The 72,089-nt window shown below is 41.2% G+C and overlaps 1 protein-coding gene across 1 annotated transcript; it reads left to right on the top strand.

Moving 5' to 3' along the window:
* Positions 1-16,997: 16,997 nt before the first annotated feature.
* Positions 16,998-57,280, top strand: LOC144590222 (uncharacterized). Its single transcript, XM_078395005.1, has 9 exons — positions 16,998-17,140; positions 17,489-17,895; positions 23,868-23,938; positions 33,011-33,156; positions 39,732-39,828; positions 45,464-45,616; positions 53,881-54,053; positions 55,937-56,102; positions 57,083-57,280. The coding sequence occupies exons 1-9, from the start codon at positions 16,998-17,000 to the stop codon at positions 57,278-57,280; spliced, it is 1,554 nt and encodes a 517-aa protein (XP_078251131.1).
* The last annotated feature ends 14,809 nt before the right edge of the window (positions 57,281-72,089 follow it).

Genomic DNA, 72,089 nt, shown 5'->3' with positions numbered 1-72,089 from the left:
GAAACAGGCCCTGCAGCCTACCGACTCCACGCTGACCAGTGATCTCTGAGCACTAGCACTATCCTACATGCTAGGGACAATTTACAGTTTTTACCGAAGCCAATTAACCTACACACCACTGAAAAACCATGCCGCCCCAAACTGGAACATGTTTTGCCAAAAAGGAACAGAAATCACATTTGATTTCCTGAGAGTACCATTGGTACATGGACATTAAGCATGGAACTTAAATGTTGCAGCCTCCTTAGGATGCAAGCACTGATACCACTGGCAGAACTGCATTCCCTTACCACTGCACTGAAATGTCAGCCAGGACCTTTGTGGTGAACTTGCTGCCGTGGGATAATACAGAAATGAGAATGCTACCATCGAACTTTGCCTGGTACTTATTGAACTGAATTGAATTGAATAATTGATTAAAGGGCCTGTCCCAGTTACGCAATTTTTAAGGCGACGGATGGCAACTGTCAAAGTCGTAGCAGATCGCCAAAATTTTCTTTTATCCTACAGCAATGACCACGACAATGCCGAGTCAGGTCGATACAAGTTACTTTTTTTGTGAAACTAGCACCTGGCTAAGAGATTACACCGTCTTCGGAAACATCGTGAAATTCCCACGCTTACCTGACCATCAAACTGTCGCCTCCAATCTACCTGTCAAATGTCCTGACGGTAAATAAATTTGTTAAACAAAACTATCTTCTGGTATCTTCAAATGCCTTTTCTTATTGTAATATTACGTGCTTCTAAATGCTTCTGCGACAACCTGCCAAACCTGGGGACAGCATGCGACAGCGCCCGCAATAAGCTACGATACCTGGCGACAAGCCAGCTGTCGCCGAGAAATTTCTATCTGGAAATTTTTTCCGCGACATGCCGAGATCCGCTACGATTCATTGAAGATTCCTCACGATCATGCCCGCGACACCCCGGCGAACGTTTGGTGACAGCCTAGTCGCCGGCAGTCGCCTTAACACCGCCCTTAAATTTTTATTAGCCTAGTATGTATATATACAAGGAATTTGACTTGGTGCTTTGCTCGCAAGTAACAACACGATATACAGTAAACAATTAAGAATAAAACATTATAATTTAAACATGTGAAGAATGAAGCAAGATTATGCCGCCTTCACAATGAGCAAGAACTTGCTGCCTGCGATGCTGCCAGTCACCCAATGTTGACTTACTGATAAGCACTGTCTCCATTCTGCATGGACAGGGCCTTGTGTGATAGAACGCCATCACATGAGTGGGTCAGAACAGAACCAAGCCCACAACAGCACAGCTGAAAAATATTGGAAAGCCAGCATAACCCTCAGCTCTGCTTTTCATGAACACTCAAAATCTATCCATATTAATCGAACACTTTATGCAAGGTGAAATTACTTACACAAATTAATATTCAGTTTAGTTTGGAGAGATACAGCATGGAAACTGGCCCTTTGGCCCACAGAGTCCCCGCCGGCCATCAACCACCCATTCACACTGGTTCTATGTTGTCCCACTTTCCCATCCACTCCCTGCACATTAGGGGCAAATTATAGTGGCCAATTAACCTACGCAGCCTTACGTCTTTGGAATGTGGGAGGAAATCCAGGAAGTCACAGGGAGAACATGCAAACTCCACACAAGCAGCATCCAAGGTCAGGATTGAATCCAGGTGTCTGGCGCTGTGAGGCAGCAGCTCCACCGCTACACCACTGTCGCAATATTAACTCACAAAAACACTTAAAACCATTAAACATTAAATCCAAACCTAATTAATTTTAAAAATGTGAATACTTTTAGAAGTACTATTCTCTCTCTCCAGCCAAATGAATGGACTTGTTCCTGAAACAGCTCTAGTCTGACAGGTTCAGTGAGCAGATCCTCAATGTTACTGCTGGGTGATTTGACCAGTTCATTGTCCACATCCGAGATGCACTCAGACTCAGACTGGAAATCATCAGGTGCACCTCCTCCAACCTCATCTATTGTATCCGCTGTTCCAGATGTCAACTTCTCTACATCGGCGAGACCAAGCGCAGGCTCGGCGATCATTTCGCTCAACACCTTTGCTAAGTCTGCTTTAACCAACCTGATCTCCCGGTGGCTCAGCACTTCAACTCTCCCTCCCATTCCAAATCTGACCTTCCTGCCCTGGGCCTCCTCCATTGTCATAGTGAGGCCCAGTGCAAATTGGAGGAACAGCATCTCATATTTTGCTTGGGCAGCTTACACCCCAGCGCTATGAACATTGACTTCTCTAACCAGATAGTTCCTCTGTCCCTCTCTTTCCCCTCCCCTTCTCAGTTCTCCCACTGGTCTTCCTGTCTCCTACCACATCCTATCTTTGTCCCGCCCCCTCCCCTGACATCAGTCTGAAGAAGGGTCTTGACCCGAAACGTCACCCGTTCCTTCTCTCCCGAGTTGCTGCCTGACCCGCTGAGTTACACAAAGTCTAATGCTCAGTTGAATTGTGAAACGAGTGTTTGAGAATAAATATGCATGTAACGTGTACAAACTTTGTCGTCCAATCTCCCACTGGGGTAGGACATAAAGCAAAGATTGCCAAGGCAAATATCATGACATGTCACTTTAAATCAGATCTGCCTTTGAGTCTGAGGGGCTCAAGGCAAGGACCAGCACTGGATGCCTCAAACAACTAATAAGATATCAGATTATTGGAGGTGATCACTGGGGGAAGGGGGAACAGGAGATGCGATTGTCAGTGCCCCGCTAGCTAAACGAATCAATTCACTTGCCTCTCGATTGCCAACCTCTAGAATATCAAACTTGATTGAAGAATCGCTATTTCAACCAAGGGCAGGATAAGGATGAATTTTTGAAATACAAATATTAAATATATATTACAATGGGGTTGATGTCAATCATAGTTTCTAAAGTTAAAATGGCTCTCAGTCTGAGAAAGCTTTCTGATAATTTACAGAGAGCTCTGCCTGTTTTCATGGGGTTGTTAAAATCTAAGAGGCCTTTCCCCTCTCAAAAATAACTAGAAATGTTCATGGTGCATCTATAGATTTGCGATAGAATATTGTTGCCAAAACCTACTTGGCATTATGTTGTTTTTTAAGTTTATTAGGAGACTTTGCCAATGAAATTTAAAATAAGCAGAACAAGACTAATGATAAACTTAACAAACTGCCAAAAAGAGAATTAGCCATCTGTCAAAATATTGTCAATAATAAGACTCAAGCTCCCTAAGGAAACATTAGAAGTGTGTATGAGTGAGATTGTTCACTTGTTGTCGGTAGAATTGCCTGGATAGAGTAAAGTGAGAATCCAGATGGAAAGGTTTTGGCCTTTATTGCACTTTTGAATCTGTTCTTTTTCATCTTTGTGCATGGAACAGAATAATTTAGATGTCCTCACAGTAACATGGATTTTCTGGAATCCTTGAATGCAGAAGTTTGATTTGTTATCTCTGATGCAAAAGTTTTCTTTGAAATTAGATGTACGTCACCTGTACCAGACTAGAACAATGAATGAACTGAGATGAGGAAAAACTTTTTCAGTCAGAGAGTTGTGAATCTGTGGAATTCTCTGCCTCAGAAGGCAGTGGAGGCCAATTCTCTGAATGCATTCAAGAGAGAGCTAGATAGAGCTCTTAAGGATAGCGGAGTCAGGGGGTATGGGGAGAAGGCAGGAATGGGGTACTGATTGAGAATGATCAGCCATGATCGCATTGAATGGCGGTGCTGGCTCCAAGGGCCGAATGGCCTCCTCCTGCACCTATTGTCTATTGTCTATAATGAAATCCATCGTGAACTCTCTGCTTTCACTTAAAAACAGTATAAGCCCAGTAGTCTGTAGCCATTCAAATAATTATTGCCGAATTCAACAGCAAAGTTTCAGTTGACACCTCTGCTATCTCTAAAGATCTCTTTAAAAATGATTACCACATTCTGTCAGCAAATATGCCAGTGCATTGACTAAGAACTAAATCCATAAGATGCAAAAATTCCAGATATCTATTCAGGACGAGGGCTGGTCATCATAGTGGTGCAGCTAGTGGAGCTATTACCTTGCAACTCCGGCAACTTTGATTTGATCCTGACCTCTGGTGCTATAAGAAAATAACTGCAGATGCTGGTACAAATCGAAGGTATTTATTCACAAAATGCTAGAGTAACTCAGCAGGTCAGGCAGCATCTCAGGAGAGAAGGAATGGGTGACGTTTCGGGTCGAGACCCTTCTTCAGACTGATGTCAGGGGGGGCGGGACAAAGGAAGGATATAGGTGGAGACAGGAAGATAGAGGGAGATCTGGGAAGGAGGAGGGGGAGAGAGGGACAGAAGAACTATCTAAAGTTGGAAACGTCGATGTTCATACCACTGGGCTGCAAATTGCCCAGGCGAAATATGAGGTGCTGTTCCTCCAATTTCTGGTGGGCCTCACTATGGCACTGGAGGAGGCCCATGACAGAAAGGTCAGACTGGGAATGGGAGGGGGAGTTGAAGTGCTCGGCCACCGGGAGACCAGTTTGGCCAACGCGGGCCGAGCGCAGGTGTTGAGCGAAGCGATTGCCAAGCCTGCGCTTGGTTTCGCCGATGTAAATAAGTTGACATCTGGAGCAGCGGATGCAATAGATGAGGTTGGAGGAGGTGCAGGTGAACCTCTGTCTCACCTGGAAAGAATGTTTGGGTCCTTGGATGGAGTTGAGGGGGGAGGTAAAGGGACAGGTGTTGCATCTCGTGCGGTTGCAGGGGAAAGTGCCCGGGGATGGGGTGGTTTGGGTAGGAAGGGACGAGTGGACCAGGGAGTTACGGAGGGAACGGTCTCTGCAGAACGCAGAGAGGGGTGGGGATGGGAAGATATGGCCAGTGGTGGGGTGCCGTTGTAGGTGACGGAAATGTTGGCGGATGATTTGTTGGATCCGCTGGCTGGTGGGGTGGAAGGTGAGAACGAGGGGGATTCTGTCCTTGTTGCGAGTGGGAGCAATAGCGGAGCTGCGGGATGTAGAAGAGACCCTAGTGAGAGCCTCATCTATAATGGAAGAGGGGAAGCCCCGTTTCCTGAAGAATGAGGACATCTCTGGCGCCCTAGTGTGAAACACCTCATCCCGGGCGCAGATGCGGCGTAGACGACATAGACCTCTGGTGCTATCTTTTAACTGCTGTCGATTTTATACAATCTGCTTTTGACGGTGTGAGTTTCCTCTGGGTGATTTGGTTTTCTCCCTCATCCCAAAAGTTGAAAAAGTTGGTAAGTTAATTGCCCACTGTGCATTGGCCCTGCAGTAGGTGGGTGGTCAAACTTGCAGGAGTTGATGGAAATAGAGAGAAAAATGAATGGGCAATTGAAGTGCTCTGTGGACCATCAGGGACTCATTGATCTGAATGTCCCCCTTCAGTGTTGTTAGGAAATATGGAAATATATATTTCCATTAAGTTGCAGTTGTATTTGGAAGAAGAGTTTCCTATCTCAGATGGGTTTTTTTAGATTATTCTGTCTTTTTTCCTCCTTTAGTTTATTTAGCTTAGTTTAGAGATACAGTGGGGAAACAGGCCCTTTGGCCCACCGTCCACGCCGACCAGTGAACCCCGTATACTAGCACTATCCTACACACCAGGGACAATTTACAATCTTTACCGAAGCCAGTTAACCTACAAACCATTATGTCTTTGGAGTGTGAGGAAACCACTATTATATGGCTACAGAGAAATATGTCATTAAAAGATGAAAATGTGAAGCCTGTATGAAGCAAGCTGGAAAAGATGAATAGGAAGGGAACTAAGAACAATATAACTATACCTGTGAAAATAAAATGGACACACACAGGAGAGAAACATTTTAATTGGTCAACAGGAGATTCTGATTATTTACCACATCAAAAGGAAACTAATCAATTACATTTTCCTTCAAGAAGCAAGTCGCACTTCAAGACATATTCCTAATTGCTGCCAAACCCAATACATAAGATTTTTAAAATATTTTATAATATATTTGTATTCATTTTTATTTGCATATATTCATAGAGTTTAACAGCACAGAAACAGGCCCTTCGGCCTAACCCGTCCATACCGACCAAGATGCCCCATCTAAGTTAGTTCCATTTACCCATGTTTGGTCCATATCCCTCTAAACCTTTCCTATCCACATACTGTACCTGTCCAAATGTCTTTCAAATGTTGTTATTGTACCTACGTCAACTACGTCCTCTGGCAAAGAGCATATAAATTATAATACTAAATACCAAATGCACATTATTATACACAGATGTCATACAAGTTACATAAGATACACAAAATACTGCAGTTAAAGCTAAGCATCTAAAATCTAAATCTATCTGCAATTGATATAGTGCTCAGTCCTGAGGAATTCAGACTGAATATTTTCTACAATGCCACAAAATGGGTGTAAAACCCAGTAGGCACGTTTATTCTCCTGAGAAATCTATATCAGCATCTGGAATCACTGCATAAAACATATCTCAGTACTTTGCAGGTCACTGCAAGCCTACAAACTCCTGCATTTGGCAAAAGTATCAAGTGGGAGATCACAAATCACTTGCAGCATCCTGTGGAATGTTACATCCTGCTGCTTTGACCTCAAATGTAATCCCAGGTAACTTCTCTGTTTCCTTTTGCTAGGAAACAATATGAATAAGCTGTGTCTATCCCTGCATCATTCCAATAGGAGAGGCTGGCGATTAAAATATTTAGGCAAATGCTGGTAATATGAAATAGAAACAAGAAACATTAATAATATTCAACTATGGAAAGAAAAATGAAGTTAGCATTTCTGGTTGGAAGAGTGTGTCAATTGTGAAGACAGAAAATTACAGGAAACAACGTAGAGAGGATAAAGAATTTACTCAACTCTGAGAAGAAAATGGGCTTGTTAGGAAAGTATGATTATTGTAAACTTGAAATATCGATAGGAAATAAAGCATGTGGTTTTATACATTAATTAGAAATTGAAGTGGAAGGGTAGTGTTGAAAAATTAAGTAAAGATAAGGTTCCAGGAGACCAACAGCAAAGGAGAGACCAAAGGATTGCCTGTTCATAAACGAGCTAAAAGAATATTATTGAAGTGTAAGAGAGTGTTGGAATAGGCTCTACAAATAACACAGCAGTATTCAAGTATACTCTCCAGTAGGAATCCTTCATCAAGCTTTCACTTATAATGGATAAAACCCATGTCGTTTGATTCTGTAAACAGGAACCACACAGTAAGACATATGCTACCGATGTTTAAACTTTAGACACCTCGTGACATGGTGAAGTAAAATAGAAAGTGCTGTACAAAGGAAATATGTAGTTCAGGCTCCATCTGTTGATTCTAAGTACTCACTATCTCAAGTGCTTTTCTTTCTATGGCATTAACTTCAATGTGGATTATTTTTTATAATTAATCAGACATGGGGTCATCTAAAATCAATGTCCTGTCTGTTATTTAAATGTTATTCTAACCATAATTGAGAACAAAATACTTGCAGCTACTAAGAGTTATGAAGTGGATTTCAACCTAACCAGAGAATTCTAAAGCTAATCAAGACAATCTCATTGTTCCTGTTGAAAATGTCAGATAAACATATGCTCCCTGAGTGCATGAAATTACATACGTATGTTTTAAATAAAGAGTTTGATTTTAAGAATGAAAGATGATAAATCATCTTCTTAATCTTAAACATGTCCATGCAATGACCCATTACATTTTACAAACATTCCCAAAAAAAATCAGTTAGATATAGCTCTTCGGGCTAACGGAATCAAGGGATATGGGGAGAAAGCAAGAACGCGGTACTGATTCGGGATGATTAGCTATGATCATATTGAATGGCAGTGCCGAATGGCCTACTCCTGCACCTATTTTTGATGTTGTTGATGTTATTTCAGTATAGAGAGTCACGGTGCTTTTCCATTATATTAATCATTATTCAACTAAATTTTATGTTTTTAAATGCACGAGGGATGGAAACCTTCTTCTGATTTTCAACAGCAGCATCAACAGTAAGTATTCCCAGGTCAGATATAGCACAGGTTGGATGCTGAACTAACTTCACTCCGCATTTCCCGAGTAATTGATTCCATCTTTAAAAATGACCTCCTTGGATTTTACTTGTACCAGTCCATAAATGTGGCTTCATTGTGTGAGATTGCCCATTTGGCACCATTTGGAAACAGCTTTGTGTTGTGGGCGCATATTCATTATTAACAAGCAAGGGCTGCCCAAATATTGCAGCTATCAAATAGAAACTGATTGCAGTTGGTATGAACTGATTTAGAGCCATGTGAAGAATGTCCTAATATATCCTAACTCACCTCTTATCAATCATTGATTACTTCTACAGGTTTATGTTAGCAGTAATACCTTGGCATTCAATCAACAAGTTATAAATGGATGTTATTTAACATGATAAAAATTAATTGTTTTTATATTACATCTGAGTGTAATAGCTATTTCAACAGAGTCTAATGTAGCAGCGGAATAATGTCCCATCAAATGATAGCATAGAAATCCAAAAGCATCACATTATGCAGCAGTAAGCCATTTTTTTTCTAGAGTGTAACATTATTCTGATCATTTCTGAGTCACTCCAAATGTTTGACCAAGCACTTTCAATTGTAAATCAGCTTTGCAAACATTTCCTTGTCTTTTTTTGCATATGTTGATGTCACTTTCTGTGCATTGCTTTTGGGAACATGATAGAGGAAATTAGGTATCCCAATTTATTTCAAACATCTTGAATCATTATTTTTTTAGAAACATATATGCAAGTAGCTACACTTTCTAACTTTGGTCATGGATAATCATTTCTCATATTCAAGTCATGATGCAACTTTGTAGGACTTTGGTTAGACTGGAGTATTAGGCTTGGTTTGAAGTATTACGTGTAGTTCTGGTCACCCTATTACCGGAAGGAAGTGGAGGATTTGGAAAGGGTGTACAGGAGGTTTACCAGAATGATGCCTGGATTAAGGGGTATTAATAATAATAATAATAATGCATTACATTTATATAGCGCTTTTCATAGCAAAAGGGAGGGGTTAGACAGACTTGGATTGTTTTCTCTAGAATGCCGGAATATTTGAAATTATGAGAGGCATAGATAGGGTAGATAGTCAGAACCTTTTTTTCCAGGATGGAAAAATCAAATATGAGAGGGCATGGCTTAAAGGTGAGAAGGGCAAAGTTTAAAGGAGATGTGCGGGGCAAGTTTTTTTACACAGAGGGTGTTGAGAGTCTGGAATGTGCTGCCAGGGGTGGTGGTGAAGGCATACAATAGTGGCATTTAAGAGACATTTGGATAGGTACATTGATGTGCAAAGAATGGAGGGTTTTGGATCATGTGCAGGCAGATAAGAGGTTTTAGCATCAATGTTCAGCATGGACATTGTGTGCCATCACCTTGCCTTTTCTTTCTATCACCTATCAGCCCATCTCACCCCTCTCTCTCACCTCTTTTTATCGACAATCTTCCCTGTACACTCAATCCTGATGCCGGCTCATGATCTGAAATGTCATCCACCCCTTTTCCTGCACAGATGCTGCTTTTTGACCCAGAGTCCCACCGACAATTTATGTTTTGTTCCAAACTCCAGCATCCGCAGACTCTTTTGTTTCTATAAAATAATATATGTCTTTTTTTTGCATAATTGTTTTGCTTTCTTGTTTTTAATGATTTAAAAGTGATTCCAGTTTCAATTTATATCATTTAGTTCTAAAATATATTGAATAATTTTTTTAAAAAATATTTTTGTCATTTTTTATAATCTAATAAGAAACTGCACATGCTGGATCCCGAAGAATGACAGAAAGCCTTTTCCAGCATCTCTGGAAAACATGGATAGGTGATGTTTCGGGTCTGATGAAGGATCACGACCTGAAATGTCATCTGTCCATGTCTAAGCCTGACCCGCTGAGTTACTCCAGTATTTTGTGTCGATCTTCAGAGTGAACCAGCATCTGCAGTTCCGTCCTACACATGTATCTAAGATGGATAGCTTTACAAATTCACTACAAATTTATAACATAATACTTGGATTTGTAAGTCCATCTTGAAGGTATAACTTTTGTTTTTATATTGTCATTGTTTAGTCATTTGAATACTTCTGAAAATCAAGGATTTTCAGATACATCCAAAGGGCTTAATAGCTTGAGTCGCTTGCAAAACCTGGGGATATGGTTTTGATCACTGTCCAAGATCATTTCTGCCCTTCGGGGCCCAGTCTTGTTCTGGCCTACCCTGAGGAATGCATTACATCGCACTGAGCCCTTATATAATTCAGTATTTGAAACATACAAAATGTGGTGATATTGGTGGATTCACAAAGTGAATTACCTTTTTTCATATACACTGACAGGCAGCAAATGGCAGGCAAAAGTAGTGTAAGATTTGAGAAGTTTTCCCTCATTCTGAAAGCAACACAAAACCAAAGAGCTGCAGTTTGGACATTTTAAACGGGAGACTGGGGCTGATAGCGGAGAAAGGCTGCGGTCGGTTTTTTCCAAGGGACCAGCCACAAAAGCAAAAACCTTACAGCCCAGTCTCTAGGTTTCTGCAAAGCCACGGCCAGAACAATGGATGGGTATTGGCCATGCAGAAGCTTGCGAAACCAGGTCGAAGTCCAGATACTGGGGCACTGACATCGGCATACTCACAATGCCCCAAGCCAACCTACACAGTTAATCTCGTTAAGGGGGCACAATAGCCCATAGAAAACTACCTGGTAGGTGATGGGAAACCAGTTAAACCCATCACCTCGCAACGAAATACCAATTAACACCGTCTGGCCATCCCCGGTATCCCCGGACATAGGCGCAGATCAGAGAGAAAACTCATACATATCTTTTTAAACAAAGAGATTCCAAGACCTGGCGGGAGATAGGACGGGTCAGAATAGTATAACTGGCCACGACTTTTGGGTTTTAAACTCAAGAAGAAAACCTGCAAGGAACGCAAGCAGGCAAGAAAACGGATGCAAGAAAGCAAGTCAAACGGATGCAGGAGGAAGAAAAGACAGGCAAGAAGAAGCGAAGTGCAAGAAAGAGGAACCGGCACGCAACTCGAGAAGAGGTACTGCAAGACGAACAGCCAGTAACCCCAGTAATAGCCCCATGGTGAGCATGTACCCCAATTCTGCATATCCTGGACATAGTTTAGTGTAGAGGGGAGGGTGGTTTGAATAAACGTGGGTGTGTAAAGGAATATGTGTTGGTCAATTTTGCGATGTGTCGTACGTTCCCCATCTTAGTCGTGTATATGTCTTGTAGAACTGTGTGTGTTTTATGATTCATAGTTATAAGTATTCATGTGATTCGGTATGTGTTTTATAGACATGTCTTATAGAACTGTATAAGTATTCATGTACAATAGTCCCAAGCGCTAAATAAAAGCCTTTTTCATTTAAACCCTGGTTTTCAAATCTGGTCTGGTGGAATTTTCTGCACTATAAACGCTCCTGCATCTAAGTCCAGTGTCTAGAACCGTAAGGGGTGAGTGGGTCGAACCACTCACGGGGAACCAGTGTGCGCGGCCTGGTCAAGGGATCAGAGCAAGGCATGGGGACGTTAGGTCGGGCGACAGCTCGGCGCAGAAACCCCTTACAGTAGTGAGCAGAAGCAGTTCAAATCAGACAGCAAGTTCCACTCCAATGAAGACACAAGGGACTGAGGATGCTGGTGTTGAACCAAAAACAATGTGCTGGAGGAACTCAGCAGATCAGATTGTATCTGTGGGAGAAAATGGTCAGACGATGTTTTGGGTTGGGACTGCCTGGCCTGCTGAATTCCTCTAGCACTTTGATTTTTTGCTTGTTCTGTTCCAATATTTAATTCAATGGGCATTTGGTCTGCTATCCACTTTTTCAATTGGAAATAGATTCAAAACAATGGACCAACATGCAAAAGAGTAAAATTACCGCATGATTTTCCTAGTTTTCACTCTTGCCACCTCTCTCCACATCCTTCTTTTAGATTTGATTAGAGATATAGAGAAACAGGCCCTTTGGCCCACCGAGTCCGCACCGACCAGCGATCCATGCACATTAACACTATCCTCCTCACACTAGGGACAATTTACATTTATCCTAAGCCAATTAACCTACAAACCTGTACGTCTTTGGAGTGTGGAAGGAAATCGAAGATCTCAGAGAAATCCTACACGGTCACGGGGAGAACGTATAAACTCCATACAGACAAGCACCCATAGTTGGGAGCTTCGATCACCGGCTGTGGCAGCTTCGATTGCCCCAACTGTGGATGGTTCGACTGCCCCATCTGCGGGAGAATAAGGATGAAAGAAGATAAGACTTCATTGCGTTCCATCACAGTAAGGAATGTGGGGGAGCCGCTGTGGTGGATGTTTATGTTAATTTGTACGTAGTTGTGTGTCTTGTTGCTTTTTTCTGGTATGACTATATGGTAAATCAAATTTCACTGCACCTTAAATGGTACACATGACAATATAGGACCATTGAACCATTGAATCATTGAACCATTGAACCTGGGTCTCTGACGCTGTAAGTGCTGTAAAGCAGCAACTCTACCGCTGCGCCACCACACCGCCTTTATATGGCATAACTTGTGTCAAATGAGCCACTGGTCCATATGCTCATATCTCCATCAGAATTATTGTCATTGTTCATCCTAAGAATGCTCAGGCTTTGGTCATTCATTTCTCACTCCTCATGGAATTACCTCTTTTGCCATTGCTCTTCAGTCTTCACTTGCTTTTCTGTCCCCCTAATTACCTTGCCTTTAGTCATTTAATGTACTTTTGTCCACTTCTTCCACATTTATGAGATTTGTTCTTCACCAAATATACAATAGAGGGTGCTAGTTGCTTACAAGTTGAAATCTCATGCATATTCACATTTTAACTTCAACAAACTACATTGACCAGCAGGATTCCAGATTTGATTCACAGCCAGTACTGAGACAGCTAATCTTTACCAGATTGTATGGTTGTATGATCAATCCTACTGACTTCATAACAAGAGTCTTCAGCAGAAAATTTAATTTGACCATTTTTACTGTGGTTTTCTTCCAAATACACTGCTGGAACTTTCATCAATAAACTGTTGCAATGCAGAGAGCAGATTGACATGTAGTCAGAGAGAGATAAACCCCAGAAATGGCCCTTCAGCCCAAAGTCTGCATCAACCACCAATTTACTGTAATGTTATCTTAATCAGGTTTTATTTCTATTCAACTCTCCAGAATCTACAAGACACCTACATAGAATGGGGGAGTCAAGGAGGAGGTCAGCCGGCAGTCTTTGGGATGTGAAAGGAATCTGGAGCACCCAGAAGAAACCCACATAGTCACAGGTTGAATGTGTAAATTCCACACACAGACAAGACCCAAGGTCAGGATTGAACCAAAGCCTCTTGTGCTGTGAGGCAGCCACTGTCCGATATATACACACACTAAAGTTTTTTCTCTCTCACGTTTATATGTTACTATGTTTACATATTCTGTTGTGCTGCTGCAAGTAAGAATTTCATTGTTCTATCTGGGACATATGGCAATGAAACACTCTTGACGACTGGGCAGGGTTAGACTAAATGATAAATGAGATATTCAGACTAAATATCTGAAAAATTACTTCTTGGAGTTTAAATATTTGCTGATCTATGATGAGCAAAGACAACAAATTCTTTTAATTGTTATTCTCTTGGAGTGAAGATAATAATTTCAAATGCAAACTCCTTGTTTAAAACAGTTCCAATTATTTCTGTTTAGCGTGTTCAATAGTTTGGAAAATCAACCTCAAATTAGCCAGCCGTGCATTGAACTTTGCAGTTCTTTTAAATATGTTCTTTAATTATTTGTAGTGCTGCCAAAATAAATGAGCCAGTTATTTTGCTTTTTCAAACAATCTCAGAAAATACACTATTTGAAACCCACAAAATTCTCACAATTACAGTCATTTATCAATATATGAATCATTAACATTTGGTTTAAAGTTCTGTTCTGTTTTGTTTCAAATAAATATCTTTTACTTCACATTGTTAAAAGCTTCTAATAATGTAACGCAGGGAAGAGTATAGAAAAAAGAGTTATCATCTTTTACCGGTATTTAAATTCAGAACCTCACTTTGGTCCTTTTTTAAAAATTTGATTCCTATCAGTCCATCAAACATGCTGCCTTTGACCTGTTAAAATGAGTCATGTCACTGTTATTTACTAATTGCACAGTGGTAATTTTTAGAACCCAGAGTACTTTGAGAACCCAAACAACATTGTCAATTTATATTTATAAAATAATCAAAGCAGGCATTCAGGAATCATGAGTGTTTAATTGTCTTAAGTGCCGACAATGAAATTCTTACTTACAGGGTCATAAACACAATGCATACATAGAATATAATAATAAACAAAATTATATGAAGTAATAACCATAATTGTAACCATAATACTAGGTAATTCTCAAGAAGAATTCCCAAGAGTGAGTACTTCTGAACAACTTACATACTCCATCCAGATTTATAATTTTCAGAATTTTCTATTTTTTAATATATTAATCAGAGGTCAGTTTTCGTTTGGCTGCTGGGCTCAATTTCTACATTGTATTCTTTTAAATATGACCTTAAGAAATAAAAAGTAAATCAAAAAGATCTATGCTCCCCTCAAAATTCAATTATATGAAGCACTTTAAAAAAATTACACATCACAAAATAGGAATTGTTACTCAACACCAATCTTTCAAGAATTCCCTTTTGTGATCAGCAAAGCAATCCAGAAACCTTTCATCACAAAGGGAGAAGTTTGTGAAAAAAAGAAACTCCACACCACATTATAATGAATCAAAAATAATTCTGACAGTGAAATGTAATTGGGAGTTTTTTTATGAAAACAGGGAAATAGCAGAGAGATAACTTTCTTGATCATTTGTCTTAGATCATACAAAATATTTTTATTATTGCAATTTTCAAGCACTAGACAATATCAAGTAAATAACATTTTACAGCATCAGTGATGTATAAAAAGGAGAAATGTAGTGAACAAGGTAATGAACACAAGAAACTACACTTCCCAAACTGAAAATTGTACAGCATTAAATCTTGGTGTCAAACTATCTTTAAACTGATTAAGATTTTTGACTCAAAAATCCTACACCTAATCATTTCTCGAAGAATTGATCAATCTTTTCATTAAAAAGACTTTCATTAATTAAACTTTTAAAAATGAGCACACCTCTCAGTTTATATACATTTGCTCTTCCTGTAGTGGAATGCAATAGTTTGAAACTATGTTTTGTGTTTAAATTTTAAATTCTACTTTAGTAAGTAATTCCATATTTTCAAGGCTAAAAAGGGCATATTCATTCATTTTTCCTTCATAAGAACTCCAATTTCAGAGCTGATTGGTTTAGTTTAGTGATACAGCGTAGAAACAGGCCCTTCAGCCTACCGAGTCTGCACCCACCAGCGATCCCCGCACACTAACACTATCCTACTTACACTAGGAACAATTTACCAATTTTACCAAGCCAGTTAACCTACAAACCTGTACATCTTTGGAATGTCAGAGGACCAGTCATTCCAAAGCAATCATTCCAAAGCAGGGATATGAGAATGGATGAGGACAAACAAGAACAACTGGTGCTGCCCGCCTCCAAGCGTAATCACTAAGCATATTAATATTTGCAATTGTACTGTTTATCTCCCTTTAAAAACATGATGCTTTTCTATTCCTCCTACAAAGGCCACCACTTCACATTTTCTATCTGCCATGTTATCCTGGCTGGTCACTTAAATAATCTGTCCTATGTCAGTTTTACTACTTCTGGTCACACCCAATGTTATACCTATGGCAAACTTGGATACCTTACATTCTGTTATTTATTTCATTATCTGACACTAATGGTGAATCATGATCCCTGTCTAACCTCACTGATAACAGTTTGACAAGCTGAAAAAGGGCTCATGGATCCTGCTCTCCATATTTTATCCTTTGTTCAACCCTCTGTATATTAATACATTATCTTCTACTCCTATGGGCTACCATTATTTTATGAAACAACCTTTTACGAAGGACTTCTGAAATTTCTTCCTCAGACCCTCTCAGAGTCATAATAGATGAAAACAGTCTTTTCAACCCAACTCATTCATACTAGCCATGTGCCTGGAACACTCTGCCAAGGGTGGTGATGAAGGCAGATACGATAGTGGTGTTTAAGAGGCTTTTAGATAGGCACATGACGATGCAGGGAATGGAGGGATATGGATCACCTGCAGCCAGAGAAGATTAGTTTAATTTGGCATCATGTTCAGCACGGGCATTGCAGGCTGAAAGGCCTGTTCCTGTGCTGTACTTTTCTATGTTAAAACTCCATATGTTAAAGGAGAAATGTTAAATATACAGAGGGAGAAAGACCTAGACTAAGGAGTGTATATCGCTTTGAATGTCCCAGTTTCTTTAGTCTTGAGACACATCATGTAGCCCTGTGATATAATGACGTTGTGTTTGGCTGCCTGCCTATGTTTCTTTTTTTTTTCCTAATCAGATGTGCAGCACTTTGGTCAACGTGGGTTGTTTTTAAATGTGCTATACAAATAAAATTGACTTGACTTGACTTGACATTGATTCCAGGGATCTGCACCATTCTAGATGTGGCTACTATAAAGTTACCTACTCTGGTTTTGTAAAATTAGTTCTGGCTGGGGGGCTGAGACCATTACATTGTGGAACCTCCGGTCACCGGGAGAGGGCGGTGCTGGTACCCTCCCCCATCTGCCATCGGCGGATAAAAAAAGGTGCAATCCTCTTCAGTACTTTCTTGTCAACGTTCGTCCACATACACAGTACCACGCGGCGTCTTGTTTTCAAGGATTTAAATCAGGACTCCGGCTGTACTTTATACAATGATCTCGGACCGCTTGCACCCACTTGTGCTGACAGTGCACCTGAGTGTAGGTTACACACCAAGGACATACTCGGGGACCTTGGCCGCATACATGGAGCTGGGCAGTGACAGTAAAGGGAGGCGGGGCCCGCCTGGGTAATCAGCAACAGCGCACCTCGGGCAAGTTCAGATCCAGACATGCTGGTGGCTCACCATCCTTCCTCTCAACACAGAGGATGCCAAAGAGCCAGGAGCGGCGGCAGAACACATCTTGCTGACGGAGCTCAAGGACTGCAAGCTGGGTACTACTGGCAGCACATAGTCCCTGCTCTAGTAACTGGGTGAGTCCTGCTGCCCATTTGTAAACTTCTTTTCCTTTTCCTCGTTTAACCCTTTTCATTTATCATTTTGTTTCTTTTTATTTCTCTGCATTTACTTTCGTTCTCGCCTGCAAGGTTTCCTGGCCATGTCCTTCATTAACGTAAAATGTAATGATAACAAGGTGTAGTTGCGTTCGGAAAGAAATCGTGTGTGCAGAAAGTTTCTTTGTAAATAAACCAGGTCTAGTGTTTAGTGTTCAGTGAAAGTGATTCCAATGCTCAGAATTAAGTATAATAATTATTAAGTATAATTATTAATTGCAGCGATTAGTATTAAAAGTATTGAAGACAATTCTTGTTTTTTCGTAGAAATGTGACGGGATTGCGGAAATTAGTAGAGCTAGAAGATGTGCAAGTTCTGAGTGAGTACGATGAGAAAGGGCACACTCTTGTGCACTGGGCAGCGCTCACAGGATCGGTGTCTCTCCTGTGTTACTTGGTAGACTTAAGGCTTCCTGTGAATCTTCCCACCCGCTCCGAACCGGTGCAGCGACCTGTTCATTGGGCTGCAGTGAAGGGGCACATCACTGCCGTAGACATATTGCTGCAAGCTGGCGCCTCGCTGGATGAGAGGGATCAGAGAGGATGCACTCCGTTGATATTAGCTACGCAGTTCGGACACATTGCCCTCTGTTGCCACCTGATGAGGAAGGGTGCCAGTCTCCAGGTCTGCGACAGCCAAGGTGACAATGCATTGCACTGGGCAGCATCTCAAGGTGAGGTGTAACTGTTTTTGTCTACGATACACACGAATAAAAAAATATAATTTCATGTTTTTCTTTACTTGTGTAAAAGATATATTTACTCCAGAAAATAATAGTTTTTCATGATTTACAGCTAAATTGACTCTTTTTTAACAGCCATAAAGAGGAATGTCAACCGTTCAGGATCGCACTGCAATCCGAGATACTGAGCTGCGTTTGCTATCCATGATAGTCATTTATTTATATAACGTTTCTCTATATTTTATGTATTATTAGAATTTAGAAAAGTTCCTTTTATTTTTCGTTCTCAACTTAATTTTCAGACCTGGATTTGATGAGATCTGACTATTGTTTGAGATGATTTTTTTCCACGAGGTGATCTAAAAAATGGACAGTTAACACATGTTTACATCCAAACTATTCTCCTCTTATAACCTAAGAATATTTAAAATTGGATGGGTGGCATGGAATATTTTATTCAGCGTTGCAGACTGTCAAATGATGAAAGAATGGGTTGACTGGGCATGTATTCACTGGAACAGAAGGATGAGAGAGGATCTTATAGAAATATATAAAATTCTTAAAGGATTGGACAGGCTAGATACAGGAAAAATGTTTCCAATGTTGGGTAGTCCAGAACCACGGGTCGCAGTTTAAGAATAAGGGGTAAGCCATTTAGGACTAAGATGAGGAAAACCTTTTTCACCCAGAGAGTTGTGAATGTGTGTAATTATCTGCCACAGAAGGCAGTGGAGGACAATTCACTGGATGTTTTCAAGAGAGAGTTAGATTTAGCTCTTGGGGCTGAAGGAATCAAGGGATATGGGGATAAAGGAGGAATAGGGTACTGGTTTTAGATGATCAGCCATGATCACATTGAATGGTGGTGCTGACTCGAAGGACCGAATGGCCTATTCCTGTACCTATTTTCTATGTTTCTATGTTTCTAATTTATTCATTTTAAAGTCACATAATTATGCTCCATGTGCAAATAACATGTTCAAAAAAAAGATAATAGTCGATCAAGTGCTTGTATATTCCAAGGCATTGACATATAACATTTGCAATAATATTAATCTATCTCCAGTTACTTATATTATACCCTTGAACTCTACTTGTCCATGTTTCAGATGATATAAATTGGTTTCCTGTAAACCTCTACCACACTCATTCATTATTTGTACTTGACGGATAACAAGTTATTTAACAATTAGCTAATTTGCATCAGAATTCAAGAAAAAAAGTGTGCTGATGCTACTGAATCAATGTCATCTGAGTCATGGGTGATGTAAAATGAGCGTCTTCTGAGGACGTTCACTTTGTGAAATGTCAAATTCTTATACTGCCATGTTAACGAGGAATATTCCTTCCAATGTTTAGACAATTTAAACAAGTTCAAAATAAATTAAAGCAACGTACATTACTCATCTTTTTTGTGCACTCCCTTTCTCTTCAATTATGACTGTAATCATATCTACGATTGCACACTTATCGATGCGCAGTTTTTACAGAGACAAACACATTTCATGTGCATTTATTGGAGGAATTGGTGAGTTTGACCTGCACCTAAATCAGGATCTCATGTGGGGCCCAGTTGCCCTCTTAATTATGGCTCTGATCGGACAGCACACAAAGCAGCACTGATAGGGAGTAGTTAGTTCCACAAATAAGTTTGTTTATTAAGGCCTTATTGCAGTACACACCGGAGAACATTGCTGAACTCAAAACTGCTCTGCTGTCCCAAAAAACTTACAGTACTTTATAGTGTTCATGTTACAATAGCTACATGCTGATTCTACAGTTTCACAATAAGATTCTGTCCTCCTTATTGGGAATTATGATCATTAACTATTGATTTGTATGGGACTTGCCTGACACCAGGACTCCCATCCTTCTTGCTGACAACCTGTGAGCTTGCATTCTTGTCCATATCATATTTTGCTTGTCCTGTGAATAATCTTACATTCTAACTCCCATACACAGCTATCTTATGTAGGAAGGAACTGCATATGCTGGTTTACACCCAAGATAGACACAAAATGCTGGAGTATCTCAGCAGGTCAGGCAGCAGCTCTGGAGAAATGGAATAGGTGGCATTTCAGATTTACTTTCTCCATATTACTGCAGCCATTAACATATACTACAAAAGCATTCCCCTTCCGTTAAGACCCCTGACTTAATAGTGGCACTGTCTGGCTTGCTAAGTACTGAGTATTCTTAGATAAAGCTCAAGACTGAAGTTCAGCATTAGATGTCATCCAGCTTATTGAAGTACTTTTACTGGGCTAGGGTTACCGGAAATATAGCTTCCTAACCAGGCCTCAAATAAACTGTTGGGATATCAGATACCTCCAAATGCGATGTGCAGATGTGTCCACTGCCTGTGAGGCTTAATGGAACATATTATGACTTTTACATCACAGCCTATAAAGAAGTATGTACCATTATTTCTTGGGGATTTGTGAAGGGGCATCAGTTTCACATCCAATGATGTCTAACTCATTTGAACTTTGGTATGTTTGCATATACCTCACCCTGTATCTGAAATGGAAGAAAAGACCTGTGTGGGACACTGCTGCTGCAGGAAATGCCACCTGCCATACAGCATCCTGCATGCACAATACCAGGGAGTTATTGTGCAAGAAATGTTTGCAACCAAACCTGACAAATGATGCAAACAGCTTTCCTCCTTATTGACAGGCAGTTATGAAGGCTTAGGGTCACTTGAGCAAGTGCTTGGAAATGCTACTGTCTGTAAACTCCTTTCCAAGTCACACTGCATCCTGACTTGGAAAAATATTTATTTTCCTTCAATAATGTTCAGTCAAAATCTCTACCTTCACCATCAGGAGGGTGGTAGGAACTCAACTCATCTGGCCACATAAACACCACAGCTACAAAAATAATTCAGAAATTATGTATCCTATAGTAAGTGACTCATCAGCTCACACCTTCAGGCCTTTTCGTGATAGACTATTCAGGAGCATAATGGAGCAGCCCCCAGGCTATGCAAGAGTTCTGTTCCTGTGAATTGATTTTTCCGTAAGTCAAAAACATCAGTTTTCTCCAGTAGCCCATATTGTATCGCTCGACATACATTTGCTATTATTCTTTCATTTCATTGAATAGTCACTACTCACAATTAAGTTAATGGTATACCATATCAAGTCATTAATAAATACCATGGATCATTTTATTGTTATTACTAGCTTGAAAAATCTTTTTAAAATGTATGGGGGAATTTGTGTAGAGTTTGATTTCCATCCAGGGAAGCACCTGTACTCAATACTTGCTGTGATATGTGCTGTACAAAGAACTCAAGACCCTCAACATCATCCAGGACAAAGCTGTCCATTTGATCGGTACTCCATCAAGCACATGGAACATTGATTTCACCACTACCAGTACGCAGAGTCTACAGTGTACACCATCATCCAAACTACTCTGATAGCTTCTCCTGAACTCACAACTTCTCTGACCAATAAAGGCAAGGGCAGCAGACACATGCGAACACCATAACCTGCCGTTTCCCTTCCAAATTGCACATCTTGAAATATATCACCAGTCCTTCATCGTCACAGGAACCCTACCCAACATCACTGTGGGAGTATTTTTAACTAAAAGTGCAGTGATTCAAGAAGTGGCTCACCATCCTCTTCTTAAGGATGGTGAGGGGTAGGCAATAAAGCCATGTTTTGCCAGTATTACCCAGATCCCAAAAATGAATATAAATCTATGAATAAAAAATGATTGAAAGATCTTCTATGGGTATGTATCAAGAAAAGATCAGTGTGGGTAATTGTGGATATGACCTTTACAGGCAGAAACCAGAGAATATCAGACAGCAACAGCAAGCCCAACACCAAGCCGACATTTTATTGGAAAATACTGTTCACCTCCACAGGTTGCTTTATGGCAATGAGGAGGGACGTGTTCATCAATACTCTGCAGAGCCATAATATAGAGGGGAAGTTCTTTTGAATATGGATTGGTAGCATTTTAACAAATGGATTCTGGAAGTATTGTGCATGAGGGTGATTGGAAATTAGACCAATCTCTTGGAAGCAAGAGGTACAAAAGCTTTCTTCATCATCCCGATTTATCTGCGACACCACTTTCTGGGAACTATGTACTTGTACTGCCTGATTGCTCTGCCATACAGCACTCCCCTTGAAGAGGATAAATATTAATCGGCTCTAAACTATATTTATATTAGCTAATATTTTCTAAATTATGCTAATATTTATCCATGCTTCTTTCAAACATAATGATAGGTGTGGTAAAATGGAAAATGACAGGTGGATTATTGTTGTACAGATGCATATAATAATATCCTGAACTTATGGCATTATTTAAATACCCATATACATATATTGTATACTGATCTTCTAACCACATAATATCATTTAGAAATGTCAATCATATTTTTCCATATGTAGAAGATCATATTTGGAGAAACAATGGTGCACCATGACAGTAATCCACAAGAATAAATTGTTTATGCTTTAATCGTGACAAATTTTACTATGTCCAGCAACAAATGGTAGGATCTGGCAGTAAATTGGGAGGTTTGTTGTGTTTTCATGTTTCAGCGTTTATACGCTAAACAATGCATCGTGTATTTGGAATTGAAACTGTTCGAACGATGTTTTGTCATTCAGATTTGGATTATTTCCCAATCATTTGATGAATGAAAGTACACATTCCTTCCTATTCACCAATCTTTATGATTGTTGAATCTTAACCCTCAGATGGTAGGTTCTGACAATGGAGTATCAGAGCAGAGGAGGTGTATAGATTTGTAGGGGTAATCTGTAGCAGAATTTTATTACCGTTTCCCTCCACAATCAAAAACATGAATGTCTTCCTTTCTTTACCAGCTTTTCTATACTTCTCTTTCCCTCTGCTGCTCTGTTACAACCAATAATATACTTTTTTTCGGCCTCCTTACTTTGCTTCTTTATATGTCCCAATACCATCCACATTGGTCTTGCATCATGGGCCCATGTATCGGATTATCAGGAGCACCTTCAGCTCTTTCATAGAATTTATCCTCCTCCTTGTGCCCCAACAACTAAACACATTCCGTCTCCCTCCACCCACCTGTTCCTTTTCCCTGACTCGGTTGCTGCTTTAAAAAGTCTTAATTTCATTTTACAGTTCTGATTAATGGCCATTGATCTAAAATGCAAAGGCTGATTCACTCCCCTCAGCTGCTTGCTAACCTGCAGGAGTGCATTTATGTTTCTGTTTCAGATCTCCACGGTTATGATATTGTGCTTCAGTTTTGAGTGTGTTTTTCATTTTTAGTTTTGTTTTCTTGTGCAGAACAGTAAAGAAAGGTAACACCTCGTGGATTCTTTACTATTCCAAGCTAATTAATTGAAATTGGCCAGTCAAGGGCACCTTGACTGTGCAAGCCTATGTTTTAAAAGAATTGCTTACTCAGACTGATTCTGTCCCTACATGTTCGCAGTGCAGGCATTAAAGGGACAGCTGTGTTGTTTCATTGATGCAGTCATTATAATGGATACTTTGCATTTGGTGGAACATAGTCTTCATACCTTACTGCCATTTAGAGTAGAGACTTAATGTAAAAAATAAAATTTCCCCAACTAATCTTTTTAATAGTTCCACGAGGCAACTATTAGCAGTAAAATTTTACTAAGAAATATTAGGTCAACAACATTTCTGTTCTCTAACACCAGTTGTGGTAAACACATTCCTAAAATGTGGCCAACTCACCAGATGGGTCCTTGCATGAAGTAACATCCAGGCAGTCCATCTCTAACCGTACTCATATGTCCTTGCTTTCACCCAGTTCACCTCAAGCCACACAATGAAATTCAGTTAGACATATTGCATGGGATTTTCATTAAAAAAATCTTGAAGTAAAGCATCAGTTGGTGGCATGCAATAATAATTAGACTGAACCATTCTTAACTTTGTATTTTTTCCCGCTGCATTATTTTTGTTTTATGTAGGTCACTGTGAGTTAACTCGCCTGCTGATATATTCTGGCCTTTCTCCCACAAAACAGGATGATTTTGGACAGGTAAGAGGCATTTAATCTTCTGTAACATTTACCTTCCCTAAATTTACTATTTTCCTCGTTTGAAATTGCCTAGAAAAGTCCCATATTGCTTTCTTCCGCTATTAAACCTACAAAACTTGTTTTCAATCATTAATGTCAGCAAGCTGTACAAATGTGAAAATTACAGGCAAGCCTTATCCTATGCATAGGATATTGTTTCTCATGATTGTCGCAGGAATCCTGATTAATATACGTCCACAGCATTCACGCCAGTTACAACTATCAAAAACTAACAATGAAAGAGGATATCCACATGCAAATACTTGAATGCTTCATTAAATATTTAAACTCAATTTATTGTTTGATACAAACAAAATAAATATAGGGCACTGGTAAACTGATAAAATGTAAACTGATAAAAGATTATCTGAAATGTAAACTCTTTCTCTTTCTACAAATGCTGAAAGTTTGCAGCATATCTGTATTTATTTCAGATTTCAAACTCTACAGAATCTTGGTTTTGACACAAATGAATACAAAATGGCTGGCATTGCAATTGTTTAATGTAGGGGTAGGTATTATGAAATAGGGCTAAGGGCTTTGACAATTGAATCTTGACCTAATTACATTAAATATAAGGTATTGATCTTGAACAAATTTTATTGCGATTTTGGATATTATCAATTAATTATCAGCATTAATTCTCTCACCTTCAAGTTAAAAGGTGGTGGGTTCAAGTGCCATTCCACAGGCATAATTGCATCATTTAAGCAAACAACTGCAGTGCTTCCATTGCTGGAACTACTGTCAACAAAACTTGGCTGCAGAACATCCATGCCAAGCATTCAGTTCTAATATGGCATCATATGCATGTTCATAATGTAAATTGTGACAATGATCATACTGGGAAGGGAATTAACAGATGTGATCATGTTGCAAACAAGGATGTTTTGCAAATGATGTCAACCAGTGTGCAATGCTACTTTAGTGCCATCACTGCTGAAGGATGAGAGGAAAAATTAATAGAAGGCATATGGAACAAGGAAACTTGTTGAAGGTGGAGAGAGAAAGGTTCTTCAGCCAGAGACAATGAACACCAAAGCTTTTCAATTAAATATTTCTCCTGCACACACTACAATGAACAAGAAGGCACAAGAAATTTCACTTCCGTCATCAAGTCCTCGGTGGAATACATCAGATGCTGCAGCTACAACTTCAGGAACAACATAACCAGACCAATTTGCCTGTAAAGATCACAATGATCATCAGTTTTTACACTACCTGTTCATATCAGGCAGAAGCAATATTTTGCAGTATGCTCACACTGTTACATTAATAAGGCAAGTAGTCTGTACTTCAGCAGACTTTGAAATCTTTGCCATTTACTGTATGTGGCCTGTTAGTAATTAAAATGTCCAAAATACATTACCTCAAACTTGGCTTGATTAAATTCCTATATTCTATTGAACTGCCAGTGTTGTATTGGAGCCTGTTATTCTTTGGCACGATTAATGCAAAGGTCAAAATATGAAACATTAACATTATTTTCGACAAGTTAGTTGGATGCTATTATTTTTTTTTAAATGAGCAGCCCGGTCGGTGGCTGTATTTGTCTTGGATAAAAGATGACTAAATTATGAATGGTATAACAGGACCGGTCTTTCTGCTGTGCTAATTTTAAACTAGCAGGCATTATGCCGTTTGTCTCACCTTACTCAACAGTTGAATTTAGACTGCCTAGCCTGCTTGTGGTTCTTTGGTTGGTCAGGCCAAGAATTAATTTTACAATTCTGTTTCCGTTCACACCAGATACTGAAGAGATTGAATTGCAAATGTTGGTGTAAAATGATCCAGATTAAGGCAAATTGGCCATTCAATGGAGAACCAGGATAGTGAAGAATTCCCCAGAGTTCAGATGCCAGCACATCAGATCCCTGCTCCCACCTCTGAACTCAGAGTTCTGCAGTGGTCCCTATTCCCCAGAGCTGAGGAGCCAGATACATTTTGTAACTGGTCCTTCAACTTTACACTGAATGTGTGAAGGAAAGGGGTCGATTTTATTTTTATTTTAACGAATATTTTAATGTTTCAACACGTTTTAATTATTTAAATCTATTTAAACAATTTATAGACATAGCTCATCTGTAGGCACATTTTAAAACAATTGAAAAGACATTCACAACACAGATCATTAAGCATATTGGTGGAGTGAGGCCTCCGGTTCGGCTGCATAGGTGCCGTTAGAAACTTCCACTTCACTGAACAACCATGGTGGCAAGACCTCAAGTTTCTTTGGTCCTGCACAGTTGCAAAATATTCGTTCCGGAGGGTGAACCTGAGGCACAAACCAGGTCAAGATAAATCAGATCCAATGTTTCACAAAATGCCTGTTGACAAGATGCAAATGGAATTCCAAGTAGCCTGTGGTGGACCTATGGGTTTCAGAATGTAGGGATTACGGTCTATTCAATAAAAGAAGCTCAAGGTAGGGATTTGTATGTGAAAAGCAAGAATCATAGATTTTCTTTCTGTGAACAGAATGGCAATGGCAATGGCAATGGCAATCCTCACATTTCCATGTTGCATGACTCTTCTTTCTGTGCTGTATGATATGATGATACTATATAGGAATTGCTTAGATAGTTGGTCGGCATACCACCAAGGAGCGCCGCACGATGGCTGCCTCGCCTACAGTCTGTCTGTCCTTTTCAAACTTTTTTGTTATTTTTGGTAAGTTTTAAAAGTTTGTGTAAATGTTCTCTGATTTGTTTTATGTAGGGGGTGGGGGAGGGGATCGAGGGAAACTTTTTTTCAATCTTTTAACTTGCCGGAGATGCGATTGTTTTCCGGATCGTATCTCTGGTCGCTAACATCATGAAGCTGGAGGCCTTGCCTGGGACTGACTTACGATCGGAGCCGTTTTGTTTCCTGGGATCGACGCTCCAACCGCAGCCTGTGGACGTTAACATCAGGAGCTTGCAGTCTTGGGTTAAGACCGGTTGGGATCTCCAAGCTGCACGAGGTTCGACAAGCCCCGACCCGAGGTAGATCGCATGGCACAAGGGAGTTGAGATCCCCCCCCCCCGATACAGGAACTTGATCGCCCCGACGAGAAAGGCCTGCCGCCGTATAAGGGAGTCAAGATCGTCTTGTCAATGGAAGGATAGAGGTCCCCGATCGCTGGAGGACAAAGAAGGGAGAGATTTAACTTTTTTTCGCCTTCCATCACAATGAGGAATATGGAGGAGTCACTGTGGTGGATGTTCATGTTAAAATGTATTTTGTGTGTCCTGTTGTTTTTTATTGTTATGACTGTCTGGCAAATGAAGTTCTTCGCATGTTGCAAAACATACTTGGCTAATAAAGTAGTATTGTGATTGTGATTGTGATCAAAGGCCCTGTTTCTGTGCTGTATGGCTCAATGTATGTGGCTTAAAAGGAATAGGTGACATCTCGGGTTGAGACTCTTCTTCAGACTGAGAGTCGGGGAATGGGAAACGAGAGATATAGACGGTGATACATAAAGATATAGAACAAATGAATGAGCCGGAGAGCAGGAGGAATCACAGAGGGGGTGCAGCAAGAGAGGATGTTGCAGAACTCTCATCGGAAAGGGAGAATTTCTTCAAAGCCAGCATAATTGAAGAGATTTCACAATGGAGCAGCCAAAATGTGTAGGAAGGAACTGCAGATGCTGGTTTAAACCGAAGACAGACACAAAAAGCTGGAGTAACTCAGCGGGTCAGGCAGCATCTCTGGAGTAAAGGAATAGGTGATGTTTCAGGTCGAGACCCTTCTTCAGACTGAGAGCCAGGGGAAATGGTAATTAGAGAAAAAGACAGTGATATAGTTTCCCTTTCCCCTGACTCTTCTTTGTCTGAAAGACAATACATGATTTAGAGGTTGTAGTGGTTAATAACCTGATGGTTGTAGGGAAAAAGCTGCTCCTGAACCTGGACGTTACAGTTTACAGGTTCCTATACCTTCTTCCTGATGTTTGGAGTAAAATGAGAGTGTGGCGAGGGTGGTGTGGGTCTCTGACGATGCTGATGAATAAAACACAAATACACAGTTATGTCCCTTACTGTAAAAAGGGTAAAGTAAAAAAAGACATACTTTCTATTTACAAAGTCTCATTGTGATATAGTGCAGTCTATAGTTTATCTTTGTAGGTTGATGCCTTTCACTGAATGGATACAAGAGTCAGGCTAGTGACCACTATTGCAGTGTATTTGGAATTAATTTCCTGCTTACAACCATAAACTAACATTATATTATGACTTATCTCCCCATGAGCTAGTCATATAAAGTTTGAAGTTCTGGTTGCATGTCCACTTCCTGTACAGAATAGCTATCATATTAAATTACATTATTAAATGACCCACCAATGGTCACTCAATCTTTCTCAGAATTTTACTTTCAGCATATTTTTAGAAGGTGTGAATTCTGGTGGTCTGGATTTTGGAGTTCAATCAGTCAATACTATTTTACATTTTATAATATTTTCTGACTTACAATATGTGTAAATGATTCCCAAGAGAGAACCTAAAGTTATCTCTTCATTGCTTTACCTTGCAGAAATTCATTGGGGCAATGGTTCCTTAAAACTAAATGTCTCTGGATTTGTCTTATTTCATAGAAAACCAAAGGGTTGACAATAAAATCCTACCAGAAATAGTTTACGTTTTTAAGAAATGCAAAATGTTTTACCTTAATAATCAGGCAACTAAAGTTATGTTTTTTTTTAGACACCGTTGCATTTAGCTGTCCTTAGTGGCAACCTCCTCACCGTCCAGCTGCTGTGTGAGCAGGTAGGTTAAACAATAGAAAAGATGTCCACATTGTAGCTCAAGTTCAATCCATGGTCATTCAACAATTTAGAGAACTTAGGGTCATTTTATGTAGTGAAAAGATGGTCAGTATCATAATTGTATGTGCCAGGAAAAGATAATCTTTCTCAGACTTGAGAATATTATGTGCCGGAGTCAGTACTGCAATCATAGTGGTTCCTTTAATGTTGAAGCCTGCGTTAGATTTATGACTCGAGCCAGCACAGCTAACTCGAAGGCGGTAGTGGCTCGAAGGGCCAAATGGCCCCCTCCTGCACCTATTTTCTAAGTTTCAACCTTGTCCCCGAGGGAAGCTCATATTGATTATTAATTGCTTTTAAATTTCTTGTTTGGAAAGCGTATCACTTTATTCCTGCACATTTCAGCAACATAACACTTGAACTAAGAAGTTTCATTATAAATGGTGATGGGCAAAAACAAATCTGATATGATTTCTGGATCAGATTTCATACAAAGGTTTCAAAGGTCTTTTATTGTCACATACCAATTAAAGTACAGTGATATGCAAATTACCATACAGCCATGCAAAAAAAAAAGCAAAAAGACACACACCTACATAAAAGTTAACATAAACATCCAACACAGTGGATTCCCCACATTCCTCACTATGATGGAAGGCAAAAAAGTCCAATCTTCTCCCTCTTTATTCTCCTGCGGTCGCGGCAGTGAAACTATCCATCGAAGCTCCCGCATCCGGCGGTCGAAGACCCCGCGTCAGGGCAATTGAAACTCCCGCATCGGGGCGATCGAAACTCCTGTGTCGGGGCGGTCGATACTCCCGCGGCTTGGAGTTCCCGAAGTCGGTCTCTGACCAGAGACCACAGGCTCTGTGATGTTAAGTCCACAAGCACCCGCGAAGGTCGATCCCTGGCAAAGGGATCACGAGCTCCGCGATATTGAAATCCCGTAGACACCTGCGGTGGAGCTCTTAAAATTGGTCTCCAGCAAAGGCCGGCAACTCCTCGATGTAAGGCCGCAGTGCAGACGGACATACAATACGGAAAAAAATCACATCTCCGTCGAGGGAAGAGATTAGAAAAAGTTTCCCCCAACCCCTACCCCCCCCACCCCTCACATAAAACAAGCTAAAGAATACTAAAAACACACATTTAACACATACAATTAAAACACAAAAGAAAGGACAGACAGACTGTTGGCGAGGCAGCCATTGCTGGCTGAACTTGAAAAAATATCCTTAAGAGATAAGTACAGCCAATTAGTATTGGAATATTTCTTAAAGGTTAGTGGTTCAATTTGTTTTCCCAAGATAAAATCACGATGGAAAGCTTGGACTGTCGTGCCAAGTTGGCCTCCTAGAAATGTTAAAGCCATTCGGCTCCAATTTGCTTTCTGATCTATTCTACCAACTGAATTGTAATATTGCATTGAATATAGCACATGATATTCATTAGGTGTTCAAGAAGACTGGGTGAATGGTGTGTGGGACAGTGAAGAGACAACAGTGGTAAAGGGCATACTTGTGTGATTGTGTGTGTGCAAGTGGGTGAAAGTGAGTGAAAGGTGGGTGTTGCTTGTGTGTATTATTAATTAGTTTCCATGCAGCAGACAATAGACAATAGGTGCAGGAGGAGGCCATTCGGCCCTTCGAGCCAGCACTGCCATTCAATGTGATCATGGCTGATCATTCTCAATCAGTACCCCGTCCCTGCTTTCTCCCCATAACCCCTGACTCCGCTATCCTTAAGAGCTCTATCCAGCTCTCTCTTGAACGCATTCAGAGAATTGGCCTCCACTGCCTTCTGAGGCAGAGAATTCCACTCAGAGTCTGCTGTCCAGTTGACTTGGACTACCTTGCCACTAAAGTGCGACCTCACTCCATCAGGCTTGTGGGGTACATGGTAGTCTATGTGGTGACTGATGTGCAACAGTTACACCATATTTAAAAGAAAATACAAACAACCCATTTCTATATCACTGCGTGAAGTTTGAGATCTGAAATGTCAGGATCTTCATGGACAACCCTGGTCGGCAACAGACCTGAATGTCACTTGGCTAACAGCTTGAGAACTCAGACACTTTGACATCAATATCACGGCCCTGTGTCAGGCACAACGGGCAATAAGAGGCCATCATAAATAACAAGGTAGTAGGTGAACCTTCTACTGCAGGGGTAAATCTTCTGATGGTGAGAGTGACATTCCTTTCATCAAGAATGATCTAGCCTGACATCTCAGCAACTCCCTTTGTGAAATTATTGAACTCATGACCCTTCAGCTCACACAAACATGAAATCAGTATGGTGATCTTTTCACGCGCCCTAACCTGGGAAGCTATAGATTAGGCCAGCGATAAACTAGTTTTGAAACCTCCCTGATTCACGAATTATAGGGAGACAAACTGATCCTCCTCGGTGACTTCAAAGCGATGCTGGGAAAAGACACGGCCTTCTTGTCAATTGCCGATTGACAAAGAGAGGGTAGGGAAGGCTAACTCCATTGGTGTCCTTCCACTTTTTGGTCCCCTTACCTCAGTCAGAATATGGTAGTATTGGAGACAGTCCAAAAGAGATTCACCTAGCTGGTTTCTGGGATGTTAAATTGTGATTTATTTAGAGATGAGAAGGGGTGATATTATTGAAATATATAAGAGCCTAAGGGGATATGACTGGGTAGATATTGAGATGTTTTTCCTAGTGAAAGAGTCTCAAACAAGGGGAGAAGATACTTTAGTTAAAACCGGGATACATAGAAATTAATTCTCGCAGAGAGTGGTGAATCGTTGGAATTCTCTACCCCAATGAGTTGTGGAGGCTAGCTCACAAAAATTATTTAAAAGGGAAGTAAATCATTTTTTTGAAAAATCAGGGCATTGAGGGCCTTGGGAACCTGGCACTGAGGGATAGTTGAAACATGGGTTAGTTGCGCCACAATCATATTTTACACAGCAGGACAGCTTGAGGAGCCAGCTTGCTTGCTCTTGTCTCAGTTTATTGTGTTCTGACAAAAAACTAGGTGGACAATCCTGCCAACAACTATTTTGTCAGAGAGACAAGTCAAAACTACAAGGAATATGTAGTCCAGGCACAGGCACCTGTGAGTTTATATCATCATCCAACCAAGGGACCACAGAATTATCCACATCTCCTTGCTATGACATTTACTGATAACTCCTGGACAGTTTAGATATACAGTGGAAACAGGGCTCAGCCCATCGAGTCCACGCTGGCCGTCGATTACCAGTACACTAGTTTTATGGACTGAACCCCATCTAATCCCCTCTGTTATCCCCATCAACCTGATCAGAAATTATCAAAATCAACAGAAAATCCATGTTCAAGCCTTCTAGGGCCCTGAATGGATTTGATACATTTATATCTCATTTTAAATGATAAAGTTTTCAAGAGAGAGTTAGATTTAGCTCTTAGGGCTGAGAATCACGGGATGGGGGGAAAAAGCCGGAATGGGATACAGATTTCGGATGATCAGCCATGATCATATTGAATGGCGGTGCTGACTCAAAGGGCTGAATGGCCTACTCCTGCACCTATTTTCTATGTTTCTAAAGTGGTCACTCTACAAATTGTCATGTGCACAATAGTAACTGTTTTGAAGAGATATTGTGGTAAAATGATTGCAAAAAATAGAGACTCAAGAGACTTCAGATACTGAAATCTGCAGCAGCAAATAGTCTGCAGGAGGAACTTAGGGAGTCAAGCAGTATCTGTGGAGGGAAATGGACAGTTGGCATTTTAGGTCCGTGCCCTTCATCTGGATTGAAAGAGTAGGTGGATAAACAAAAGAGGGGGAACAATGATAGGTCTCACATGTCACCCGTTGAAGTGAGGAAGAAAATGGATTCAAAATGGGCATTCCTTCAAGAGACTTTGCAGTGGGCTATTAAAATAGAATCAAATAAGACTGGAGATTCTGGAAACTGGAGCAACAAATAATTTGCTGGTGGATCTCAACAAGTCGAGCAGCATATCAGCAAGGAAATGGACAGTTAATGTTTCTGATCCAGACCCTTCATCTGGACTGAAAGAGTCGAGGAAGATTGCCAAAACTGTCCATTTCCCTTCACGGATGCTGCTTGACCAGTTGAGATCCTCCAGCAGATTGTTTATTGCTCCTGACTGCAAACAACTTACACAATGGGAAAAAGAAGAAGATAGTTAGTCAATAAAATTGGGATATTTAATGAGAATTGAATCTTTTCCAAAATGACTTCGTTTTGCTGTACTATTGCCAGTAATCCTTTAACTTATTCTTCTTTCTCGTTACAGAATGGAGTGGAATTAGAAACTGAGGATAAAAATGGAAACACACCTCTGAAACTTGCAAGAGATCATCAGTATGAAGATATCATTGTCTATTTAGGAAACACCATTATTAGTCTATCCAAAAATCAAATTCTGAAATTTGACTGGAGGTAAAGTAAGCAATTCATTTGTTTAATTTACTTCCTATTAAATATGGGCGGCACGGTAGCGCAGCGGTAGAGTTGCTGCTTTACAGCGAATGCAGCGCCGGAGACTCAGGTTCGATCCTGACTACGGGTGCTGCACTGTAAGGAGTTTGTACGTTCTCCCCGTGACCTGCGTGGGTTTTCTCCGAGATCTTCGGTTTCCTCCCACACTCCAAAGACGTACAGGTATGTAGGTTAATTGGCTGGGTAAATGTAAAAATTGTCCCTAGTGGGTGTAGGATAGTGTTAATATACGGGGATCGCTGGGCGGCACGGACTTGGAGGGCCGAAAGGGCCTGTTTCCGGCTGTATGTATATGATATGATATGATATGATGATATGATAACACATTATTACAGATGCAGCCACAAAAACAATATCTGGCAGTTTTACAGTTGAGTTTCTGTATGTATTTCTTACTAGTTGTAAGCATGGGGATGACAACATCAATAATGAAACTCAAATGGTATTAGAATTACTTTCAAGTTTGATGATTTTAGATCATATGTGGTTTCTTGATAGTCAGTTAATTGGCTTGCACCTGTTATTTCTTTTGATGTAAAGTGTGTGAAGGTAAACAGTTTGTTTGGGATGTGAAAACACATGTTCTTAAAGTGATAGGGATTGGAGGAGGGGATGCTTACCCAGGCTATTGAGAATCCTGTAGATAAACACAAAATACTGGAGGAACTCAGCGGGACAGGCAGCATCTCTGGATAGAAGGAATGGGTGACGTTTCGGGTTAAGACCCTTCTTCAGATTGTCACCCGAAACATTACCCATTCCTTCTATCCAGAGATGCTGCCTGTCCCGTTGAGTTACTCCAACATTTTGTGTCTACCTTTGGTGTAAACCAGCATCTGCAGTTCCCTCCTACACATATTCAGAATCCCGTGCCTGATTTTCCTGCTTTGCAGGTCTCATTGACTGTAGCAGAGTCTTTTCCATTTCCGTGTGTTTGCAAGGTATAAGGATTGTGGTTGATGCTGTTGTGACCGTTATAGACAGAGTAAAGCCAGGAAAGCAGAGTCAGGCTAATGTTTTATTAAAATGAGCCAAAGATAGAATAAGATAAGTCCGACATAAAGTTAATGATCCAAAGGATGCTTGGTGTGCAAGAATGTTGTCATAATAACTAAGGTGATTCTTATCCATCACAATTCGTTCTGAATTATTGCTCATTTGATAATTCTGTTGTAACTTACTTTAAATATTTGGTAACATCCTAAAAAATTAAAATGTCAAAATATCCGGTTTAGACACAAGAACCTTAATCATGGACTTTCAGGAGCAGGGCAAGGATTATCTGAAAGCTGAAAATGATGCTTTCGAATTGGATCTTTACAGATAATAACTGAACAACTGAGAATGAATGTTCAAATGTGCTGCAATCCAACTCTTATTTCAACACTCCAAACTGATAATAACAACATTCAGCTATGGTATATAATTGTTGGGATAGCAGGAATTGAGGTGAGGATGGAAGGACCAGTCATAGTGTCCTAGCAAAGGACATTCTCCTGAAAGTAGGTTAATTTCTATTTAGATAATCATTCGTGACATTTCCATTATAAAATTATCAGTCAGTAGAAAGACCAGACATTGATTACAATCGAGTCATCCACAGTGTACAGATACATGATAAAGGGAACAACGTGAATAATGTTTAGTGCAAAAGATAAAGCCAGCAAAGTCTGATCAAAGATAGTCCGAGGGTCTCTGATGAGGTAAATAGTTGTTCAGGACTGCTCTCTAGTTGTGGTAGGATGGTTCAGTTGCCTGATAACAGCTGGGAAGAAACTGTCCCTGAATCTGGAGGTGTGCGCTTTCAGATAAGTATTGTCAAGGTATCATTGGTGAGTCACTAAAATACATTTTGCAAAAGGTATTCACTGCAGCCACAAAATACCATGGTTGAAAAAGTGAATGCTTGGTGAACCCTTGATAAATTTAATCGATTAAAATAGATGGCTTCTTCCTTTATTATTACACCCAAAATACTGACCATGCTCAAAACTATATACAGTCTCAAAGAGGAAGTATCAACAGCATTGTTTACAAAAGAGAAATGTACTAACATAAAATAACTCTACATTATACCCAATGTAGGTTCAGAGAACCACTCTACTCTTGATATCATTTTGTGTCAGAGGCCATCAGGTATGTTCTGATGGTGAATAGTATGATTGTCAAATATGAGCCCTTTGGCTGTGGCAGAATAGGTTTGTTGCTCAGTTTTGTCTTCAACATTCAGATTATCTATTTTCAATTCACTGAAGGTGTATGATCTATTGAGAGCTTTGATGATTGGCATTTTGAATAATGCTTCGCAAAGCATATTCAGTTTAGTTTAGTTTAGCTTAGAGATACAGCGCAAAAACAGGCCCTTCGGCCCACCGGGCCCGCGCCGACCAGCGATCCCTGCACATTAACACTATCCTACACACACTAGGGACAAATTCACATTTACCAAGCCAATTAACCTACAAATCAGTACGTCTTTGGAGTGTGGGAGGAAACTGAAGATCTCGGAGAAAACCCATGCAGGTCATGGGGAGAACGTACAAACTCTGTACAGACAGCTCCCGTAGTCGGGATCGAAGCCGGGTCTCCGGCGCTGCATTCGCTGTAAGGCAGCAACTCTACCGCTGCGCCACCGTGACCGCATATGAAGCTGTGCTCATGGAATCTTCCATGATAAAAACGTTAAATTACCGTATTGTATGGAGTTGCACGTTTATATGTTTATTGTCATTTGCAAGAACTGTCGTCTCTGGCTACAAAAGCATAAATCTGAATTTTACATGTTTCTTTACATTCACTTTCATGGGTTCATGGTATTTTTCTTGGCCTTGAAACACTCACACAAAATCTTGATCATCTATCTCATATGGTTTATCTTGTCGTGCAGAGATCGTGCAGAAACATTTGTAGCTGGTTGTAACTTCTGAGAGATTATCTATATTTCTATTAAACCTATACAATCTTTTGTTTTCAAAATCCCTTTGCATTAAGCAGCAGAGATGATCTTCAACATTTGCATAAAACTTTGTACTTCACTAAAGACCTGTAACTACCAACATGTAATCTAGTGAAGTGTGAAACCTAACTCTTTTGCAAACTTCCTGAAGTCATGACTGGTGAACAGTACCCATTTCAACACTACTTGAAAACAAAGACATATTCAAAAAAAGACATAAAGTGTTGGGGTGACTCAGTGGGTTATGCAGGATGCAGGAAAATATGATTAAGTGTCTTAAAAAGGGTCCTGCTTCGAAACGTCACCTATTCATGTTCTCCAGAGATGTTACTTGACCCACTGAGTTACTCCAGCACTTTGTATCTTTTGTTGCAAACCAGCATCTGCAGTTCCTTGTGTCTAAAGACATACAACAACACAATAAGATAGAACTTTACTTATGGCAGGAGGGAAATTGATCTGCCAACAGTCATAAAACACAAGATACATGAAATTAAAGTCATGAGTGGAAAGGATTGGGAATGTGCAAAGATTTGCGGGGGGGGGGGGGGGAGTCAGTCTACCCCACGACTGAAAGGGGAGGAGTTGTAGTTTGATAGCCACAGGGAAAAGGATTTCCTGTGGCGTTCTGTATGACATCGTGGTGGATCCAGTCTGTTACTCCTCAGATGGACCAGTGTGTCATGGAGGGGGTGAGCTGTATTGTCCAAGTTGCTCCACAGTTTGAGGAGCATCCCCCACTCCAAGACCACCTCCCATGAATCCAACTCCACCCCCAGGACGGAGTCAGCCTTCCTGATGAACTTGTTAATCAAGTCTGATAATGGCAGCTCTCTCCAGACTTTGCACAACAGACTATAACATAGAATCTTATATGGTCAACAATAATCATAAGCAAATGATCAACTGATTATAAATATGCAAAACCAACACTTACATTAATCAGTGGCCCTTTAGGATATATTTATCTGTTCTTGTGTATTCGGCATCATTATTGCTTGTTTATTTTGTTGTCAACCGTCTTATATTCCTGTGCAACAAACCTTCTCCCTTATGTAAGCACTCCCCCGCCCCTCCCTCCCCCCCCCCCCCCCCCCCCCCATGGAGGCTGCTCTGATCCCTATCACTGGCTAGGATAGGGAGAGGCCAATCCCCAGCATAGTGTTACTGAATTCCTCCAGCAGTTTCTTTTTGGCTCCAGCATCTGCAGTTTCTTGTGCCTCCAAAGATATGGACATGTTCTCAAACAAGCAATCCACTAACAAAACAGCACTATATCAAGAACTGTTGGAATTCCGCAAATCTAGGAAAATGGAAAATGGAAAATCTTCCATCAAAATGGAGCCTTCTTCCTTATTGATGGTGGAATAGTCTTACAGAGTTTTTCAAAACATTACTCAAAACAGGAAAAACAACTGAGGGAGTATGGTGGATGCTAATGAGTAGCAGGTTTCCGTATCATTGTTTGACCTAGTCTCAAGTCTACATCAGATCTGGAGATAATATTAAGGATTTCTTCTTCACTGTGTCACCATCTCACTGTGTTGTTAATGAGACAGTACGTCTTAGTGATATTGATGAAGGAGCCTGGAATATAATTCTCACGGTATTGTATCCTTCAGTTCATGCAGGAAAATTGTATAAACTCTGAGAGAGTTCTCCAAATTTAGACACAGGTCCCCAGATATTTGTGAGGAAAACCTTGCAAGGTCAACTGGACTGTGAGTGACTTTGCTACCTTTACCAGTGTCTTGATCAATTCAGAGAGATCTGTTCAATTTGTTCTAATGCTATAAACTATATTTTAGTTTATATTTTTAAACTAAATTTTAAGTTTAAAATTTTAACTTATATTTTTATATTTTTCTATATTTTGCCATGGCTCATTTGGCCCTTTCACAAATGCCATTCAGGAGAAACTTCACAGAAATTCATTCCCATTAAGTTTATCAGGCTTCCCATTATAGATATCTTGGTGGTGGACTAATGCTAACTAATGTTTTCCTTTGTTAAGAGGTTTACCAGTGACAAAAGTGATTTATTTTACCTTCCAACAATTACAATGACAGCAGAAAATTATATCTTTAACATGCAGGCAAGCAGAAGCAAGATTTAAACCAAAGTGGTCCTGTTGCCCTTGGTCCAAATGATTAGTCCTAGTCCTCAAGTAACTGTGTGGCAGATGTGTTAGACATGTATTATTGTCAGAGAGCAGAAGTGCAACCCTGTTAAATCCTAATGTGTCTCCTTCGGATCTGACCACAAGAAAATAAAACAACCTGCCGTCTTCTGTCTCCAGTTCACGTGCTGATGGGTTAAAGTAGCAATGAGGCTCTGCTGATGCCCAGATGAATCCAATCACTATATTTTTTTCTAAAGCCATATAACCTGCTGGTAGTTGTATTTTTTTACTTACTCAATGGAGCAAGTTAAAACTGCATCCCTGCTGGAAACAGTCAAATTTCTTGGATTAATTTGGTGTGATTAGCTTCCATCTGATTGGCAAGGTTATTTGTAAAGCAATAATAATTCCACAAAATTCTAAATGCATTATGTGAAGCAAACTACTTGGGTGCTGCCACCATTCAAAAAATGAAGAGCCTGAAATCAGATATTCACTGCGCCTTTAAAGACTGTGCCCTGAAACCCAGGAGAAAAATGTTATTTCGGGAGACATTTCACCAGCAAAATTCTTATACATACTATGACATATTTAAAGGATTAAAAACATACCACTGGTTTGGATTTCAATGGGATGTCTCAGCTGTCAACCAAATTTTTAGAAAAGCCATGGACGCCATTGAGAATTTCTGTACCCTGTTGTAAATGTTTTGTTATTGTCAAAAGAACTCCAAAAACTTTTATGGTCCCCTCATTCAACAAAAAGACTAAAATCTTATCAACTGTAGGTTGCATTAGGAATGAAACATGTAGGATATTATCCTCTACTGATTTACCACCAAATCGGATTGAAAATTCTTGATCTTAAAAGGAAACTTTACAGTTTCTGATTGAGATTACTAATAATGAGTCAAACATCTTTTGAAAAATGATTTATTGAAAACTAATGACATGCTTTCTAAGAATTACCAAATGTTCTAAAGTTCATTGTCATATAAGGTGCGCTGCATCTGCTAAGTAATTATCAGGTTTCCAGATGTGCTGCAGTACAATTACTCTTTTCAAACTATTTTAGTTGTTATTTTTTTTAAATACCATTCCAGTGTTTGGAAATGCAATTGAAGAACATTTTGTAACTCCTGTCATGAGCAACAGGTGAAAATATATAGACCTCATATGTTAGCTGTACCATAAATGAATCTACATTATAATTTAGATTGGCTATAGTGAAGACAACGCTCAATGCAGAATTAATGATAAATATTAGCAACCCTCTTTGTTTTCTGTTGGATTTATTTTTCTGAGCAAAACAAGCATATGACCTTTGTTATCTGTATTTTCTAGAGTTCTTGAATTCAATCCCTTATAAAAATCAGCCATAATATTCTTCCCACTTTTCGTGCCAGAAACGTAATTCACATTTTCTAATTCTTTACAGTGCATTGGTCTTTGGCCCACCAGGAAAATCAAAAGGGCCAATTCTTTTCTTTTATGGCTGTTTGCTGTTGTGGGGTTACCCTACCTATTTTACACAGGTCAGTAAATTCAGTCATGCTGAAGTTATAGTCAGCTGATATTCAGCAATGTGTGTAACATTTTACCGGAAAACCCACTGTAATACAATACTATATGATTTCTATTATACAACATTATGGCCTGGATTTTGCAGACAGTGAAGGAGTGAGTTTAGTTTGTACACAACACCAACATTGGTGGAGTTGTGGTCAGTGAAGAAGCCTGTCAAAGGATGCAGCAGGATATAGGTAATTTAAAGATATGGGTGAAGAAATTGAGTTTAATCTGACCAAGAGTAAGGTATTGCACTTTGAGAGGTCGAATGTAAGGATAAAGTATATAGCTAATGGTGAGTTCTTTGATAGCATTGATGTACAGAGGGATCTTGGGATTCAAGTTCATTGCTCCTTGACAATGGCAGACAAGTAAATAGAATGGTAATGAAGGCAGATAATTTGCTTGACTTCCTTGGTCAGGACATCGATTATAAAAATCAGGAGAGTACGTTGCAGCTTTATAAAACTTTGGTTAGGCTGCATTTGGAGTATTATGTGCAGTTCTGGTTGCCCCATTACAGGAAGGATGTGGAAACTTCGGAGAGGGTGCAGGGGAGAGGTTTACCAGGATGTTGCCAGGGTTAGTGTTTATTAGCTACAAGGAGAGATTGGACGAACTTGGATTGTTTTCTCTGGCATGTCAGAGGCTGAGGGGACAGCTAGTCAGAACACATTGCCATAGCAGCTAATTGCTAATTTTCAACCATCGAAAAACAATGTTCCAAAATTTGTGCCATGAAACCAGTTTCCAATTGTTTCATTTTGATTGAAATTTGCACCTCCAGAATGTGTGTCATGTTACTGGTTCAAATCTTCTGATAGGATTTGTGACAGGCATGCTAATTTTATTATATTTTTGACCCAGGGTTTTCGTGGAAGTTGAGCAATTGCTTCATTTTGTGTCTGATGGACTTTTGATGAATGTCAAGAATGATGCATTACAAGCATCTATCTATCTATATCTATCTATCTATATATCTATATACTAAAACTCTCATTTGTTATCTTGTTTATGACTGAACTTCAGCTAAAACGGTACACTATAGCGCGACAATTTTAGGCCCACCCTACTCACCGTCGTCACTTTAATGGTAAAAATGATAGTTTTATTGAAATTGGTGTTATATTTTTTAAGTTATTCACATTTTAAAGGTTTTAAAAACCAGCGCATGCGCAGTTGGGGGCTGGTCCTCATCTAAGATGGCCGCCAGACCAGCGCCTACACTTACGTTAGATGGCCGCCGGGTGACTGCGCATGCATAGGTATGCGTAGTTTTAAATGAAACTCTTTCTTCATAACTTAGTCATAATTTTATAATCATTATTCTTTTATTCAATATCAAGAGAATTGGGATGTGTACAGAAAAACCAAAATAGAAAAACTGAAACAAAACAATTTTTTCTTTATTGTATTTCTGTTCAATAACCTTTCTATAAATACCAGAATATACTAATGATAGGCCTGACATTGTACATGTAGTCCAAGAACTACAGACTGTTGGAAAAAATAGTCGTTTTTCACACATGAATGTAGCACAATGTGTATGCGCATTTGGCGTGCATACATTTTTTTGGTGAAAAGTTGCATTAGGTGCCATATTATGAATTTGATGTCAATTTGCACATCAAAATTATGAATTTGTAAAACCAAATGTTGGGAGGTCTGTTCATGAACCATACTGCGACCACACCTCTCCATGTTGGAAGCATGGAAGATGCATAAAGAGATTCCCAAAGCCATTTATCGAAAGTACAAGGTGTGGAGATGAGTCACACCCTCTGTACAGGAGACGATCTCCGGGTATGGGAGGATTTCAGGGACATCAAGAAGGACACCAGGATCAACCTATTCTGAATTGGTGGTGCCCTGTAATGCTCAACTCTTGAATATCACATCAACATTGAGATATGCTCCTCTGTAAAGTCAGTCAAATACTTGTTCAAGTACACCTTGAAGGGGAATGATCAAGCAGTTTTTGGAGTTAACACGGATGACGAAATTGCACAGTACTTTACTGGCAGATACAATGGTTGGTCGGAAGCAGTGGGATTAAAATTCTTGGATTTCCAACTCATGAGAGATGCCCCGCTGTCATTCAATGAATGAATAAGTTTATTGGCCAAGTATGTGCATATACAAGGAATGTGCCTTGGTGCTCCGCTCATAAATAACAACACAAACATACAGTTAACAATTAAGAATAAAGCATAACCACATCAAAACAATAAGGATACAACATTACGGTCTAAATATGTGGGTGAAAATAAACCAGAGCAAAATAGAGACTACAGACTTTGGTTATTGAATGGAACTACTAGTGGGAAAAAGCTGTTTTTATGTCTGGCTGTGCTGCTTTGGCTGTCCGGAGTAATGTGAACATCTGTTATTATTACTATTAACTTGCACTAAACTTAAAGAAGAAAACCAGCTGGCCACAAATAAGATAAGTTTATTTTGACAAATGTGTTTCAGAAAATGTAGCTTTTCACCATGAAGACAAAACAGCATGCCATTAATGGTGGGAGACAGATAAACTTGGTCCAAGTCACATGGTTGAAACAGAAGTGCGTGGTCTTTATCAACCATGAAAGTGAATGTGAATTTAAATTCAATGGGTGTGATGAGCAATTAAGATCAACATTTACACAAAATATTTAGTGATTCTAATTGTTCGATTTGATCTATTTAATTGTGGCAGAGCATTTGGCTAATTTTGGATAGAAAGGGGAGAGTATTTTTTTAATCTATTATGAAGTACTTGTGGAATATCAGCTCATCTGATGGAACAGAAAGTTTTAGAAAAGCAAATTAGTAGCAAAATTGCACCGACAAATATTTTCCTGTGATTGTGAATTCAACTCCAAACATCTAGCATGTTGGATTTCCAGGTTCAGATTTGATAAATTAAAGTGAGAAGCTAGAGGAAGAAAGTGAATTTTAGCCATAAATCAAATAAATCACTTGCACCTCCTCCAAGCTCATCTACTGTATCCTCTGCTCCAGGTGTCAACTTCTCTACATCGGCGAGACCAAGCGCAGGCTCGGCGATCGTTTCGCTGAACACCTCCGCTCAGTCCGTCTTAACTTACCTGATCTCCCAGTTGCTCAGCACTTCAACTCCCCCTCCCATTCCCAATCTGACCTTTCTGTCCTGGGCCTCCTTCATTGTCAGAGTGAAGCCCAGCGCAAATTGGAGGAACAGCACCTCATATTTCGCTTGGGCAGTTTACACCCCAGTGATGTGAACATTGACCTCTCTAACTTCAAATAGCCCTTGCTTTCCCTCTCTCTATCCCCTCCCCCTTCCCAGTTCTCCCACCAGTCTTACCATCTCCAACTACATTCTATCTCTGTCCTGCCCATTCCCCTGATATCAGTCGGAAGAAGGGTATCGACCCAAAACGTCACCCATTCCTTCTCTCCAGAGATGCTGCCTGTCCCGTTGAGTTACTCCAGCATTTTGTGTCCATCTTCAAATTGATTTAAGTCTTGCATATTTCATGCTTATGATGTTGAACAACTAGATTTAGACTAGATTGGCTGACAATCATATGACAATTTAACCAATATTTTGGGGAATATAAAGGGTCTGAAACAACTTGTGTTACATTTCTTGTAATGATTATTCTATAACTTTAGTAGTTTCCAGTAATAATAACAGCTGTTCACATGTTTTTATATTTTTGCATTAATCCCCCTTGACCAAAGGAAGCCAATTTAAGGGGAAAGAAACAGTTTCCTACAGCACTTTACTGCCACTGATGATTTTTTGGTGCAGAGCTATGATGTAAATGATGTAATAGACACAACTTCAGTTTTATTTCACATCCAAAAGCTAACAACTCCAAAGTGCAACCCTACCTCAGTAAATGTTGATGTGGGATTTAAATCCATGACTCAGTGGTGAGAATGCTATTGCCAATCAAAATCACCAATTGAAATGTGAAAGGAAAGTTAATACATAAGTAAAATATTATGGAGCAGGATTTATAATTTAACAATATTTGCCTTAATGTAATATCTGCTACATTGAAATTTGTTCATATAGAGAAATGGTCTGGGGTATTTCAGATAGTCCCAATTTCATAGCCAACTCAGCTCTCTACAGTATTCGGAACAAACCCTAACAACCTTCAGAATTATTTTAAACATCCACCTCAAAACTTAGTTGCTAATTGACTGAAAGCAATAAGGAGCTGATTTTGACCAGAAACGGGTTGTGAACTGTGGTAGAGCTCTTATTTGACACATATGGTTTAGCAAAAACGGTGAGACTAATGTGAGCCTCCCAATTTTATATCTATTTGATATCCAATCCAAATATTTTCCCTAACCTTGTGAATAACATACACTGAAACCTCCACGTGTGGCGGCGCTGCCCTAGCAGCTGCGGCTTACCTGCAGTCCATTTGTCTTTGTGTTTTTGTTGTTTTTGTTGTCTTAATTGTAGTTGTGATGTGGTGTTTTTGTGTTGTGTACTATGTGTGGGTGTGGGGGGGGAGGGGGGGAACTGTAACATTGTAAATATGTATCCCTTCCGAACGGAGACCCGACCTTTGTTTTCTGGGCCGTGTCTCCGTTCCTGCTGCGGCCCAACCATCGGCCCAACTCCTGGAGCTGGCGGCCTCCAGGGCTCTGGTTCGCAGAGCCCGCGGACCAGACTCACCATCAGCGGAGCCGGCCGTTCTCGGAGGCTGCGGGAGCGGCTGCGACTCGCCTTAGGCTCGGGCCGCCTGGATGCCGACATCGGGAGCTCCGGCAGCGGCAGCGTGTTCGCCCGCCCCGGATTGCGGGGCTTGGGTCGGCCCGCCGCGGACATTTCACCGTCCGGCGCGGCCTGAAATAGGCCACGGAATTTTCTCTGCTCGGCGGGGGCTTCAATGTCGGGAGCCCCGACTTGCAGCGGGGCTTGGGTCGGCCCGTTGCGGACATTTCACCGTCCGGCGCAGCCTGGAACATGGCAACGACAACAGCCTGACCGCAGGAGAAGACGGCAGGGGAAGAGAAAAAGACATTCTGGCCTTCCATCACAGTGAGGAGGGGACTGGAGGAGACTCACTGTGATGGATGTTTCTTTTTGGGGGGTTTTGTGTTGGTTGGGGTTGTGTAATTTGCTTATTTTATTGCTCTTATTGTTGGACTGTGGGTGACGAAATTTCGTCCAAAAAACTTGTTTTTTGGATGACAAATAAAGATATCTTGAATCTTGAATCTTGTGTACCATAACTTCTGATTTGTTAATTAGTAAATAAAATGTTATTAACAAAAGATCCAATTGAGTTCTTCAATCGTTTTGACCCCAAAATAGACAAATTTATACTTAACTGAACCACAAAGAATTGAACTTTTATAATTAAAGAAAATTGGCACAGCAATGATGTGAATCGGGATATGTTTGCTATAATGCTAAGTTATCAATACATATGGAAAATATGAACCGCAGAATTTTATAGGTATTTTTTCATTAAAATGCTCTATTGAATAGAGAGCCACTCAGTCTGTCTAAGAGGATGCAATAAGTATTAAGTTACATATATCAAAAGCAAATTCATACATCTGCCACTAATGACTAGAGTTGCTATCTATTCTATTGCACAGATTGTCTCAATCTCATTGAACAGGATAATGGGCTTCCATATCATCTTCTTGATCTGCAACGTACTGATGTGGTATCTATTCCTGAAAGCTTCTCTGATGGATCCCGGTTTTCTTCTAAGAGACTGTGAAAAATATGACCATGCTCTCAGACAGGTATAATACCTAGCCTTTGTCATGGGCCAAGGAATGTGTTCCTTGCAGTAAATTTCAAGACTTGTTTCCTCACTAAATGTTTATAGCCAAAGATGAGACCGTTTTCAATTCTAAGCAAATACTTTCATCTATGCAATCTGAAAAAAAGTATTTTAAAGGATTATAAATGTTACTTTATGTTTGGAATCACTAACTCTGCTCAATATTATAGTAATGGGGAGAGCTGAATTAAAATATGTTTACTATATGATATGTAAAATGAATCTCATACTAACAATCATGAGAACTAACTTGCTCTAAGTTACCTGAACTGAGAAGCTAAGACTAACAAGCACAGAACAATTAAAAAAGTTCCTTGGCCAAAGAGATGATAATTCTCAGTCTACATGGCGACACAAAAGGCTGCTGTTGTTGGAATGTGGACCAAATTCTAAACTGCTGGAGGAACTCAGAGAGTCATACAGTATCCATGGAGAGAAATGGATAGTCAGCCTTTCGGGTCAAGATGTTTCCTCTGGACTGAGAGAGTGGAGGGCAGAAAGCCAGTATAAGGAGGTGAGGGGCAAGAACTGGCACAGGGTAGGTGGGTCCAGACAAATATGGGGTAGGATAGGTGGAGGTAGCCAGGGGTTGCGGGTGATGGAATCTGATAGAAAAGGATGGTGGAGTATGGGGCCAAATAAGGGTGGTAGGGTGGGCTGATGGGAACAGTGGAGGCAGGGACACAATGGGAGGAGTGTGTTGATGATATGTAGATAGAGTGGGTGGAGAAAAAGCTGGGTGGGAGTGGCCATGGTGCGGTTGTAAAAAAGGGTATGTGTAGGTGGATCTGAGTGGAGAGGGGAACAAGGGTGAGCAGGTTACCCGAAATTAGAGACTTCGGTGTTCATGCCATGTAGTTTACCAAGACGAAATATGAAGCGCTGTTCCTCCACTTTGCATTTCCACCACCTGTCACATCATCCCCTCCCCACCCCTTTCTGCTTTCCACACGGACCACTCTCTCTATTACTCCCTGGTTCACTCATCCCTCTTCACCCATCCCCTCTTCCTGGGCACTTTCATTTGCAACCATAGAAGGTGTAGGAAAAGCTACACCTTCACCATCACCACCATCTAGGGACCAAACATGGACATTGAATTCTCTAATTTCAGGCAACATGCTCCCCATCAGTTCTTCTATTCATCAAGATCCTCCACCAGATACCCCTCTTTCCCACAGCACCCTGCCCCCTTTCACCCAGCTTCAACCCCTTTCACTCCATTTGCCCATCACCCACACATTCCTCCTAATTGGGTCCATTCTTCCACTGTTCCAATCTGCTCACCGAACCTCTCTTATTTGATTCCACACTTCATCTTGGTTTCCCATCAGATTCCAACATCTGTGGCCCCACGATTACCTCCATCGATAATGTACATGCTTCCATTGTTATTTCAACCACCTGACGACATCAATTAATTCATCCCTCCTCACCTGGATCCAACTATCACATGACACCTCTTGCCCCACTTCCTCAACTCTTTACACTGTCCACTTCCCCTCTGCTCGTTCAGTTCAAGGAAGGGTCTCAAGCCGAAATGTCGACTATCCTTGTGTCTCCACAGATGCTGCCTTACGTGCTGAGCCTCCAGCAGTCTCTTTTATGCTCAGTGAACTTGGGTTATGTTAAGTTATTGCATTTGAACTCTGTGGTCTATGAAAAGAAGTCTAATTAAACCCAGCATGGTGTTACCGTGAGCAACTATCTGGGAGATGCACTAGGATTTACAGTTCATTTACAAACCTTTTGAATCTACATTAATGGAATTGGTTTCATTTGTATACCACTGTGTACTACTGATTGTAGATACTCTTGAATCTAAAGACTGATTGCTCACCCATATATTTAAAATAAAAAATAGTGTCAAACATTGTTAATAAGCAATTGTCACTCCACAAAGGGACTGGGCAATATAATTTAAGTTTGACTCGAGCCTGTAATTATTTAACTATAATTGGCAGGGCTTACATTGGTTCTTATTCAGGTCTAGCAAGAAACACTCATGCTTAAACACTTACAAAACTTATGGGAAGGTTGAGAGGATCTGCTCCATAACTGGAAACCTGCCTCAATGAAGTCTTTGTTTCGTATCATTTCCATTAGTCCTCGTCCTGTAGTTACAACTCCAAGCCCCTTTCAGAATTCACTATTTATATTATAACTTGCTTCTGCAGAAACCTGCAGTGAATCACTTTCCAGTATTGGCTGACTTTCCTCTCTGCCCAAAATTGTCCAAAACTTCCCTAATAATCCAGATACCAAACAATGGGAAGGAACGGGCATGGCATTTCACATAAATCTTACAATGCAATCCACTTCTATTAGTTTAGTTTAGGGATAGAGTGTAGAAACAGACCCTTTTGCCCACTAAGTCCACACCGACCAGCGATCACATACACTAGTGCTATCCTACACACTAGAGACAATTTACAGATACCAATTAACCTACAAACCCGGAGAAAACCCACGCGATCACAGAGGGAACGTATAAACACCATAGAGACAGCACCCATAGTCAGGATCGTACCCGGTTCTCTAGCTATGTAAGGCAGCAACTCTACCACTGCGCCACTGTGCTGTCTTATAGACAATAGACAATAGACAATAGGTGCAGGAGTAGGCCATTCGGCCCTTTGAGCCAGCACCACCATTCAATGTGATCATGGCTGATCATTCTCAATCAGTACCCCGTTCCTGCCTTCTCCCCATACCCCCTGACTCCGCTATCCTTGAGCTCTATCTAGCTCTCTCTTGAATGCATTCAGAGAATTGGCCTCCACTGCCTTCTGAGGCAGAGAATTCCACAGATTCACAACTCTCTGACTGAAAAGGTTTTTCCTCATCTCCGTTCTAAATGGCATACCTCTTATTCTTAAACTGTGGCCCCTTGTTAGATTTTAGATGCTTAGCTTTAACTGCAGTATTTTGTGTATCTTATGTAACTTGTATGACATCTGTGTATAATAATGTGCATTTGGTATTTAGTATTATAATTTATATGCTCTTTGCCAGAGGACGTAGTTGACGTAGGTACAATAACAACATTTGAAAGACATTTGGACAGGTACAGTATATGGATAGGAAAGGTTTAGAGGGATATGGACCAAACATGGGTAAATGGAACTAACTTAGATGGGGCATCTTGGTCGGTATGGACGGGTTAGGCCGAAGGGCCTGTTTCTGTGCTGTTAAACTCTATGAATATATGCAAATAAAAATGAATACAAATATATTATAAAATATTTAAAAAATCTTATGTATTGGGTTTGGCAGCAATTAGGAATATGTCTTGAAGTGCGACTTGCTTCTTGAAGGAAAATGTAATTGATTAGTTTCCTTTTGATGTGGTAAATAATCAGAATCTCCTGTTGACCAATTAAAATGTTTCTCTCCTGTGTGTGTCCATTTTATTTTCACAGGTATAGTTATATTGTTCTTAGTTCCCTTCCTATTCATCTTTTCCAGCTTGCTTCATACAGGCTTCACATTTTCATCTTTTAATGACATATTTCTCTGTAGCCATATAATAGTGGTTTCCTCACACTCCAAAGACATAATGGTTTGTAGGTTAACTGGCTTCGGTAAAGATTGTAAATTGTCCCTGGTGTGTAGGATAGTGCTAGTATACGGGGTTCACTGGTCGGCGTGGACGGTGGGCCAAAGGGCCTGTTTCCCCACTGTATCTCTAAACTAAGCTAAATAAACTAAAGGAGGAAAAAAGACAGAATAACCTAAAAAACCCCATCTGAGATAGGAAACTCTTCTTCCAAATACAACTGCAACTTAATGGAAATATATATTTCCATATTTCCTAACAACACTGAAGGGGGACATTCAGATCAATGAGTCCCTGATGGTCCACAGAGCACTTCAATTGCCCATTCATTTTTCTCTCTATTTCCATCAACTCCTGCAAGTTTGACCACCCACCTACTGCAGGGCCAATGCACAGTGGGCAATTAACTTACCAACTTTTTCAACTTTTGGGATGAGGGAGAAAACCAAATCACCCAGAGGAAACTCACACCGTCAAAAGCAGATTGTATAAAATCGACAGCAGTTAAAAGATAGCACCAGAGGTCTATGTCGTCTACGCCGCATCTGCGCCCGGGATGAGGTGTTTCACACTAGGGCGCCAGAGATGTCCTCATTCTTCAGGAAACGGGGCTTCCCCTCTTCCATTATAGATGAGGCTCTCACTAGGGTCTCTTCTACATCCCGCAGCTCCGCTATTGCTCCCACTCGCAACAAGGACAGAATCCCCCTCGTTCTCACCTTCCACCCCACCAGCCAGCGGATCCAACAAATCATCCGCCAACATTTCCGTCACCTACAACGGCACCCCACCACTGGCCATATCTTCCCATCCCCACCCCTCTCTGCGTTCTGCAGAGACCGTTCCCTCCGTAACTCCCTGGTCCACTCGTCCCTTCCTACCCAAACCACCCCATCCCCGGGCACTTTCCCCTGCAACCGCACGAGATGCAACACCTGTCCCTTTACCTCCCCCCTCAACTCCATCCAAGGACCCAAACATTCTTTCCAGGTGAGACAGAGGTTCACCTGCACCTCCTCCAACCTCATCTATTGCATCCGCTGCTCCAGATGTCAACTTATTTACATCGGCGAAACCAAGCGCAGGCTTGGCGATCGCTTCGCTCAACACCTGCGCTCGGCCCGCGTTGGCCAAACTGGTCTCCCGGTGGCCGAGCACTTCAACTCCCCCTCCCATTCCCAGTCTGACCTTTCTGTCATGGGCCTCCTCCAGTGCCATAGTGAGGCCCACCAGAAATTGGAGGAACAGCACCTCATATTTCGCCTGGGCAATTTGCAGCCCAGTGGTATGAACATCGACGTTTCCAACTTTAGATAGTTCTTCTGTCCCTCTCTTCCCCTCCTCCTTCCCAGATCTCCCTCTATCTTCCTGTCTCCACCTATATCCTTCCTTTGTCCCGCCCCCCCCGACATCAGTCTGAAGAAGGGTCTCGACCCGAAACGTCACCCATTCCTTCTCTCCTGAGATGCTGCCTGACCTGCTGAGTTACTCTAGCATTTTGTGAATAAATACCTTCGATTTGTACCAGCATCTGCAGTTATTTTCTTATAGCACCAGAGGTCAGGATCAAATCAAAGTTGCCGGAGTTGCAAGGTAATAGCTCCACTAGCTGCACCACTATGATGACCAGCCCTCGTCCTGAATAGATATCTGGAATTTTTGCATCTTATGGATTTAGTTCTTAGTCAATGCACTGGCATATTTGCTGACAGAATGTGGTAATCATTTTTAAAGAGATCTTTAGAGATAGCAGAGGTGTCAACTGAAACTTTGCTGTTGAATTCGGCAATAATTATTTGAATGGCTACAGACTACTGGGCTTATACTGTTTTTAAGTGAAAGCAGAGAGTTCACGATGGATTTCATTATAGACAATAGACAATAGGTGCAGGAGGAGGCCATTCGGCCCTTGGAGCCAGCACCGCCATTCAATGCGATCATGGCTGATCATTCTCAATCAGTACCCCATTCCTGCCTTCTCCCCATACCCCCTGACTCCGCTATCCTTAAGAGCTCTATCTAGCTCTCTCTTGAATGCATTCAGAGAATTGGCCTCCACTGCCTTCTGAGGCAGAGAATTCCACAGATTTACACCTCTCTGATTGAAAAAGTTTTTCCTCATCTCCGTTCTAAATGGCCTACCCCTTATTCTTAAACTGTGGCCCCTGGTTCTGGACTCCCCCAACATTGGGAACATGTTTCCTGCCTCTAACCCCTTAATAATCTTATATGTTTCAATAAGATCCCCTCTCATCCTTCTAAATTCCAGTGCCTTGATTGAATCACACTTGAAACAAGAAGCTCTGAACTATAATATTAAAGCTTCTTGTGACTGTGCTATTTCCAGTAACTCTCCCTTCTGTTTAAACATTTAGAATGTAATTTACTGTAACAATTAAACAAATCATCTAATATTTTATAATACATTTGTCACATCACCCCACTGCTTTCTTTTGCTTTGATGAACTGACAGATAATCTGTTAGCATAAACCCTAATGATCACAAATGTTTACATATATTTTTATAGTTTCTTCTCTTTGTTGTTGCTGTTGTTCGTGTGAAGGAGTTACTGTCCTTTACTGTGCTCTCCAGCAGCAGTGCCGTTGCAGAGATATTTTCACAATTGTGCCAACAATTGTGCCAAATATATTTCTGGAGAGCTTCTGACTCAGGCTGAGATCAAGCTTCCTGACAAAATGACCAGTTTTAAAGTTACTGACCCTATTTTTTTACAGGATACAGACATCTGGTTACTCTCTTCCGTTCTCCAAGAAAGCATTAACCTTCTATTAGATTTAATTTATGTATTTGTTTAAAAGGTAGGTCATGTCCGATTAATTTAGTTAAATGCTTTGAGGATGTCAAGAGCATGGTGAGAATGGAATTGACTCAACACATCCTTAAAACAGTACAATAAACACTGAGAAATTAGCACCATGAGATAATCATAAATTTATTCTTAAATAGGGAATTAAGAAATATATTGTATTAATTTTTGAGAAGTTATTGAATTAATTTTCACTCAAGCAATTGAGAGCAATTAAAAATAAAACTCTAAGGAATTGAAATAATCTAGTGGCATAACAGGTAATTGGTACAATAGAATACTAAGTAAGCATAAAATTACAATTGTATCTGCCTCGGTTATTTCCCAGAGATCCGTACTGGGTTTTAATATTTTTCCATACATATGACTTTGATAAAGGGATAGAGTTCAAAATCTAGGTTTGCAGGTGACATAAGAGGTAGAGTAAATTGAGTAGGAGGGACTTTGGTATTCCAAAAGTATATAGACAGATTAAGTAAATATACCAAGTGTGACATCTGCAAATTCCTCTGGGTAAATACAAGTTCTTCGGATGGTATGGAAGCAAGTGAGACATATCAGAAGTTTTCTATGGTAAGTGAGCAGGGGCACACGTGTATCCATGTGAGCAGATCCCTAAAACCTAGTGCTTGGGTACAGAAAACATTTAAGAAGTTAAAAGTGGCGTGGCTCCATTTTTTTCCAAGTATTAAGTCCATCATTTAATAATTAAGAGGTTAAGGTGGCAACATGGATGTTTGATAATTCGCCCAATTTTTATGAGACATATTCAAGTGTCACTGGATTACAAATGATCTGTCTTACACCATTTTACAATAGGTTAATATATTCTAATAAATCATTCATTTCCATTAATGGGCCATTCAGTACAAGAGCCCATCATCTTTAAAAATGGAGTAATGCTACATTAAATAAAATCAAGAAGATTTTTTTTCACATGTAGCAAATGTTTAGTCTAACCTCTCCCTCCACAATAGATTAATTGAAATACTTTTAAGTCTTAAGTACTTTAAGTTAGTACTTAAGACTTTATAGATATCAATAGAATAGTGGTGGCTAAATAGAGTCAAGATAAATGTCAGCCATGATCTTAATGGGCGGCACGGTAGCGCAGCGGTAGAGTTGCTGCTTTACAGCGAATGCAGCGCCGGAGACTCAGGTTCGATCCTGACTACGGGTGCTGCACTGTAAGGAGTTTGTACGTTCTCCCCGTGACCTGCGTGGGTTTTCTCCGAGATCTTCGGTTTCCTCCCACACTCCAAAGACGTACAGGTATGTAGGTTAATTGGCTGGGTAAATGTAAAAATTGTCCCTAGTGGGTGTAGGATAGTGTTAATGTACGGGGATCACTGGGCGGCACGGACTTGGAGGGCCGAAAAGGCCTGTTTCCGGCTGTAGATATATGATATGATATGATATATGATATGAATGTTGGGACAAAATGAGGCAATCACATCAACAAACACAAATGTTATTATTCTGCATCATTATATGTTAGTGATTTTCATCACCTTTATTCAATAGGGTTGGATAAATTGGAAGAAAATTACCTTTAAATTACATATACCTTGCGCTCCATGCCTTAACTCAATGTCGGTATAGTGTTATTTTAAATATACAGTTCCAGGAATCAGGAACATAGCAGGTTCATCAGTATTAATGAAGAAAATAGGCAAGTCACAATGTTCTGATAATCTTAAAATAAAAATATTAGTGTATCTTTTCTCATTGCAAATGCTGGTAGAAAATAAGTATTTATAGCATTCTCTAATTTTGTTTCTATTTTCTCTGAACAGTTTACTTAGGTGGTATAATCATTGACCTTTCTACTTTTAGGCAGTTTATTTTGATCAATGGGAACAAGGAAAGAATCCTCTGAGCAGACTTTGTCATACTTGCCACATTGTGAAGCCTCTCCGGTCCAAGCACTGCCATGTAACAAACCGCTGTGTGGAGTACTTTGATCATTATTGTCCTTATATTTATAATGATGTGGGCTACAGAAACAGGTACAGGGGTATTAATTTCACTTGGATTTTTAACATTTCAGTGCTGTAATTTATATACTTGTGTAAAATGCCAAGTAACGTTTAGTTCCTCATATATTGTGTTTTACTCTTGGATTTGAATGCAAAACAGAGCAATGTTATGCATCTCCTCTTCGAACCATCTGCCATTCCCTCCTCTGCCCCCTGTTTAATATCACACTTTTCCTCCCTTCCATCCTGTTTTCCGCAACTTAATTTTTTCTATCTTAATGTTCATTCAGACTCAAAAAAAAAAGTCAGTCCGGAAAATTATCATGCCCTCCACCCCACATGTTTAGACTTCTGAGCCAGCTGACCAGTGTGTTTCATTTAGACCCACCAACACCCAGCCCAAACCTAATGATAATAAACAAAGTTGCTGAGTAATTAAAAGCATCATGATTAACCACACAATTGAAAAATAAATCGCTATCTGTGGTCTTACTACCATCATAAACAATAATGGAATAGCAATATTTTTGCACTGTTCAGAAGGGAGACTTATATATCGGTGCAAAGGAGCTAACAGAGAGGGAGGAAGGAAATAAATGAAGGAAAGTGGCCGAGAGAAGATAAAGGAATCAGGGGAAAGTGGAGTAGAGAGATAGGGGTGATAAGGAAGTGAGGATCATAAGATCATAAGTGATAGGAGCAAAATTTGGCCATCAGGTCTAATCAACCATTCAATCATGGCTAATCTATCTCTCCCTCCTAACCCCATTCTCCTGCCTTCTCCCCAAAACCTCTGACACCCGTACTAATCAAGAATCTATCTATCTCTGCCTTAAATCAATCCACCGCCCGCGCCCCACGTGACCTCACCCAGCCAGCGGCCATGTGCTCTCGCTCCACCAATGGCGGCCGCTCGGGCCAGAAGGCGGGTTGCTAGGCAACCTCCGTTAGGTGAACACACTCCGTTATCCTACACTGTACGGGCCTACAGCAGTCCACGGACCTACAGTGTCCGGGCCGACAGTGTCCGGGCCTACAGCACCTCCCGGGCCTAATATGGGACAAGGCTGGTCCCATACGGGACAAACCAATTCAACCCAAAATACAGGATGTCCAGGCTAATACGGGACAGTTGGCAACCTTATTCCACCACCATTCCATGCAGCTGCCACAAGCAGTGTGGATCTCCTCGATCATCCAGCTGCTCAAGGGCGTCCATCAGTCTCCTCCACCAACACAATGACTTGCAACCACCACAACCCCGGCGTTTTTTGCCTTGCGCAGCCTCCCCTCTGCTTACATGCATTGAGGTCACCATGTTCATTCCTGAACTAAATCCAGAACTTTTGGGTGCTTTCAGAGGACACGGGAGGTGACTTTGCAGACCATTCACAGTCACTGACTTTCACCTTCAACTTCTGCCGCCGCCATCTTGTTCTCCAAGGACACCTATTTTTAGCTTAGGAATTGACATTTGGTCTGGGTATGGACAAATGATTTAATAAACTCTGGAGTCAAATGAACCTATATGTACTCATGATCAGCATCAGGGATCAGGATATTGAAGAGTGAGTACCACTTGATTTCTTTGTCAATAACCTTGCTGGAGATTGTGAGTTGATGGATATGATGGTAATTGATTGGATTTTTCTTGCATATTGTGGAAAGAATTTTTTGGGAAGGTGCCAGAGTTTACCAAAATGTTAGCATTGCAGTTGTGACACTTTTGTGACCCACATACTGGGGTTCACCAATAGGATCCAATATGGTCTGAATGAGAAAGTTCTACTTAAGGGGAAAAAAAAACCATACTGGGGCATTGTGCAATACAATCCTCACCAAGGAAAACATACATGTATAACTTTTCGATTCTAAATATTCTTTACAGATTTTATTTGTGTTTATTTTTCCAGGAATTATTTTTTGGGTTTCCTAGCAACAATGTGCCTGAATAGTGTGATGGGAGTCTACCTTGCTTGGGACTGGTTTAATGAGATGGGTCGCAGCATATTCATTGGAATCGGCTTCATATTCCTGTCTGCTATTACCGTCATATCAGCAATAATGACTGGCATATATGTATGTAATATTTTTGTCTTTCACATTACAATTTTTCTTTCACTAGTTCCTTTCCTTTTTTATGTTTCCTTTGAAATGATAGCATAGCTAAGCTTAATGTGGCATTATCCATTTTCCCTAATTGGCTTTCAGGAGGTTCACAGGATTTCAAAAACAGATACATGCTCTATATTCTTCATAAAGTAGTCACGTAGCCTGATTCTAGATAATGACATGATTAGAAATTGTAAACTCCACAAGTTAAAATAGTGCCAGGCTTTCATTTTATGTTGACTTTGTTGCCCTCTAGTGTTTTCCTTGGTTTAAGCAACCAAAATTCACGTTTAAACGGCACACCTGTTCCTTTGGATCATTTCTAATGCATTTACATTTATAGCCTCAAGGTCTAATGATGTATACCTGCAATACATCAAACAAAATATATACTAGATATTATGGTTTAAATGCTATATTATGTTGATTATTAATTCATTCAGAAAGAATAACTTGGTTCTAGAATTCATCAGCAGCCAATAGTGCACTGGATAGTAACTATATTGCATTGTACTTTAAGATTAGAAGCACATAATCACATGATCCTACTTTAGTTAATTAGGAGAGCTTAAACTTCCATATTTACTCTCCATTAACATTTCTCCTCCTCTCGGCTGCATGCTATTTTTGTATTATTGTTGTTGTTACCATCTTTTTGCCAATTTTGGAATGTTGATCCCAATGTTTTCAAACACTACAACACTTTGATGCCCTTATTCTACATTAAAGGTCATAAATGAAATGCACAAGTATAAAATGTCACTGTGTGTTTGAGCATCTGCAGTTCAGTTGAGTTCTTAGATGTATCTGAGCATAATAAATTTGACTCAGGAATACATGTTGTTGGGTCTAATATAGAAAATGAAAACATTTCATTGCTATCTTGCTTGTTGATACAGATTCTAAAGAACATCAAATCATACAATATTTATTGTCATTGTTTACAGTTCTATATGGCTGCACTTAACTTAACAATAAATGAACATATGAAACAGAAGAAATACAGTTATCTTCTTGACAAGAATGGACACTTTAATAACCCATTCAACAGAGGTTTTCGACTGAACTTAATGGAGTTCTTTCACCTAATTGAGCCACAGAGGGAGCATGAACTCAGTATACTGGATGGATTGCACATCATCTGAACAACATAAAAGCCTTGAAAACATGTACAGCTTTCTTCTTTCAAAATGAAGGCACAAGCATCTATCTTATATGCATCGTTATATATTCATTTATTTTGAAAATTAATATTAAGATACATTACCATAAAATGGCCAACTTACTCATTCTGTATAATAAAGATGAAGTACTTTTCTTTTAACATGTTAAGAAATAGATGCAAGTAAAGTTCTCCATCAATGGTAATATACAGATGCATATGTTTCCTAATATCGTTGACTTTTGAACCTTAGTGCATTTGCTGCTGTATTCTGGAATCAAGCAAAAAATGCAATCACCAAAAGAATGTTGAAAATCTATGAGAATCAATAGAAATTATTCTTGCAATAATTTTATCATAAAATATGTTGCCAATCAGGTTTTATGCAAGAAATATCCATATTATTATTACTGCAATTGTTTATTTCACTGTACTCTGGATGGAGTATTATTCACACTGAGAGTGAGATTTGTCTAAAGTACTCACAAAGAAAATAATATGCAAAAACGGTTTAGAGCAAACATTCTTGCAAAATTATGCAGTTAAAATAACTGAGTATTGCTTGTTTCCAACATCCAGAAGTAGACGTTAAGGGCTCAGAATATCCACTTAAAGGGTTCCTTTAAGAAGGAGATGAGGAGAAATTTCATTAGTCAGAGGGTGGTGAATCTGTGGAATTCTTTGACACAGAAGACTGCTTGGCAAAATTCTATTTACTCAGGGAGTTAGTTGACTATTATGAATTCTTTTCCTAGGAATTGCTTTTGCTATCATCAAAACTTGACTTTTAAAAATGTATATGCAAAGAGAAATTGTTTCCATTTTCAAATCTGCAAGAAAATTTTGACAGTGTTTAAGGGTGAATAGATACACATGGATTATCTTTGAACGGCTTCCAGGTTAGGGACAGATATTATGGTAACCCCTAATTTGTGGTTTCCCTATCAGTAGATGGTTTCAACTTTGCAGAACTATTGACATCTTGATTTTTTTGCCAGGTTCAATTAAGTTAACTTTCCCCTCTTTAGAAGATATCACATTTTAATAACTCTGATATTGCAAATTCTTAATGTTTGTTTAATTTACTTGAACTGTTTTCAAATTGTGAATCTCTGAAACTCAAACTTGAATTTGTTGATGAAGATGCCTACTGAATATAAATGTGTCATTAGATTTCACTCATGCGATTTATCAACTGAAGTGAGTCACAGGCTCTTTCTCCACTAATTGCATTTGATGCCCTGCCAGGTGCATATCTATTATTTCCTCTAAGGTGAATCAAACCAAATGAAAACCAAATAAATAATGTCTGCACTTTGTATTGGCTTATCTTATCATCAAATCATTCTTAAATATAGTTTTCACTCCAAAGCATATATCTCAGATATCTCAGATATCACATGGCAGTTTAACCTGGATTGGTTTCCAAATTGATGACAAAGACTTTGGAGCAGTAACTTTCCATGAGACTATCAAAATTTAAGGTTGAATCATGTCATACAGCATTGATATATATGTTCTACAAAAACTGTGTATTAGTTGTGCCTTAGTGATTTTTACAATTACGATGCATAATAAAAGAGAATGTCCAATAACTGTCTTCAGTTTTACAAAAGCACAAACCTGGACCAAATACTTTTTTTCATTGTAAACCTTACTGTGAATATAACAACGCAAATACAACACATAACTTAATATTTTTTTCCATTTATATCATAACCCATCCCAATAGTTGTATAATCGGCTTCATTTTGCAAATGTCACACATTCCTTCTCTCCAGAGATGCTGCCTGACCTGCTGAGTTACTCCAGCATTTTGTGATACCTTTATTTTCATCACAGTGTTTCTGGAAGTGATAATGTTCTTATATTTAGTTTTTTAATTTGGTTTAGCAAATGGATTTAATAAGTAATAAAGCCAACTAAACTCTGTGATTAGAATTAAACCAGTCTAATTTATTTGATTTTAAAAAAAATATGCAATGATTATTATTCTTACACCCAAAAAGTTAAGCAAACTATTTGCAGTAATGTTTTAATTCATTAAATGTTGAGAATAACATTTTTTTGTTTGTGGTTTTGCCCTTGGATTCTTTGATCAAACTTTCTGATGAATAGAACTGACAGTTACACCTATTTTAGAAAACAATAGACAATAGAAAATAGGTGCAGGAGAAGGCCATTCGGCCCTTCGAGCCAGCACCGCCATTCAATGTGATCATGGCTGATCATTCTCAATCAGTACCCCGTTCCGGCCTTCTCCCCATACCCCCTGACTCCGCTATCCTTAAGAGCTCTATCTAGCTCTCTCTTGAATGTATTCAGAGAATTGGCCTCCACTGCCCTCTGAGGCAGAGAATTCCACAGAAACATGTCTGATAACTTAAATATACCATAGCCTACTTGTCTTCAGGTATTTGTCTGGATATCAAGTGTTATTTCCCTGAATGTCACTTCAATTAAAGTCACTTAAGCTAGACGCAAAAATGCTGGAATAACTCAGCAGGCCAGGCAGTATCTCTGGAGAAAATGGATAAGTGGCTTTTCAGTTGAGGACCCTTCTTCACACCGATTGTAATAGGGAGACCGGGAAAAAAACTGGTGAGGAGGTTCCCAAATAGGTAGATTGTTCAATAGCGAGTCCGGGTTAAAACATGGTCAAGAAGGTAACCATTGGACTGGTTGCAACAGCAAATTGGTAAATTAAGCAGCAAATAAGGAAAAGACAGAGCAACCTATAGGGAGTGGTCATGTTGGGTGAAGTGCCATGTGGAGATAAAGTGCATGTCTTTGGCTCAGGAGTCTTCGGCAAGGAGACTGAGGCAAGGAGACTATGTTATGTGTTGGCTCTGGAGAAGATCCAGAGGAGGTTTACAAGAATGATCCCAGGAATGAGTAGGGTAGCCTATGATGAGTTTTTGTCGGCACTGGGCCTGTACTCGCTGGAGTTTAGAAGATTGAGGCGGACCCTCATTGAAACATACAGAATAGTAAAAGGCTTGGATATAGTGAATGTGGAGAGGATGTTTCCAATGGTGGGAGAGTCTAGGACTAGAGGTCATAGCCTCAGAATTAAAGGGTTCCTTTAGGAAGGAGATGAGGAGAAATTCCATTAGTCAGAGGGTGGTGAATCTGTGGAATTCTTTGACACAGAAGGCTGTGGAGGCCAAGTCAGTAGATTTTTTAAGGCAGAGATAGTTAGATTCTTGATTAACACAGGTATCAGAGGTTATGGGGAGAAGGCAGGAGAATAGGTGTTAGGAGGGAGAGATAGATCAGCCATGATTTAATGGGCCGAATGGCCTAATTCTACAATGACCTTATGACATTATGGAGCTTTGTTTTAAAATCACTTGTTTTGCATTCATCTGTGTTCAAACTTAAAGCCTGTTCATAAAATATGAAAAATCTTGGTTCTGTTTAGATCATTGGCCAACCTACCTACCTTCCCACACCAGTACCAAAACCCTATCAGCCCCCCTCCCCCAAAATAATTTATTTTTGTTTCCAGTTCTCTTTCCGTCAGACAGCATTTGTGAAAAGAGAAACAGAATCAACATTTTAGGTCAAAGACTGTTTATTTGGGCTTTGCCCTCAACTCACAGTAGTTACCTATGTAATTGCAACAAGTTCAGGATTTCAGTGTACATGATTATATAATGCCTAAACTTGCTCCAGATGAATCTACCACCAACCTCTGCTGCTACACTCAACAGATGACTTTCATTTGCTGAACATACTCATTTGATTTTGTCATAAAACTGAGAAACTGCAAATGTATAAATAGGAAAGAATGGAGAAGCAAGATCATCACGTTTCTGCAAGCAAGGAATATTTAATATTAATAAAGCAAATCAGAAAAATAAATAACATATCTTAACCTCCTAGATTATTGGTATGCAATTAACATAGTCAAAAATAATTTGGGAATTAATATAGATCTTACTCCCCACAAATACGTGATTACATTTAGAATTAAAAAGAAAACCATCTTATGTACAATACTATTTTTACAAAGCTTTGTAGTTGGCACCATAATGAGAGCAGGTAAATATTAGTGTATTGAATCTCATGGCAGTGTGTTACAGTTTCAACAACCTAGAGTCTGCAATCCATTAAAACAGCATAACCCATATATTTGTGCTAGAGAGCACTGTGCATCTGTTATCAATAGAACCTCCCCATGGTAAAATGTACCTTAAATAGCTTATTACTGGTTTGCTTCACTATCATCAGAAGAATACAAACATTTTCCACTTTTCAAAATCATTCTATTTAATATATGTCTTCTATCCTTTACACTGCCTGGGCATGAATTTCAAATAGTCAACACCTGCTTTTTTGCACTACAATCTCCATAAACTTTCTGCAAGTTGTCTGCAGCACACGTGCACATTTGTGACACAACAGGTAAAGACTATTATTGCCAAAGTATGCAAATTGTGATGTCAGTCAGTGTCTGACACTGATTTCATGACAGAATTGTAATTTTGGAACTCAACACTTCAACTAGTACCTTAAACAGCTGAATCTTGCATCAAGCAGAAAGGAAGGACTCCCACTGGCACCATTCAAAGGGATCATCAGTACTTACTGTGAGTTAGTGTGATGTGGCAAGTGCAGAAGGACCTATTCCTTACAAATACGTGCTCAAACCAGTTGCTCTACATATGGTTCCTTAGTAGGTGTTTCTTTATAACACAAATGAACAGTGGACAAGCAGACCAGATCAGCTTGCAAGAAGGGATGCGGAAGAGGAAAAGAAGGGGGCGATATCTGCCCAGGATGTTCACCGAGTAATTCTTCATCAAGTTTCAGCAAGGGTAATTTATGAGATAGTGTCTTCAATTCAGTAATGATGTTCTCACTTCCATAGACTCAGACTATGGCATGGATAGCAAATCTGGAGATATTTAAATTGACTAAGTGCATATAATAATGCATAGATACATAGAAAATAGGTGCAGGAGTAGGCCATTCGGCCCTTCGAGCCTGCACCGCCATTCAATATGATCATGGCTGATCATTCAGCTCAGTAGCCTGTACCTGCCTTCTCTCCATACCCCCTGATCCCTTTAGCAAAAAGGGTCACATCTAACTCCCTCTTAAATATAGCCAATGAACTGGCCTCAACTACCTTCTGTGGCAGAGAATTCCACAGACTCACCACTCTCTGTGTGAAGAAATGTTTTCTCATCTCGGTCCTTCCCCCTTATCCTTAAGCTGTGACCCCTGGTTCTGGACTCCCCCAACATCGGGAACAATCTTCCCGCATCTAGCCTCTCCAACCCCTTAAGAATTTTATATGTTTCTATAAGATCCCCCCTCAGTCTTCTAAATTCCAGCGAGTACAAGCCCAGTCTATCTAGTCTTTCCTCATATGTAAGTCCCGCCATCCCAGGGATCAATCTGGTGAACCTTCTCTGTACTCCCTCTAAGGCAAGAACGTCTTTCCTCAGGTTAGGAGACCAAAACTGCACACAGTACTCCAGGTGCTGTCTCACCAAGGCCCTGTACAACTGCAGCAGAACCTCCCTGCTCCTAAACTCAAATCCTCTTGCTATGAATGCCAACATACCATTCGCTTTCTTCACTGCCTGCTGCACCTGCATGCTTGCTTTCAATGACTGGTGCACCATGACACCCAGGTCACGTTGCATCTCCCCTTCTCCCAATCGGTCACCATTCAGGTAATACTCTGCTTTCCTGTTCTTGCCGCCAAAGTGGATAACCTCACATTTATCCACATTATATTGCATCTGCCATGCATTTGCCCACTCGCCTAATCTATCCAAGTCACTCTGCAGCCTCCTAGCATCCTCCTCGCAGCTAACACTGCCACCCAGCTTCGTGTCATCCGCAAACTTAGAGATGTTGCATTTAATTCCCTCGTCCAAATCATTAATATACACTGTAAATAACTGGGGTCCCAGCACTGAGCCTTGCGGTACCCCACTAGTCACTGCCTGCCATTCCGAAAAGGACCCTTTATTCCTACTCTTTGCTTCCTGTCCGCCAACCAATTTTCTATCCACCTCAACACTGAACCCTCAATACCGTGTGCTTTAAGTTTGTACACCAATCTCCTATGTGGGACCTTGTCGAAGGCCTTCTGAAAGTCCAGATATAACACATCGACTGGTTCTCCCTTATCCACTCTACTAGTTACATCCTCGAAAAATTCTATAAGATTCGTCAGACATGATTTGCCTTTGGTAAATCCATGCTGACTTTGTCCGATGATTTCACCACTTTCCAAATGTAATGCTATCACATCTTTAATAACTGACTCTAGCATTTTCCCCACTACCGATGTTAGGCTAACTGGTCTATAATTCCCCGTTTTCTCTCTCCCTCTCTTTTTAAAAAGTGGGGTTACATTAGCTACCCTCCAGTCCTCAGGAACTACTCCAGATCTAAAGAGTTTTGAAAAATTATCACTAATGCATCCACTATTTCTGAGGCTACTTCCTTAAGCACTCTGCAGCCTATCTGGTCCTGGGGATTTATCTGCCTTTAATCCATTTAATTTACCTAACACCACTTCCCGACTAACCTGGATTTCCCTCAGTTCCTCCATCTCTTTAGACCCCCGGTCCCCCGCTATTTCCCACAGACGGTTTATGTCTTCCTTAGTGAAGACAGAACCAAAGTATTTGTTCAATTGGTCTGCCATCTCCTTGTTCCCTATGATCAATTCACCTGTTTCCGACTGCAAGGGACCTACATTTGCCTTAACTAATCTTTTTCTCTTGACATATCTATAAAAGCTTTTGCAGTCTGTTTTTATGTTCCTTGCCAGTTTTCCCTCATAATCTATTTTCCCTTTCCTAATTAAGCCCTTTGTCCTCCTCTGCTGGACTCTGAATTTCTCCCAGTCCTCTGGTATGCTACTTTTTCTGGCTAATCTGTATGCTTCATCTTTTGTTTTAATACTATCCTTGATTTCCCTTGTTAGCCACGGATGCACTACCTTTCCTGGTTTGTTCTTTTGCCAAACTGGGATGAACATTTGTTGTAGTTCATCCATGCGACTTTTAAATGCCTTCCATTGCATGTCCACCGTCAACCCTTTCAGCATCAATCGCCAGTCTATCTTGGACAATTCACGCCTCATACCCTCAAAGTTACCTTTCTTTAAGTTCAGAACACTTGTTTCTGTATCGACTTTGTCACTCTCCATCCTAATGAAGAACTCTACCATATTATGATCACTCTTGCCCAAGGGGCCTCGCACAACAAGACTGCTAACTAACCCTTCCTCATTACTCAATACCCAGTCTAGAATGGCCTGTTCTCTCGTTGGTTCCTCGACATGTTGGTTTAGAAAACCATCTCTCAAACATTCCAAGAAATCCTCTTCCTCAGCACCCCTGCCAGTTTGGTTCACCCAATCTATATGTAGATTGAAGTCACCCATTATAACTGCTGCGCCTTTAGTGCATGCATTTCTAATTCCCTGCTTGATGCCATCCCCAACCTCCCTACTGCTGTTAGGTGGCCTGTACACAACTCCCACTAGCGTTTTCTGCCCCTTAGTGTTTCGTAGCTCTACCCATTTCGATTCCACTTCCTCCAAGCTAATGTCCTTCCTTTCCACTGCTTTAATCTCCTCTCTAACCAGTAACGCTACCCCACCTCCTTTTCCTTTCTGTCTATCCCGCCTGAATATAGAATATCCCTGGATGTTGAGCTCCCAGCCTTGGTCACCCTGGAGCCATGTCTCCGTAATCCCAACTATATCATAATCATTAATAACTATCTCCACATTTAATTCATCCACCTTATTACGTATACTCCTTGCATTGAGACACAAAGCCTTCAGGCTTGTTTTTACAACTCTCTTACCCCTTGTACGATTATGTTGAAAAGTGGCCCTTTTTGATTTTTGCCCTGGATTTGTCTGCCTGCCACTTTTACTTTTCACCTTGCTACCTGTTGCTTCTACCCTCATTTTACACCCCTCTGTCTCTCTGCTCCAGCTCCCATCCCCCTGCCACATTAGTTTAAATCCTCCCCGACAGCACTAGCAAACACTCCCCCTAGGACATTGGTTCCATTCCAGCTCAGGTGCAGACCGTCCTGTTTGTACTGGTCCCACCTCTCCCAGAACTGGTTCCAATGTCCTAAAAATTTGAATCCCTCCCCCTTGCACCATTTTTCAAGCCACGTATTCATATGAAATATCCTCCTATTCCTACTCTGACTAGCACGTGGCACTGGTAGTAAGCATATACCTTTCTGGCTAGAGCTGGTGATGCATGCTACCCAAAAAAGGGAAAGTCGAACTCCACAGATTATCAACCAAATTTGCAATCAGTTTTCTGTCCATTTTTGTAAGAGGGCAAACATTAAAGTTCTTTATTTAAATAAAGCTACCTAGATTATATTCCTTCTTGCTGGAGATCAGAAGGCAAGGAAGCTTTCACTATAATGAGAGTCAAAGCAATTTAATGAGTTAGTCAGAATAGTTGCTCACATCTGACAAGTACATACCATGATATTTTTTTCTCATTTAAAGATCATCATACTTTAAAAAATGCAGGCTTTGGTGTATGACGGTAACTCTGCCCATTAAAAGTCTCAGATCTCTCTCACCACTAAATGGGAATATCTCAGTCTCTGCATATAATGCTCCATTAAGAGCTGGAAATAGGAACACAGTTCCCTGAACACCCTGGGGAATTGGATCTGTGGACACGAGACCTTCTTCCACTCCTCGTGAGACCTTGTCTCCACAACCTGCCAGCCAACCTGGCGCACAATGAAAATGTGGTTCTTTGTAAGAAACTAATGAGTTTTCATTATCAGAAACCTTTGACATAATTTCAGCTGGAATAGTTCCAAATGAGCTGTGTACAATGCAGGATATCAACTAATGCATACTGCAACTGGAAATGCCAGGTCACATTTTCTCCTTCAACCTGACTCCTCCAACATTCTCCCATTTGGGTTTTCCAACATCTATCCATCACGCATCTTAGTTTTCAACCTCACTCAGGCATCAATAACCCAGTTATTGTTTTGGTCAACTGCTAGTCTAACAACTTGCTCCCTCTTCTTCCAATCCTCCTATCACATCCATCCCATTAGTTCAATAAACTACGATATTATGTTTTATTATTTTCAACATAATTTTCAGCATTTTCACCAGTGGCCTTTTAATAGAGATAACACAGTAGTGTTTAACCATTTATATGTTTTGACAATGACCGACCATGTACCAACTGCCATTCTAATCCTTTCATCTCTGCTTCTCAACTTCTTACTTTGTCATCACCAATATTTTTCCAGCTTCTGCATTCTCTCCTATATGTTGATACTTGCAGGGTGTTTCCACTGCTTTCTAATAGATTGATTATGTCATGAATTATTTTAATCATCATACAGATTGGACAAATCAATTGACAAGGGTAGGCTTGAGCATGAGTTCCAAGACTGTATTCAGGGTTTAGAAAATAAGACAATGAAGCTGAGTCAAAATGGTTTACTGAAAGGGAAATTAGTTTTGATAAGTTTGCTAGAGCTCTTTGAGGTAGTTACAGGGTGAAAAAGGAGTAAACCAGGAGATGTGCTGTGTTTGGATTTCTAAAAATGCATTTAGTAAGGTACCTTGTAAAAAGAATTTGCAGTGCAGGATAAATGGGTCATTTTCTAATCAGTGGACTGCTACTGATGTTCAGAGTTTCTTAACCATTTAGAAATTACATTAATGAATTGGATAAGGAGATAGGACATACAATATTATAGTCAAATGAGCTCAGGATATAGAGGTAGGTTAACAACTTGTGAGAAGGATACAAAGCCTGCAAAGGGATGTAAGTATGTTGTGAGTGGACACTAAGTTGATAAATTGAATATTATGTGGGAAAATGTCAGATCATCTCATTTGAAAAGGAGGAGAAAAAGGCAAGTTATTATTTACATGGAATAAGAACTCAAAGGGATCTAGAGTTGTTATATAAGGTGGGGCCAATATTCAATGCAGTTGAAAAGACTGACAGGTGATCTTATTGAAACATGTCAGAAACTGAGGGAATGTTTCTTTTATTGGCGTATCTAGAACTAGGAGACAAAGTTTTCAAATAAATGATCACCCATTTAAGATGGAGATAGGAGGAAATGACTCATATGAATTTTCTACCCCAGAGAGCTGTGGAGTAAGGTATGCAAATAGTCGACACATAAACACCGCTGACAAAGTTACAAAGTAACACTGCACCAGGTCCCCCTTTGTCCTCCACCCTCCTCCTCCCCTATACCTCCTACCTCACATCCATTCAGGGACCCCAATAGCCCTTCCAGGTGAGACAGAGGTTCACATGCACCACCTCTATCCTCATCTACTGCATTTGATTCTCCAGATGTGGCCTCTATATCAGCGCAACCAAGCGTAGACCAGGCGACCATTTCACCGAACACATGCGCTTGCTGGCCTTTGTGTACCCATCTGCTAATAACCCCCTCCTCCCTTACCTGCATCTACCTATCACAATCCAGATTGTCCCGACCCCCACCTCTCTTCCCACTTTCTCTCCTTTCTTCCAATCTGTCTGAAGGAGGGTCCTGACCCGAAACATCACCTATTCATAGTCTCCAGAGATACTGCCTCATCCGCTGAATTACTCCAGCACTTTGTGTCTTTTTTGTATAGGCATGGGAGTTACTTTTTATATAGTCAGTATGGATTTGTATGTGGGAAATCATTTCTCCCAAATATGTTAGTTTTTTGAAGAGGTCGCCAAGAAGATTGATAAGTTGGGGCGGTGGATATTGTGCATATAGATTTTCGCAAGGCCTTTGACAAAGTCCCACATGTGTGGAAGGTTAGATCATAGCGAGTCCCAGGCTTGTGTGGAAGGTTAGATCATAGCGAGTCCCAGATGAGCTAGCCTATCTATCTATATACTACTAAAACTCTGCGGTCCAACATTCCGTATGTATGTATGTATATGTGTATGTACGGAAGATTCCGAAGAATTTCTGTCCATAACTTACAAACCCTACTCCTCCCTGAAGTTACACCAAAGCGCTACGATTTTTGTACCGCCATATTCACCATTAACGTGGGCAACTATTGTAAGTACTTTCGTTCAAATTGAAGCTACCTTTTTAAAGCTAGAGAGATATTAAAGTTTAAATTTTCATTTCTAACCCTTTTCTTGAAGGGGCTTCAGCGCGTGATGTCACAATGGCACCCGTGCACCAATGAGAGATCAGCTCGGTTTTAAATTTACATCTTCAGCTTGTGACGTCACAATGCTTGTGTGAGATTGTTGCAACATTGTTGCGAAAAGCAACTGCCAGTTTTTTAAAGTTGTGCAAGTCACTTAACATACACAGATCAGCATGGGGCCCCTATTCCCTCCCTCCCCCCCTTCCCCCCTCAACCCCTTCCTCCCCACTCCTTCCCACCTCCATCCCCACTCCCTCCCCCCTCCTCCCCAACTCCCTCCCCACCTCCCTCACCCCTCCTCCCCTAACTCCCCCCCCTCCCTCCTTCCCTCCATCCTCCCCCCCCTCCCTCCACCCTTCCATCCCTCTCCCCCTCCCCCCTCCTTCCACCCTCCCTCCCCCCCTTCTGGTTACAAAGGAAACCCTACGGGGACGGGCCCAACGGGGAAAGAGGGGTACTGGGAAAAGGGGAGGTCCCCCTCCCTCCCCTTCCCCCCTCCCCCTCCCCCCTAACCCTCTCCCTCCCCCTTCCCCCCTCCCCTCCCCCCCCTCCCCTCCTCCCTCCACACCTCCCTCCTCCCTCCCTCCCCTCCTCCCGGTTACAATGGAAACCCTACGAGGACGGGCCCAACGGGGAAAGAGGGGTACTGGGAAAAGGGGAGGTCCCCCTCCCTCCCCCTTCCCCCATCCCATCCCCCCTCCCTCCCCTCTCCCTCCCCCTTCCCCCGTTCCCCCCTCCCCTTCCCCCCTCCCTCCACACCTCTCTCCTCCCTCCCTCCCCTTCCCTCCCTCCCATCCTCCCAATGCTTGTTTGAGATGGGTGCTACATTGTTTCGAAAAGCACCACTAACAGATCGCAGTGAGAAGCACTATGTGACCGCGAATGTTTCAAAACAAGCACTTAAAAAGCACTTATCTTTTTTTAAAGTATTTTTTTTTATTGCAAGTCACTTAACATACAGAAATCAGCATTGGGCCCCTATGCTCGTGGGCCACCGGGGCAAGTGTTTCGAAAAAAGCACTGAGAGTGTGTCTGGGGGAGAGAGAGAATGGGGGGGGTCTGAGAATGGGGACTGGGGAGGGGGACAACAGGGGTCGTTGCGGAGGGGGCTTGGTGGTGGGGGAAAGAGGGGTACTGGGAAAAGGGGAGGTTCCACTTCCCCCCTCAACCCCTTCCTCCCCCCTCCTTCCCACCTCCATCCCCACTCGCTCCCCCCCTCCCTCCCCCCTCAATCCCAACCTCCATCATCACACAGCCCCTAACTCCCCCCCTCCCTCCTTCCCTCCATCCCACCCTCCCCCACTCCCTGCCCCCTCCCTCCACCCTTCCATCCCTCTCCCCCTCCCACCTCCTTCCACCCTCCCTCCCCCCCTCCCGGTTACAATGGAAACCCTACGGGGACGAGCCCAACGGGGAAAGAGGGGTACTGGGAAAAGGGGAGATCCCCCTCCCTCCCCTCCCCCTACCCCCTTCCCCCCTCCCCTTCCCCCTCCCCTCCCCCCTCCCTCCCCCTCCCCTCCTCCCTTCACACCTCCCTCCTCCCTCCCCCCCCCCCTCCCGGTTACAATGGAAACCCTATGAGGACAGGCCCAACGGGGAAAGAGGGGTACTGGGAAAAGGGGAGGTCCCCCTTCCCCCTCAACCCCTTCATCCCCCCTCCTTCCCACCTCCATCCCCACTCCCTCCCCCCCTCCTCCCCCTCCCTCCCCAACTCCCTCCCCCCTCCCCCCTAACTCCCCCCTCCCTCCTTCCCTCCCTCCCCAATCCCTCCCCCCCTCCCTCCACCCTTCCATCCCTCTCCCCCCTCCTTCCACCCTCCCTCCCCCCTCCCGGTTACAATTGAAACCCTACGAGGACGGGCCCAACGGGGAAAGAGGAGTACTGGGAAAAGGGGAGGTCCCCTCCCTCCCCCCTTCCCCCTCCCCCTCCCCTCTCCCTCCCCCTCCCCCCTACCCCCCTCCCTCCCCTCCCCCCTCCCTCCCCTCCCCTCCTCCCTCCACACCTCCCTCCTCCCTCCCTCCCCCTTCCCGCCCTCCCCTCCCGGTTACAATGGAAACCCTACGAGGACGGGCCCAACGGGGAAAGAGGGGTACTGGGAAAAGGGGAGGTCCCCCTCCCTCCCTCCCCCCTCCCCTCTCCCTCCCCCCCTTCCCTCCTCCCTTCCCCCCTCCCCCTCCCATTCCCCCCTCCCTCCCCCCTACCCCCCTCCCTCCCCTCTCCCTCCCCCCTCCCCCCCTCCCCTCCCTCCTCCCTCCCCCTTCCCTCCCCCAACCCTCCCCCTTTCCTCCCCTCCCGGTTACAATGGAAACCCTACGAGGACGGGCCCAACGGGCCCACTCGGTCTAGTATACTACTAAAACTCTGCGGTCCAACATTCCGTATGTATGTATGTATATGTGTATGTACGGAAGATTCCGAAGAATTTCTGTCCATAACTTACAAACCCTACTCCTCCCTGAAGTTACACCAAAGCGCTACGATTTTTGTACCGCCATATTCACCATTAACGTGGGCAACTATTGTAAGTACTTTCGTTCAAATTGAAGCTACCTTTTTAAAGCTAGAGAGATATTAAAGTTTAAATTTTCATTTCTAACCCTTTTCTTGAAGGGGCTTCAGCGCGTGATGTCACAATGGCACCCGTGCACCAATGAGAGATCAGCTCGGTTTTAAATTTACATCTTCAGCTTGTGACGTCACAATGCTTGTGTGAGATTGTTGCAACATTGTTGCGAAAAGCAACTGCCAGTTTTTTAAAGTTGTGCAAGTCACTTAACATACACAGGTCAGCATGGGGCCCCTATTCCCTCCCTCCCCCCCTTCCCCCCTCAACCCCTTCCTCCCCACTCCTTCCCACCTCCATCCCCACTCCCTCCCCCCTCCTCCCCAACTCCCTCCCCACCTCCCTCACCCCTCCTCCCCTAACTCCCCCCCCTCCCTCCTTCCCTCCATCCTCCCCCCCCTCCCTCCACCCTTCCATCCCTCTCCCCCTCCCCCCTCCTTCCACCCTCCCTCCCCCCCTTCTGGTTACAAAGGAAACCCTACGGGGACGGGCCCAACGGGGAAAGAGGGGTACTGGGAAAAGGGGAGGTCCCCCTCCCTCCCCTTCCCCCCCTCCCCCCTAACCCTCTCCCTCCCCCTTCCCCCCTCCCCTCCCCCCCTCCCCTCCTCCCTCCACACCTCCCTCCTCCCTCCCTCCCCTCCTCCCGGTTACAATGGAAACCCTACGAGGACGGGCCCAACGGGGAAAGAGGGGTACTGGGAAAAGGGGAGGTCCCCCTCCCTCCCCCTTCCCCCATCCCATCCCCCCTCCCTCCCCTCTCCCTCCCCCTTCCCCCGTTCCCCCCCTCCCCTTCCCCCCTCCCTCCACACCTCTCTCCTCCCTCCCTCCCCTTCCCTCCCTCCCATCCTCCCAATGCTTGTTTGAGATGGGTGCTACATTGTTTCGAAAAGCACCACTAACAGATCGCAGTGAGAAGCACTATGTGACCGCGAATGTTTCAAAACAAGCACTTAAAAAGCACTTATCTTTTTTTAAAGTATTTTTTTTTATTGCAAGTCACTTAACATACAGAAATCAGCATTGGGCCCCTATGCTCGTGGGCCACCGGGGCAA

This window comes from Rhinoraja longicauda, unplaced genomic scaffold, assembly GCF_053455715.1.
Source record: "Rhinoraja longicauda isolate Sanriku21f unplaced genomic scaffold, sRhiLon1.1 Scf000162, whole genome shotgun sequence".
NCBI lineage: Eukaryota > Metazoa > Chordata > Chondrichthyes > Rajiformes > Arhynchobatidae > Rhinoraja > Rhinoraja longicauda.
The sequence above is the reverse complement of the archived record's forward strand: the minus strand, read 5'-3'. Positions and strand labels throughout refer to the sequence as shown.

Coding starts and splice junctions, on each gene's coding strand:
- LOC144590222 (XM_078395005.1), top strand. CDS start 16,998: ATGCTGGTGGCTCACCATCCTTCCTCTCAACACAGAGGATGCCAAAGA. Junction 33,157..39,731: donor ATTCTGAAATTTGACTGGAG/GTAAAGTAAGCA, acceptor AATTCTTTACAG/TGCATTGGTCTTTGGCCCAC. Junction 54,054..55,936: donor GATGTGGGCTACAGAAACAG/GTACAGGGGTAT, acceptor TTATTTTTCCAG/GAATTATTTTTTGGGTTTCC.